This window comes from Neofelis nebulosa, chromosome 5 (assembly GCF_028018385.1).
Source record: "Neofelis nebulosa isolate mNeoNeb1 chromosome 5, mNeoNeb1.pri, whole genome shotgun sequence".
Taxonomy (NCBI): Eukaryota; Metazoa; Chordata; class Mammalia; order Carnivora; family Felidae; genus Neofelis; species Neofelis nebulosa.
Window position 1 is genome coordinate 45346334 of NC_080786.1, and position 70620 is coordinate 45416953.

The 70620-nt window shown below is 42.9% G+C and overlaps 1 protein-coding gene, 1 long non-coding RNA gene and 1 pseudogene across 3 annotated transcripts; 1 reads left to right on the plus strand and 2 right to left on the minus strand.

Annotated features, from left to right (window-relative positions):
* Positions 1-9185: 9185 nt before the first annotated feature.
* On the minus strand, positions 9186-10107 carry LOC131512021 (uncharacterized). Its single transcript, XR_009261880.1, has 2 exons — positions 9740-10107; positions 9186-9313 (listed from the first exon to the last, which is right to left on the minus strand). It is a non-coding gene; the product is annotated as an uncharacterized LOC131512021 (long non-coding RNA).
* Positions 10108-12266: 2159 nt separating this feature from the next.
* LOC131513359 (U2 spliceosomal RNA) lies at positions 12267-12439 on the plus strand (annotated as a pseudogene).
* A 3432-nt stretch (positions 12440-15871) lies between these two features.
* Positions 15872-45236, minus strand: ERICH6 (glutamate rich 6). 2 transcript variants are annotated; one of them, XM_058730213.1, is made up of 14 exons: positions 44703-45236; positions 43571-43628; positions 39243-39334; positions 36187-36249; positions 35878-35933; positions 35671-35787; positions 33199-33312; positions 31857-32014; positions 30647-30717; positions 29384-29529; positions 26812-26897; positions 24072-24227; positions 20470-20698; positions 15872-16142 (listed from the first exon to the last, which is right to left on the minus strand). In XM_058730213.1, the coding sequence occupies exons 1-14, from the start codon at positions 45142-45144 to the stop codon at positions 15879-15881; spliced, it is 2052 nt and encodes a 683-aa protein (XP_058586196.1). In that variant the 5' UTR covers positions 45145-45236; the 3' UTR covers positions 15872-15878. The 2 variants fall into 2 exon arrangements, with proteins under 2 accessions (XP_058586196.1, XP_058586197.1); XM_058730214.1 differs by having other exon boundaries at positions 29384-29478; positions 44703-44996.
* Between the last annotated feature and the right edge of the window lie 25384 nt (positions 45237-70620).

The following is a 70620-nucleotide window of genomic DNA, read 5'->3' on the forward strand; positions in this document are numbered from 1 at the left end:
TGTAAGTCAATCCTATTCTTGGAATTTTCCTGCTTCAGAATAACACTTCCATTTAGTCCCTTAAAAGCTCTCTTTGGAGGGGTTTCTGTGTGTTTGGTAACGTGAAGGATAAAAGTTGTGAAGATGTGTAACACAATTTCTACATTCAGGGAGCTTAGAACCGAAGACACACAAAAATGTTAAACATGGCAAATCCTGATACAAGAAGCCTCACAAGAGGGCCCCCGGAGCAGAGAAGGATGGGACATTGGATTTAAGCCCTTGAAGATAGAATTTTCAATACATGGGTGTGAGGGGGATGGCACAGAAGGAACAGCGTTTTAGAGATCAGAAAGCACAGAGGCACAGGGTCTTTGTGGCTAATTCCTGTAGGGGAAGGGGTCCAGAGCATAGCATATGGAGGAGGGGCAGGGGATGAGGGATGATACCGTGGGAAATAGGCTGGAAAGGTGGGTTGGGGAAAGATGATTGAGGGCATTAAGAGCTGAGGAATTGGGCTGTGTTCTATGGATGATAGCCACAGAAGGTTTTTGTGTGGGTGAGCAGTGAGATCAGATCTGGATTTTAAGAAGTGAGTCTGGCTGTATTCCCACCAACAGTGCAAAAGTATTTCTCTTTCTCCACAAACTGACGCAGCCACTGTGGAAAACAAAAGTAGAACTACCAGGGCACCTGGGTGGCTCAGTCAGTTAAATGACCAACTTTGGCACAGGTCATGATCTTACTGTTGGTGAACTCACCAAAGCCCGCATCGGTTCTGTGCTGACAGCTCAGAGCCTGGAGACTGTTTCAGATTCTGTGTCTCCCTCTCTCTCTGCCCCTCTCCCGCTCATGCTCTGTCTCTTTCTCTCTCTCAAAAATAAACATTAAAAAAAAAGTAGAACTACCCTACAACCTAGCAATTTCACTACTAGGTATTTATCCAAAGGATACAAAAATTCTGATTCAAAGGGGCACGTGGACCCCAATATCTGTAGTAGCACTATTAACAATAGCCAAATTATGGAAATTATCGACTGATGACTGGATAAAGAGGATATGGTGACTGGATAAAGAGGACTGGATATATACTGATGTGTATGTGTGTATGCATATATATATATATATGCATACACACATACACACACACAATGGAATATTGCTCAGCGATCAAAAAGAATGAAATCTTGCCATTTACAACAACATGGATGGAACTAGAGTGTAGTCTGCTAAGTGAAATAAAGTCAGAGAAAGACCAATATGATTTCACTCATGTGGAATTTAAGAAATAAAACAGATGAACATAGGGGAAGGGAAGGAAAAATAAGAAAAACAGAGGGGAGGCAAACCATAAGAGATTCTTAAATACAGAGAGCAAGCTGAGGGTTGCTGGAGGGAAGATAGGTGGGGAGATGGGTTAAATGGGCGATGGGCATTACAAGAGGGCACCAGTTGGGATGCACACTGGGTGTTCTCTGTAAGAGATGAATCACTAAATTCTCCTAAAACCAATATTACACTGTATGTTAACTAACTTGAATTTAGATACATTTTTTAAAAAAGGGATTCTGGCTGTAGTGAGGATATGGGGTGGGAATGGAGGGGAGGCTGGGAAGGGGAAAGAAATATCCAGAGGCTCTAACAAAAACATTATTCTGGCATTCTCTTAGCATCTCTTTAGACTTCTTTGACCTTGGAAATATATACTGTAATTTATTCAATTAAAAAAACCAGTGTGAGCTTTTGTGGTTACAGTCCCTTTGTATTCAAGTTTTCTTTTACTTTAGGGTTCCGTATCACACTGAAACTAGACTCCCTCAGAATTCTCCTCCTTTAAATCTAAAGTTTCATGTTTACAATACAGCTTTTAACCCTTGGGTATCATTTACATTCCTCTCGGTATCTATTTTCTGCTCATTGCCTAAGGAGCCTCCCTTCTTGCCCTGAGAGCATGAAATTCACTGTAATTAAAGTGCCTGGTGGTTTAGTGTGATTGTTCTTTCTTGTTTTTCTGAGACGTCATCCTTGCCCTCTGTGGCCCAGCCCAGGGTATAATCTTAACATCTACAGTCCATGTCATGTGAGTACTGATTTCAGGAAGGACACTGAGCCTAGACCTTCACTTGGGGGGTTAATTTTTCTTATTAATTCCAATGAAAGTTGTATGATGGAAAGTAAACTGATTACTCCCTTGAACTGAATGAGAACTCCATGTCAATACAAGTATGAACAGGACCAGAAGTGTTATCTTGATGAAGTCTGAAATCTTGCTAGGACTCTGCTGGGCTGCCTGATACATTTAGGATCCTAACTCCCACCCCAATCAAAATGGCATAATGTACTTGTTTTTTTCCTGGAGAGTAGTGGGTGGTGACTGAAGATTTCTCAAGTGTCCCTCATGGTGGGGTTGTGACTCTCCATCTTTTTCACTTCTCAGAAATTCATTTAATTGGGATTAACTGCAACTGAACCTTCCTGAATAGACTAGAGAAAGATGAGATATGTGAAATGACTATTTTCAGAAATTGGACAGCAGGCAGTGCAGGACCTTGATCCCTAAGAGGGAAATAACAAGGAACTACATACAATGGCGTAGGCTTTCTCTTGGAGGCCGTACTGACGTAGTCTGCTATAACAAAATATCATAGGCTGAGTGGCTTAAAAAACAGAAATTTATGTTCTCACAGGAAACTAGAAGGCCAAAATCGAAGTGCAATCAGGGTTGGTTCCTGGTGAGGCCTCCCTTCTGGCTTGTGGATGGCTGTCTTCTCACTGTGTCCTCACATGATCTTTCTTCTGTGGCCACATGGAAAGAGAGAAAGAGAACCCTGTGTCTCTTCTTAGGACACCAGCCTGGGCACCTGGATGACTCAGTCAGTTGAGCATCCAACTCTTGATTTCAGCTCAGGATTGTGGTATCAAGCCCCATGTCAGACTGTAATGAGCATGGAGCCTGCTTGAGATTCTCTCTCTGTGTCCCTCTGTCACTCTCTCTCTCTTTAACCGGGGGGGGGGGGGGGTGGGGGGGCGGAACCAGTCCTATAGGATTAGGACCCCACTCCTATGACCTCATTTAATTACCTTACCAAAGGCCCTGTCTCTAAATGTAGTCACATTAAGGATTAGGGCTTCAGTATGTTGGAGGGAACACAATTGAGTTGGTAACAGAGGCACTTTCCAGACCAACGTGCAGAGATCCCAAGCAGAGCGCAGTCGTTTTACTAAGCTGAGGAGGCAGATTGGAGTTCAAGGAAGTGGCTAGAATTTTAGGAAAGAAACCACAGAGGTGGGAGCTATGTGAAGAAAGACCTCCAGAAGTCTCCATAGTTCTCTTGAGTGTAATGCTGAAACCCCATGAGGCTGTACAAAGAATGGAGGGTTGTAGGAGCATGATTCCCAGAGCTCAGAAAGGCTGAGAATCATTCATGTGTTGAGCTGCTAGAATGGAGATGTATACATGTAGGACATTCAGTCAAGACTCCAGAAGGTTACCCCTTGGCAGTAGGGCTGAACTAGCCCAGAGTAAAGACTGCCCTCAGCTCACACCAATAAGCTTAATAACAAGCCTTGAAAGGCTCACCATGATCCAAAATTAACCTAATTGCCTCACAGAATGCTCCTAACGCCCTGTAAAGGAAACAATAAAATTTAACAATCCCCAATATAGAGTTTGTGATGCTGATTTAACAAAAAATTACTGCGCGTGGAAAGACTCAGGAAAATGTGAGTCATAGCCAGGAGAAAAAACTGATAAATGAAAGCTACCCAGAAATGACTAACATGATGGAATTAGCAGACAAAGATTTTCATACAGTTTTTTTTTGTTTTTTTGTTTTTTTGTTTTTTACCATTTATTTATTTTTGAGAGACAGAAACAGAGAATGAGCAGGGGAGGGGCAGAGAGAGAAAGAGGGAGACACAGAATCTGAAGCAGGCTCCAGGCCCTGAGCTGTCAGCACAGAGCCAGATGCGGAGCTTGAACCCACGAACCATGAAATCATGACCTGAGCTGAAGTCAAATGCTTAACCGATTGAGCCACTCAGACACCTGAATGCAGTTTTTATACATATGTTCAAATATTTAAAAACATGAATACAATCACGAGAGAAATTGGATGTATAAAAAAGGAACCAAATAGAACTTCCTATTTGGAACTTCCCAGTGGAACAATGCAATATCTTATGTGAATAATTCACTGGAGAAGCTTATAAGAAGATTAGACACTGATGAAAAGGTCAGTGAATTTGACACAGCAAAAGAAACTAAACTGAAGGAAGAGACAAAAGACTGAACATCAGTGACCTGTGGGACAATATTATGAGAATTTTTGAGTAACCAAAGTCTTGGGGCAGAGAGAAGAAAATATTTGAGAAATAATGGTGAAAAATGTACCTAAAAGTCTGTGTTTTGTTGAAATATAATTCACGTGCCACACAATTCACTCATTTAAACTATACAAGTTGATGTCATTTAGTATATTTACAGGCTTGTGCAACTATCATTGCGACCTAATTTTAGATCATTTTTGTCCTCCCTAAATCCCCTCCAATCACAGTCGGTTTTAGAGTAATTTCATCACCTTCAAGAGAACCTCCAATACGATTATAATTAGAACTGGCTGGAGCAGACATCCTTGAATATTCCTGATTTTGGTGGAAAGCGTCTAGTCTTTCACCTTTAAGTCTGATACTAGCTGTGAAGTACCTAGAGATGTCCTCTATCAAGGTGAGGAAGTGCCCGTTTTTTCTGCGGTTATTAAAATGATCATATTTTCTCTTTATTCTATGTTACTGTCTGTTACATTAATTGATTTTCAGATGTTAAGCCAACCTTATATTCTTTGAATAAATTTCACTTGGTCACGATGTATAATCTTTTTTATATGTTGCTGGATTCGGTTTGCTAGCATTGGTTGAGAATTTTTACATCTGTATTTCCAAGCCACATAGATCTTTAGTTTCTTTTCTTGTGCAGTTTTTGTCCAATTGGCTATCAGGGTAATACTGGCCTCATAAAATGGGTTAGGAAGTGCCTATTCCTCTTCTGTTTTTTGGAACAACTTGTGAAGAATTCGTATTCTTCTCTGCATGTTTGGTAAAAATTTACCAGTGCTGCTCTTTTCTTTGGGCCTGAGCTTTGTAGAAAGTTAAAAATTACTGATTTGATCTCTTTACTTATTATAAACCAAGTCCCATTTTCCATTTCCTTTTTTTGAATTTTTTTTAATGTTTATTTATTTTTGAGAGACAGAGAGAGACAGAGTGCAATTGGGGGAGGTGCAGAGAGAGGGGGAGACAGAATCCAAAGCAGGCTTCAGGCTCCATACTGTCAGCACAGAGCCTGATGTGGGACTCAAACTCTTGAATTGCAAGATCATGACCTGAGCCGAAGTCAGACGCTTAACTGACTGAACCACCCAGGCGCGCCTCTTTTATGTCAGTTTCAGTATTTTGTGTATTCCTGGCAATTTCTCCATTTCATTTAAACTACCTGATGTTAGTATACAGTTGTTCGTAGTTTTCCCTTATAATCCTTTTTATTTCTGTAAGTTTGGTAAATGTTCTCTCTTCCTGTTTGAAGTAATTTGAGCCTTCTCTCTTTTCCCTTGGCTAGTCTAGCTAAAGTTTTGTCAATTTTGTCTGTCTTTTCAAAGAACCAAATTTTGGTTTCATTGATTTTTTTTTTCTACTGCTTTTCTACCTTGTGGAAACCAGTAATAAAGAGAAAAGTCTTTAAAACAGCCAGTGGAAAACAAGACACATTGATTACAGAAGAAGAGGTAGCCTTGCAATATAGGAGATAATATAATAGCACTACACTTAAAATGGATGCATTGATTCTTTTTAAAAGTTGATTAAACAAACAAAAAATCACATTTTCTTTGAGTCTGAGGTTGTCAGTTTGATGTCTGCATGAGACCGTATGCTTTACCAGGAAAAACGCTTCTTCCGTCCCTGAATTCCTAGACAACCACTGTGTCCCTGAGTTCTTCATAGTAGAGGTGGTGATTTTTCTTTCCGGCACAAAGGGAAAGAACAGAACTAATAGGTCCTGCTGATACTACCCACAGTGTAGGCACAAGTCTGTGCTGATCATGATGCTTGTAAGGAAATTTTTTTCTCGCTTAGTTTAGCCCTAACCCAGTCATTATCAACCTTGGCTGTTCTTTAGAATCAGCTGGGAAGCATTAAAGAAAGGCTGAAGCCCATCCACATACCAGACCAATTTAAATTTAGAATCTAGTGGTGGAACCAGGCCCTCTGGTTTTGTGCGTGCATGTGTGTGTATAAATATAAAAAATACGTGTATATAAAATATGTATGTATAGGTATTTGTATGTTGTGGGGATTTTTTAGTGTTTTTATTTACTTTTGAGAGAGAGAGAAAGACACAGTGTGGGCAGGGGAGGGGCAGAGAGAGAGAGGGAGACACAGAATGCGAAGCAGGCTCCAGGCTCCCGGCTCCCAGTCGTCAGCATAGAGCCCGATGAAGGGCTCGAACTCACAAACTGTGAGATCATGACTTGAGCCGAAGCCGGACAGTTAACCGACTGAGCCACCCAGGTGCCCTCTTTGTTTGTTTGTTTATTTATTTATTTTATTTTTTCTATCACATGCGTCTTTTAAAATATATAACAAAGTGGAAAGAATAGTGATTTTCAAACAGGTGGTATGTTAAAGAAGAGTGAGTTTATGTATTTTTTTAAATGAATAAAGGTGGGCATCATATTGCCATGGCATTTAGAGTCCATCAGTCTCATTTTAGAAAGTAATGTTTTACTTCAAAATGTCCAGGTTTACAGTACATTATAAATTACATTCTTCACAACCACTTAAACTTATTATGAGTCCTTATAGATATCAAATGAAAATTGTGCAAGGGAGAACATGTATTAAAAACATTTTTTTAAGGGCAGAAGAAGGGAAGAGTTAGAAGATCACCAATCTGGATGGATTGCTTTCTTCCTTCTGGAGGCCCAAGGGCCATTCACTAGGATATAATTTATTTCAAACCTTGTCTTTATAGTTCAGTGAAGCAGAAATGGACCTGTGCTTTACAACTTCATCTATTTTATGATTGATGAACAGTAAGCACTACAGAAACTTAAATGTGTGCTTGCAGAATTGTGTGGGTGTTTCAGACATGGCACTTTCTATATATAATCTGTGGGCAACGGAGAAACACGTATGTCTTTGTGGCACAAAGTTACTTTTACTATTGTTAAAATGTATTAATATAGCTTATTTTAATAGTAATAATCAAATCATTCTCTTCTAACGGCATCTTTCACTTCCTGTTAGTACTTTAAATTATCTTGTGGGGCGCCTGAGTGGCTCAGTCAGTTAAGCATCTGACTCTTGTTTTTGGCTCAGGTCATGATCCCACAGTTTGTGAGATCAAGCTCCATGGTGGGCTCTGCACTGACAGCGTGGAACCTGCTTGGGATTCTCTCTCTATCTCTCTCTTTGCTCCCCCCCCCCACACACACACACAAAATAAATAAAAACATTTTTAAAAATCTTAAAAAAAATAAAATTATCTCACCTAACTGATCTATTTCTAGTTCTGTTAATCCTCAGAAGAGAGGTGAGATCCTTTCCTGGTTTGGGAAGGACCATGTGAATGGACTGCTGGGATCTGTGCACGTTTAATTCTGGGTCTTTGTAACAATCACGGTGGCTCCTTCCCGTCACTGAGCACAGCTTACCAGCAGGCCGGGTAGCTGTACCCACGTTCTCTCTAGTGGTCACTACAGCCGTGGGAAGTTGATTCTGTCCTTTTCAGTTTATAGCTGAGAGAAGTGAGGCTTAGAGAGGTTAAGGATCTAGCCCAAGGGCACAGAGCTACTTGTGGGGAGGTGGGACTTGCCCCTGGATTGTCTAACTGATGATTTCCACTTCAGCACACACCTCTCTGGGCTCTGGCTCTTGGTGAAGAGCATCCAGGTGAGTAACAGAAGGAAGAACATTGGATGGGATCTAAAGACCAGGGCTCGCTTTCTAGTTCCAATGCCTGGTTAGCTGTGAGACCTAAGTAAGTCACTTAGCATCTTGCAGGCCGTGTTGTTCAAAATTTGCAGCATCATGTGAGATTTAAACTGTAATCAGTACAAGAGTAAGACAGAGGATTCATTTGTCCTGTTTCCTAGTTCTTATTTTGTTGTAGAAATAGTGAAAAACCATCATACCATCTTTTGATTACAGAGGAGTTCATAAAACATCATTTGATTTTGTGGAATTGGGAATGAGATTGTTTTTCCTCGTCTCTGTTGAATGGCGCAGTGAGTGGATTGTCAAAGCTTGCAAGCGCATGGGTGTGTGTAGCATCCCTGCCTGATCTTGGCATTGGGCAAATGAATCAGGTGGTATGGGCACAGGAAAATGTAGCACATCTTTTTAGATAGAAAAATATCACCTGCGTGCATTCCAGACAGTCCACGAATTGAATGAACTCGAGTAGAGAATGCCTAAATTGTTCACGTTAAGCTCTGAATCTGGTCTCTGTCTCTGGAGAGTTGTGTAAGGGCTGAGTTAAAGAGAAAACAAGAATACCATTTGTATTAAAGGGACATCACTTACTCTGATGAGGAGAGAAGAAATTTCTAAGTTCCAGCTTACATGGCCTGATTCCTTACTCTAATTTCAAGAGCCCAGCTAAAGCTTCTGCTGACTCAAAGAATTGTTGCTTCTCCTAAAAAAATTGCTTCAAATGCCTTCTGTGTTTGCTCACCTGCTTCTGGTTAGTCTTGTAAAAAAGTGAAAAAGATCAACTTTGGCTATTAAAAATATATATAAAGAATAATTAACGAAGGCCTATGAACTTATTAGCACCTTGCTTGAGAGCTAGTCAAAGCTCCTGTCCCCCCTGTCCCCATCACATACGCTTCAGTGGTAGCACCAGCCTGAAACTTGATGTCTATCACTCCCCTGCCTTTCTTTATACTTTCCTGCATAGGTGTGTCTACCTAAAGGATATATGGCATTGTTTTGCATGTTTTGAGACTTTATATAAATAGAATAATACTGAAGTATTCCTCTGCCCTTTTGATTTTTTCCTTCAAAGTGAGACCGTTTTTGAGGGTTCTTTGTGTTGATTCAGATAGTCTAGTTCATTCACTTTCAATGCTGTTTGATATTCCACTGTATGAATGAATACACCATGTCTTAGTTGAAGCTGGTAAAACAAGCACGACAGACTAGTTGGCTTATCACCAGCATGAATTTATTTCTCACAGTTCTGGAAGCTGGGAAGTCTGAGATCACAGTGTCAGTATGGCCGGGTTCTGGTGAGAGCTGTCTTCTGGGTTGCAGACTGCTGATTTCTCCTTTCATCCTTACATGGAGGAAGGAACGTGAGCTAACTCTCTGGGTTCTTTTGATAAGGGTACTATTCCCATTGTTTTGTTTTTAATGGTTATTTTATTTATTTTTGACAGAGAGCGTGGGGAGGGGCAGAGAGACAGGGAGACAGAGGACCTGAAGCGAGCTCTGTGCTGACAGCTTAGAGCCCAACGTGGGGCTGGATCTCATGAGCCATGAGATCATGACCTGAGCCAAGATCAAGAGTCAGACGCTTAACCAACTGCACCACCCAGGCGCCCCAACTATTCCCATTCTTAAGGGCTCTCTATCTTCATGACCTAATTATCTCCAAAGCCCCCACCCCCACCCCCTCCAAATACCACCACACTGGGAATTAGATTTCAACGTATGAGTTTTGGAGGAACACAAACATTCAGTCCATAACAACCCAGTTTACCTGTTCTTCTGTCGGTGGACATTTTGTTTTGTGATTACAAACAATGCTGCAAGCACAAGCTTGTTTTTTGTCCTCTTGTGTAAATGTGTGTTTCTCTAGGATTTATCTGTGTAGGGCTGGAACTTCCATGTGTTGGGTTCCCACATCCTCAGCTTTACTAGGTAGTGTAGATTGTTGTCCAGAATGATGCCACCAATTTACATTTTCTCCAAAGGTATTTGAGTGTTACTGTGTTTCATCCTTGCCCCCAGCTTATCGTTACTGGGTAGGACAGAGAAAAAGTACAGGGCGATGAGCAGTTAGATCAACTCTGCAGACTTGAAACTGTCCTTAAAGAAAAGGACAAGTGTTTGCGGAATAAAATCCAAACTCCTTACCATGGCATACACAGCCCTGCCTTATCTGGCTTCCGCTTACCTGGCCACCCTCCCCGGCCTCCCCTCATTCAGGGTGGCCTTTTTTCTATGACTGGAACATACAGGCAAACTCATTCCCACCTCAGAACTCCTTTTGTCTGCCTGGAACACTGTCTTCCCAGTTCATTGCATGACTGGATTCTTCTTAGCCTTTAAAAATCAGCCCTTCTGAGAGGCCTCCTCTGACCACACAATTTAAAGGAGTCCCCCTCTTTGTCTTCCTAATTACCCCATGGCTCTCATTCACATTACTCTGTGTGTTTTTTCATTGTATTTATCACAATTTGAAATTGCTTACTTTGTTTCTCTAACCAGAATGTAAATGGCATGAGAGCCACAAACAATGCCTGACACGGTGCCAAATCTTTACTGAGTGAATGAATTGACGCTTTCTCTACTTGGTAACTTGTTACCCCTTCCTACCGCTTCTCTCGCATTCACTGTCCCAGTATTTTGCTGACCACTGGTGTATAGATTGGGGTGAATGTAGAGGACCCTGATAGTATCCTATATAGACACCCTGTCTAGTGCTATTTATGTCCTTCTGAGACGTCCCAAGATCTCATGCGTTGAATCTATCCACAGTTGAATCTTTCTCCTTTTCTTTTTTTTTTTTTTAAATGTTTATTTATTTTGAGAAAGATTGAGATAGCGCTAGCAGGAGAGGGGCAGAGAGAGAAGGAGAGAGAGAATCCCAAGCAGGCTCCCTGCTCTCAGCATGAACTGTGAGATCATGACCTGAGCCAAAATCGAGTTGGGACTCTCAACCAACTGAGCCACCCAGGTGCCCTTGAATCTTTCTCTTTGGACTAAAGTCAGACCATCCCCCTTTAGCCTCAGTGCCTGGAACCGATGACTATCATCCTTCTCTCTCCGTCTTTCTGGAGGTCATTGTGGCTTCCATAAGTGCTTGGTAGAGGATGGGGTTTGCCTTAGTCATCTCTGGCCCTTTCTTGCCAACTGATGGTGTGGAAGACTCCTCAAGGGGCCGAGCATATATGCATTTACTCCTCATCTGGGTAGTGGCGACTTTGTGAGCATCACTTGAATCACCTGTGATTCCTGAATCCAGCTGACCTACTGAAGGATTACTTGTTGCTTCTGGGAGAAAATACGATGATTATTCTGAGACTGACCAGTTGATTCACTCACCTTTGTGCCCTCCACCCCTCATGACACCTCGTTCCTGGGCTGGGACAGGCGGTCTCTTTGGCGTTCTCCCTGTACCACTTCCAGTCACTGCCCTTAACCTCATTGTTTGTCACGGTCTCTTTTTCCCTGAGGAGAGGGAAATATGTTTTTAAGCTTTGTATCATTAGTGCTTGGCACAAAGTAGTCATTTAATAAGTGTTTATTAAGCAGATGAACAAATAAGTAGATGGAATGAATTCTAGACCTGGAATGAAAACCTGGTTTATTAAGACATTCAGGGTGTAGAGAGACAGTGCCAGCCGTGTGTCTGACAGGAATTTGTAACCCATGGCCGCTCAGCTCCAGAGAAAACCAGGTTTTCCACAGACTGTTGAGGTAAGAACCAGACTTTGAATGAGGCACCGTTAGTCTGTCCTCATCCCGCACTATCAGGCATGGATAGAGCGGCGCCCAGGTGCCCAGAATTCTCCTCCACCCCCGTGCATATCCCCGGCAGAGATTTCACTTTGTTTATTCAGTCAACATTTGTTAAGTGTTTATATGTTTTCACGTGAACAAGGGAGCAAGAAGCAGTGTGTTGCCACTTTGCTTCATAGTGTAACACAGAGAAAGCGTCTGTGTTATTTGGACAGTGATTCAACTGAGCATCATCTCTGAAGAATATGGGTAGACGTCGCACTGTCATCTTTGTTTCCCAGGGCCAGTCCTGTAGAGCGGTATGTAAAGAGTGGATGCGAATAGCGGTGTTGTTTTCCGCCCACACTCTTGTGTGCATTGTCTACTGCTGGGTCACCACGAAGCGTGACAGAGAAACTTCAGGGGTTCTCTTTCTGGCTGTGGACACACATACAGTCTCTTTATCACCCGCTTTTGATTTGCTAGTTTGGCTCAAATGCGGGTATTCCTAATTTCTGGATTTCACTCTGTGCTGTAGTGGAAAAACTGAAAAGACAGTCCCCATCGCTTCTCAGCCTTTTGGCTAAGATCAAGTGTAGTGTCTGATAAGACCCTCCCTCTAAGGAAACGCATAATTTGAAGAGGGTTATCTTTTCATTACAGATTGTCTTGTGCCAGCTTTAGCAAGGGGATTAGGGAAGGTGTGTTTGAAACAGTTCAACTCATTCCATATTGCCTCAATCGTATTTATGTTCTTTAAAATGATTTTATTTTTCTATGTTGAATATATTCCTGAAGGATTCCATACCTTGTGTCTGGAATAAGGTAGAACATGAAATATACACACACAATATTTGTTGTCTTGTAGGAAAATGAAGCAACAGAATAATCATAATAAATTAATTTGAATGAAAATCTATTGTTAAATCTTCTTTTGTGTATTATCTAACATAGTTGGAGAAAAGTGCAGTGCAGTTCTGTGTTTTTAAAAAATTATTAAGTATAACATTTGCTTGTAAATATGTGATTGGCATCCCAAATGTTACCAATTTTATTTAGCACCTCCGTGAAAAGTTAGACTCTAAAAGATTTTGCTTTATTTGTTCATTTAGTTTTTTTATAAGCTGGTGGAAAATTTATAAGTGAAAATGGAAATACTAACAGTTCCAGAAGATACTTGTTTCTTTACTAACAAATAATGTGCATTTAATTTAGTTGGCTTATTTGGTGTCTCTCTGTTAAATAGAGTTTAATTGTCTATAACTTTCTTTGGGGAGTAGAAATTTAGTTTTCTTCGTATCTTTCAAAATTCTTTTTTTTTTTTTTAATTTTTTTAACGTTTATTTATTTTTGAGACAGAGAGAGACAGAGCATGAACGGGGGAGGGTCAGAGAGAGGGAGACACAGAATCTGAAACAGGCTCCAGGCTCTGAGCTGTCAGCACAGAGCCCGACGCGGGGCTCGAACTCGATCTCGGGGCGAGATCATGACCTGAGCCGAAGTCGGCCGCTTAACCGACTGAGCCACCCAGGCGCCCCATATCTTTCAAAATTCTTATTGGCAATGACTGATTTCTCTGCTTGAATTTTTTTTTTCTTCAAAAACACACCCATACATGAATACAGATAAGGGCCTAGAAATAAATAGAGCACAATATTAGAGATGGCCATCACCATGTGGTCGGATTATGAGCACTTTTAAAATCTTTATACTTCTCCGTAATCTCCCAAATTTTCTACAAGGAGATGGTGTTACTTTAACCATTTATGGTGTTAGCATAAAAGGCCACCAACAAAATGTACTTTAAAATATTTGGCTCATACAGTGGAAAAGGTTTGCTTTGGCTAATACTCTGGACATGTTTTTTTACATCTTGATCCCGGCAGGGCTTTGCTGAGCACACTTTGCGGCCAACTTTACCTGGAGCAGAGTGTTTTCATCCCTTTACTTATCAGTTTCATTGAAGTGCATATATGTATCTTCTTAAAAGGTGATCATTTTATCTGTCAAAAAATGTGTAAGATCTGAACTGTGCATAAACAAAATAAAAAAGTAATCCTGAGGTCAGGAATAAAGAGAGACACAGATTTGAAGTACTGCTTTAAGCTCTAAGTACATCAGTAGTTTCTTTAGCATTTACATCTGGAGAAACCTACACATTTAAAGTGTTTTCTTCTCCCTCAATTTATGCAGTACTAGTATATGACAACCTTGTGGCCCTAAGAGTTTAATTTTTTTGAAGAGGCTTTTATTGTGAAAAACTGAGAAGAGAAAAAACCACCCATGAGTTAGCAGAATGGATTATTCAAAACTGAGATTGCCTAAAATAGACATACAGAAAAGCTGACACCGATACATAAAATGTGTGGCATACCCCAATATATGTAGATACTCAAAATAAGATTTATTATTATTTTTAACAACTCAATCCTTTAAATAAAACTGCCTTGAAATATGACCCTAATAGAATAGTAGATACAGATACAACTATTTTTCACTTGGAAACATTTTTATTTTTAATACATTTTTAAAGAAGCAGCATCAATTTCTTTATTACATGTAATTATCATTTTTAAAGTAAAGATAATTTTTTTTTTGAGAGAGAGAGAGCATGAGTGGGGAAAAGAGGCAGAAGGAAAGAGAGAGAATCTTTTTTCATTTTTTTTTTTTTTTTAAATTTTTTTTCAACATTTTTTATTTATTTTTGGGACAGAGAGAGACAGAGCATGAACGGGGGAGGGGCAGAGAGAGAGGGAGACGCAGAATCGGAAACAGGCTCCAGGCTCCGAGCCATCAGCCCAGAGCCCGACGCGGGGCTCGAACTCACGGACCGCGAGATCGTGACCTGGCTGAAGTCGGACGCTTAACCGACTGCGCCACCCAGGCGCCCCTTTTTTTTAATGTTTATTATTTATTTTTGAGAGAGAGAGAAAGAGTATGAGCAGGGGAGGGGCAGAGAGAGAGAGAGAGAGAGAGAGAGAGAGAGAGAGAGAGACACAGAATTTGAAGCAGCTCCAGGCTCCGGGCTGTCTGCAGAGAGCCTGACGTGGGGCTCGAACTCACGAACCGTGAGATCATGACCTGAGCTGAAGTTGGAAGCTTGACCAACTGAGCCACCTAGGCGCCCCCCGAAAGAGAGAGAATCTTAAGCAGGCTCCACACTCAGCAGGGAGCCCAACGTGGGACTTGGTCCCCTGAGATCGTGACTTGAGCTGAAATCAAAAGTTGGGTGCTTAATGGACGGAGCCACCCAGATGGCCCTAAAGTAAAGATACTTTTAAATAACATTCTGTCACTAAACATGAAGCGACGAGGGAAAAGATGGCATCTCGTTCTCTTTCCAGTCTCCAATTAACCAAGGCTTTATTCAGTATCCACTATGGGTTCCACACCCCAAAACAGTTCTTACTGTCGTACAAAAACAGATTCAGTGAAGGCTTTGTTGTCATTGTTAGGCGTTGTACTGTTGTGTGCTATTTTTCCAGAGCTATAAGGATGCATATTATTCCAATTAGTTTAATATTTGTCTCACTTGATAGAAACTGAAAGTTCACTCACGAGTGAAAAGAGAGGGGAAAAGGCAAAAGTTAAAAAAAAAGAGAGAGAGAGAGGCATCTAACACTGATCAAGCCATGAGTCTAGGCACCTCTGTTGACTTCTGGGGAGAGACCTGAGGTTTGCTAGGTGGGAGAGAAGCAGCAGCCTGGCTGACGGCAAGCGGGGCACCCGTGGGGTAAATGGCACTTTGTGACCCTGCGCTCCTGGGTGAGGCTGTAGCCCGCCCGAAGAGCTCCTGCCTCTCACTTTGGTGCTGTTGGCTTCACGGCTTCCTGAGACTCCTTCACTCCCGGATTGCCCGGAGGCCAGCAGGGGTTCTCCTTGACCTTCACTTCCTGAGCCTGCCGGGAGGTTTGGGAGCCATCGGATCCTCCTGCTCTCCGTCTTCCTGACAGAACTCTAACCGAGAATGGACACTGATGCTCATTTGCTCCTCCTCTGGCGTCCTGAAGAGCGGATTTCGTTTTCCAACTACAGATGTAAGCCAGTAATGACTCGGGCTGTATTCTAAATGTGTAATAGAGCATATTTCTTGGTATTTCCTGGTCCTTACACTTACTTGAAATCTCGCACACACACCCTCCCCCCGAAAAACAAAACAAATGGGAGAGCCAGCATTAAATATTTTCGTTTATTATAGCCGCTATTGTTCTTACTGTATCTTGCTTTACACCGGAATTGTGACAAAGGGCAATTAGTTTTAGAGAAAGTGAAGACAGGTAGGAAGGTAGCTTCAACTTTTCCCAAACCTGGCTGGAGGGGAAATTCGCACATCCTTCAAGTTTGTGAAACAGGCGTCGAATCTTTATTAAATGGGCCAGCAGAAGAAGGTCATCCCCATTCAGGTATCGGAGAACTGGAATCTCCTCAGGGTTAGGTAGCTTTTCAGCACAGAGAAAGAGAAGAGAAGCTCAGCGTCCATCTGCGGAAACTGGGAGGCAGGAGGAGGTGTGGGGTGGTACTAATTTGGAGTTGGAATCCCTCGAGTCTCGTTAGCTACACAAGGGGGCTCTGGTGGCGTTATTCTAACCCGGAGGAGGAAGGGGCTGAAATGCCGTGGAGATATGAGAGACCAGAGCAGGCCAGAGCACATAGAATTTGGGTACTTTCAAGGGCTTACAATTTATACAAGTAACTTATGAGCGTATGCTGAGGGGAGCACAAAGATGCCGCAAACACAGTCCCTTCCCCGGGAGATGCCCCGTGGGAAGAGCATGGTCCGTGCTGGACTGGAGCTAGGAAAGGCACTGAGTGGGCAGCCTTCCTCAGAGAAGGTAGCAGCTGAGCCGAGTTTTCAAGAAGGACCGGGATGGCTGAAATTCCTTTCCTTCCAGAACGTGCCCCTCCCACCAGGAGGCCATTCCACGTTAATCTCTCCATGACCCCTCCTCACAGCCTTTGGTGATTCAGGCTGATGGTCTCCTTGCAGCTGCAGGTAGGGAAATGGCTCTGCAGGACGGTCTTGCCTGAATGTTTCCAGAGCGTGGATTCAGGGCCGGCCTCAGTGGGTGGGCTAAATACAAGCTGAACTGCTACGTTCTGCAAGCAGAGTGACCACTTACCTGCAAGGGATACAAGAACTCACAGCATTTTCATCCCTCCCTGCATCAGAAGGTAAGGAGGGAGGGAGGGAGGGACAGAGGAATATGAGATGGATGAATAACAGGAATGGACCAGCATTTTTAACTTCCCTTCAATCCCAAATTCCAGAAGATGACAGAAAACATTTTAAGAGAGTAAATCGACAATGGCTATAGGAAATAGGAAAGATTTTTGGGGCGCCTGGGTGGCTCAGTCGTTTAAGTGTCCGACTTCAGCTGGGGTCATGATTGCGGGTTATGAGTTCGAACCCCGCGTCAGGCTCTGTGCTGACGGCTCAGAGCCTGGAGCCTGCTTCGGATTCTGTGTCTCCCTTGCTCGTGTTCTGTCTCTCTCTCTCTCTCTCTCTCTCTCTCTCTCAAAAATAAACATTAAAAAACGTTTTTCTAAATAAAAAATTTTTTAAAAAGGAAATAGGAAAGAATTTGATCAGGAATAATCTTACTGAATTTCTGAAAATCATAAAGCAAACAGGACCATATCCACAGAGAGATAAATGACCAAATGAAACCACTAACCCAAAACACACAATCTGAGATCAACGTTAATAAAAGTGAGGAGCAGGAGGGACCCTGAGGTAAATATTAGGATGACCAGTTGGGAGCCAGCCCTCACCTCGCCCTCCACGTTGAACCATGGCACCCCCAGGCTGGGGCTGGAAGTCTGGCACTGGGGCCAGCCTTCTGCCCCTCTGCAGTACATACTACTTTCCCACAGTCCCCACAAACTAACTTCAGTAAGCAGAACATGCGGGAAAGCCAGGATCCTCAATTACAAAATGAACACATGGCCAGGAATCACCAAATATCTGAGGAAAATTGAGGCCGTGAAAGAGAGGACAGATTTACTTATGAGGGATACTAATACTCAAGGAGACAGCATTCGTAGCCAGAGGAAGGCTTTGGAATATATATGGTTAATATTTTCTGAGGACTTTGAGAAAACGGTTGTCAAAGAGAAGAAATAACTAGAAGACTTGGAAATTAATTCTATGCACATAGAAAAAAAAGATGTGTTAACAATTTTAGAGTGACCATTAAAATACAATGTATTAAAAGATTGAGTCTAATAGGCTGAGGAAAACAACGAAATCCAGTTATATACTGTTTGCAAGAGACGCGTCTAAAACTATATAAAACACTGAAAATCAAAGAATGAAAAAAAAAATGTACCAAGCAAATGCTAACTAAAAAGAAAGCAGGTGTGGCAATTTAACACCATGTAGAATAGCATTTAAGGCAAAGGTCACCAGGAGGGAAATTGGGAATAACACCTATTGATAATGTTACAGTTTTGTTGTTGTTGTCAAAAAGAAAAACCTTCACTGATACACTGACTCACATAATGGGTGCAGCTGAAGAGCGGATAAGCGAGGAAAACCCCAGGAAGATGGTCAGCATCTGTAATTTCCTAGCCTATATTTCTAAAGATACAGAAAGCAAAACCTGATAGGAATAGTGGGAGAAAGGAACATGTTCGCAATCATCTTTCATAGGTTGCTCAGAAGTAAGCCAATAATATAAAAAGAAAAGGATAGAGAAGTGTCAATGGGACCATTAGACATACACAAGCTTGTGACAACAGTGCACTTTTTTGGGGGGTCGAATATACATGGAACAGTCACAAAAATTCTGGACTCGGCCACCAATAAAAATGATCAGTACATTTCGAACAGCAGGGGAAACAGTGCAAGCCATATTCCTTGATCATGTAGAAATGAACAAGAGAAGGATGGCAAATTGTAAAAATCTATTTGAAAATGCAATTAACTACGGAGTTGAAGAAACCAAAGCAGATAGGACAAACTATTTAGAAGGGAAAGAAAACGAGAGGACTCCATATGGCCAGAGAGGCACAGAGAGGGCAGGGTGGGGGTGGGGAGGAGGCGCTACTAGTTTAGATTGGGTCCTGGAGAGAGGACTCTGAACAGAAACCTGAAAGAAGTGGCGCAGCAGCTGTGTGCTAAGTGGGGGAGGGGTGTTTTAGGTTGAGGGAAGAGCAGGTGCAAAAGCCCTGTGGCAGGGATATGCCTGGTGTCGTTGAGGAACAGTCAGAAGGCCAGCGTGGCTGGAGCACGCCAAGGGAGGAGAGAGCAGAACAGAGGGAACATTAAGGAAGTCCAGAGCCTGTACAGGATTGCAGATCTCTTCTAGGACCTTGGCTTTTACTCTGAGTAGGATTAGAAGCCGCTGGATAGTTGGGAGCCTGAACAGCTGACTGCGGTGGCCGGACTGATGGCAAGTGGTGGGGATAGTGCTGAGCACTTCGTAGATCCTCAGTCCCTGTTGGCTGGATCTGAAGTCTCCCTTCTGTTTGGTGTGTATGAGATAGGCCTGCCTGTACTGAATATGGAGGTCCTATTTCCACTTACCGAGAAGTGTAGAATTTTTAGAGGTTGACAACACCTTTGAGGTCTGGAGCAATCTCTTCCTTTAATCATTGATGAAATGAAAGGCCTCAGAGGTGAAGGGGCGTGTTTGGAGCCGCACACTAGATATGCTACATAGATCTCTCTTTTTTTAAATACATACTTTTGAATGTTTCTTTTTGGGAGGGAGAGAGAGCCTGGGAGCACACACCAGTGGGAGAGGGGCAGAGGGACAGAGGGAGAAGGAAGATCCCAAGCAGGGCCTGCACTGATGCAGGGCTCAAACCCACAAACTGCAAAATCATGACCTGAGCTGAAGTCGGATACTTACCCAACTGAGCCACCCAGTGTCCCCCATAGATCTCTCTTTATATCTATCTAAACGTCAACTTTATTGAGGTATAATTGACTAACAGAGAGAGCTATCATTTACTGAGTACTTTGTCGGTGCCAAGCACCACACCAAGTACTTTGCATTCCCTTTGAATCTTCACAGCCATCTATTTGGTGGGAAGCATTATCCACATCTAATAGAGAAGGGCTGTGAAGTTCAAGTTCACCCACTAAGCTAAGTGGCAAGGTTGAGGTATGAAACTACATCCCCGTAACCCGAAGACCAGGATATTAACCATTGCCAGTCGCTGAGCATGTCCTCTAAGCCGTGCCCTGGGTGGGATAGAGGAATCAGTAAGGCAGAGATTTTGTGCTTCTGGAGCTCACCATCCAGTAGGAAAGGCAGCCATAAGGGCAGGTAAGGCAGCATGGTTCAGTGAGCATAGGGACCAAGGGCAGTACGTGCATGGCCCAGAGAAGGCCGTGATTGGGCAAAGGACTAGGAGGTCTGGGAAGTGTCTCCAAGGAGATGGCACATATGTGTGGTCTCGCACATGGTGAGAACCCAGGTCTCCTGACTCAGTCCAGGGCTTTCTACTATAGCACAGTGGAGAAACACAGTACAAAACCCTAAAACCAAACCCCCAAAGCAGCACTACTTGGTGTCAGAGTAAACACAGTCAATGTTAGTTGGATCTAAGTGTGAACTAAAAGGAATTTCTGAAGAACAGACAATAAGGCTGCCTCATTTCCACCTGAAATTTTCACTATGTGTTTTTTTCATTGAATTCCAAAACTCTTAATAGGCCGTAGATTACACGCAAGTATAATCTGAGTAATAACACCGACAAAAGCCATTTAGTCTTATTATTCTAAGTGCTTTGAACTGTTTTCAAAAATGTACCTACCTTCACTTTGGTCCCGACACTGATTCTTGCCTGTTGGCCCATTGCCAGAAAGGCGATTGAAATCTTGTCTTGTTCTAAGATTCGAACTCCAATGTAATGATTCAAAGCCAGAAAGACAGGTTTAAATGACACAAAGGGTGAGGTAGGGGCAGAACTGGACCAATTCCAAGCCCTTACTCTGTTGCCAGCTTGATCTGAATATTGACCTCCCAAGATATTGATGTATACCCTGGGCAGAAAGGAAATTAAAAATTATAAACGGTAACGTTATGATCCAACCTTGAAATTAGCCCTGTCACTTGCTGGCCAAGGGGAGCTACAGTTCATGCTAGCCAGTAGCATATGGAGAGTGCAAAACCGCAGGTAACCTTTGGCATGGTGATACCGCCAGTGAATTTTATGCTAATTTGAAGTAGTGGGTCCAGACTGGGTCCAAAAGGCAGAACCAGGATGGTAAAGGGGTCTGGAAAACTATGCGCTGGGAAGAATGAAGGGGAAGCAGAAAAGGATTAGTCTGGACTAGCAGACATACAGGACACCAGGCGATCCCTGAAAGAGGGGAGAAGAGCAGTGCTTGGATTTTCTCCAGGACGAAATGCAGAGCAGCAGGGAAGGCCTAGTTGGCCTCAGTACAGGATGGGTGTGTTTTCGTAGTACCCAGCAACTGGGAGCCCGGAGTCCTTCCAGGAGGGCTCTCATCAGGGCCGGGTGTGGGCAGGAGTGGCTCGGGGAACATCTCTGAGATGGCTCAGAGCGCTGCTGAAGAGCCCTGTGATGGAGCACAAGGTGGAAGTTAGACTAATGGGGCCTCTCCAGTCTCTCAGCATAGCTGACACTACATTTTACGTCATTACATACATATCAAGCCTGACCAAGTGTGGGGATCTGGTGGCACTAATGACTGCCCTTCTACCTCATGCTCTCTCACCTAATTCCAACTTGGATCACCACCCCTTTCTTGAGCTCTGGGTATTTAGAGTTGGCTGAATTTGATAACAAATTATTTTTTTAACTAGACGAGTTGGCCATGACGGCCCCTAGAGTAAGATAACTAACATCTTCTTTCCCCACTGTTGATTAGTGGTAGTGATCTAATAACAAAAGCGCAAATGAGAAATTGAGGTAATTATCTTACTGTATCTGGGAGGAGGAAGGCTTGGTTTCATCTCGAAATGTGGATGAAAATAATATTTGGCTAAAATTATTTACATAGATTGTTCATTTGATAAATATTCTGTGAGTGCAGACACATGCTGGTAGTGGTAAGGATTCAGAATGTGGCTTCAAAGAACATCCGTCTAGGGGCACCTGGGCGGCTCAGTCAGTTAAACGTCCAACTTCCGCTCAGGTCATGATCTCATAGTTCATGAGTTCGAGCCCCGCGTCGGGCTCTGTGCTGACAGCTCAGGGCCTGGAGCCTGCTTCAGATTCTGTGTCTCCCTCTCTTTCTACCCCACCCCTGCTTGTGCTTTCTCTCTCTCTCTTTCTCTGGCTCTCAAAAATGAATATGTTAAAAAAAAATTAAAAAACATAAAGCAAAGAACATCGGTCCAGCAGGGGGATGGGCTTGCTGCACAAGAGGCAGCTAGAAGGGGTCTGTGAGAGTATGTGGAAGTTCCATCAGAGCACCAGGAATTGAGCTGCTGGATCAGGGGACTTCACAGACAAGGGAAAAGTCCTAGAAACCAATGAATATTTATTTGGTGACAATACAGTACCCCACCAAACGTAATAAAGCATTGCTATTGAACCCGGAAGGATGAGTAGAAATTCTCCAGTAATACAAATAGGGATAATGGACTGAGTGCTGCTTTGGACTTAAAAAACACAGGGGCACCTGGGTGGCTCAGTCGGTTGAGCGTCCGACTTCGGCTCAGGTCATGATCTCACAGCTCGTGAGTTCGAGCCCCGCGTCGGGCTCTGTGCTGACAGCTCAGAGCCTGGAGCCTGTTTCAGATTCTGTGTCTCCCTCTCTCTGCCCCTAACCCACTCACATTCTGTCTCTGTCAAAAATAAACATTAAAAAAAGAATTAAAAAAAAAACCCACAAATGTCCTAAGTTTCTCAAATACTGGCAGAATGTCCAAATTTTGTCAATTACTGACAGAATTTCTCAAGATGAGATTGCTATTCCTGTAAATAATTTAAAGGGGGGAGAATATCTCTTTCTGAAAACTCAAAGAGTTTGAACTGCATCTGAAGGTCAGCCCGGGTGGCTCAGTCAGTTAAGCATCTGACATCAGCTCAGGTCATATTCTCCCAGTTTGTGGGTTTGACCCCTATATCGGGCTCTGTGCTGACAGCTCAGAGCCTGGATCCTGCTTGGGATTCTGTGTCTCCCTCTGTCTGTGCCCCTCCCCTGCTCGTACGCTATTCCTCCCTCACAAATAAATAAATATTAAAAAAATAAAAATAAGTGAAATTAAGACCCAAATTTCATTTTTTCAGGTTAAATGAAATAATGTGAAGTCATAGAGTATATAAGTTAGTAGGTCAAAATTGGATCAGGATCTTAATTTCTCTAGAGATTTTGTTTGTATGTTATTGTTGGTTGTGGCTATAGGAATATAGGAACAGTTGCAAATATATCTCAAATTATGATAACACACACACACACACACACACACACACACACACAAACACAAACTATAACAACACAGTGTAGCAGCTATCCATTGTAAATTATTTCCATAGATGAGTCAGTATAACATTATCAGGGCACAGGCTCTAGGAAGATCACTAGATTCATATCCCAAATCCTTAGGGTGACCATATAGTTTATTGAGAGTTTTTTTCTAATATTGAAATCATATAGTTCGTGTTCCTTGCTGTTTATAGAAAGAATATGATGAGCTTTGTTTTACATAGTTGCCTGGGATTTTTCCACTGGGAAGCAAATGGAATGACATAAATAAAAAATTTCTCTGAGTTGAATATTACTGCCAAAGACTAACTTAAATAAATCTTAAAGCCATTTAAATTTTTTTTTTTTTTTCAACATTTTTTATTTATTTTTGGGACAGAGAGAGACAGAGCATGAACGGGGGAGGGGCAGAGAGAGAGGGAGACACAGAATCGGAAACAGGCTCCAGGCTCCGAGCCATCAGCCCAGAGCCCGACGCGGGGCTCGAACTCACGGACCGCGAGATCATGACCTGGCTGAAGTCGGACGCTTAACCGACTGCGCCACCCAGGCGCCCCAATCTTAAAGCCATTTAAAAGGAAAAAGAAAGCTTCTAGTTATAAGATGAATAAGTTCTAGGGATTTAATGTACAACATAGAGATTATAGCTAGTAATACTGTATATATACTTGAAAGTTGCTAAGAGAGTGTATCTTAAAAGTTCTCAACACAAAAAAGAAATGGTAATTATGTGATGTGATGGAGATGTTAGATAATGCAATGGGATAATCATTTTGAAATATATCAAGTATATCAAATCAACACATTTTATGCCTTTAATTTACACAATGTTGAATGTCAATTATATCTCAATAGAGTTGGAAAAAATAAAAGAAAAAATGAAATTTCACAACACCCCCACCGCCCCCTTCCCCCCCCCCCCCAGCCAAATGACAGCAAGAGAAACTTAGAAGCCTACCAGACATTTCCATTGGGATGATAGCAGGAAATTCTGCCAGAAGAATCTAGCAATGCTAAAATTGCAGGGTCAGTGGGCATGTCTTCTTGGACTATACAAGTGAAGCCATTTATTTTGTTGGGCACTCGGATGATGGCTAGGTTTCCAGATGGGTAGCTGAGATTAGATAAGGTTATTTGAGTTGTTCTAATGGTCCTTGACTATTCTGGGTATAAATTTATGAGAGAGCCCTTTGAAACCATCCTAGAATGGGAGTTACTGTTATTACAAAAAGGATTTTATGCTTTTTATGGGATCAAAGTATATTTACAAGACACAAAAATCCTCAACAAAATACTGGTAAATGGAATCCAGTGACATATAAAAAGGATTATATAGTATTAGATAAAGAGGAATTTATCCCAGGAATGCAAGGTTGGCTTAACATCTAAAAATCCATCAATGAAATATACTATATTGATAGAATAAAAAGAAAAAAAAATCATCTCAGTATACACAGAAAGAGCATTTGAGGGGCACCTGGGTGGCTCAGTCAGTTAAGCGTCCGACTTCAGCTCATGTCATGATCTCACAGTTGGTGGGTTCGAGCCCTGCGTCGGGCTCTATGCTGACAGCTCAGAGCCTGGAGCCTGTTTCAGATTCTGTGTCTCCCTCTCTCCCTGCCCCTCCCCTGTTCATGCTCTGTCTCTGTCTCAAGAATAAATAAACATTAAAAAAAATTTTTTTTAAAGAAAAAAAAAAAAAGAAAAAGCATTTGACAAAAACTTACACCTTTTCATAATAACAACTCAGTGAACTAGGAATGAAAGGGAGACTCCTCAATCTAATAGAGTGTCTAACAAAAACCCACAACTAACATCATACTTAATGGTGAAAGACTGATTTCCCACTAAGATCAGTAACTAAACAAAAATGTCCATTCTCCCCACTTCTATTCAACATTACACTAAGCGTTCTAACCAGGGAAATTTTATGCAAGAAAAAGAAATGAATGGCATCCAGATTGCAAATGAAAGAGTAAAACTTTGTTTGCAGATGACATGCTCTTGTATTTAGAAAATCCAAAGGAATCCACAAAACAATATATTAGAACAAACAAGTTCAGCAGGGTTGTAGGCTACAAGACCAACATATAAAAATAAATTGTATTTCTATATACTAGCAGTGAACATTCTGAAAGTGTGATTAAGAAAATAATTCCATTTACAATAGCATCAAAAAGAATAAAGTCTACTGAGGATAATTTACCATTAATACTCAGTCCTATCTAAGCTGATCAGAAGCCCAGAGGTGAAGTAACCACAAGATTGACTCTGAATCATTTTGAAAAGCAGCCATGGCCTTCAAGAATTAAAGCCAGGGAATTAACTGATAATAATAATAAAAGAAGGGGGGATTTATTTAAAATGTACTGTATTTATTTAAATGTATTTATTTAAAACAAAACTTGCACTCTTTCTCATAGGGCCTACAGACTAAAACTTCATTATAATTCCTATGACATGAAAGTTATTTTTCTGGTTGATTATTGGGATTTGACTAGACTTTTAGGAAACTATGACTAAACATGACTTTCTCCTAAAAATTGGGGCCTTTAGTCACCAAAAAGCCCACCTCATTTTATAGTTTTGTTTGTTTTTTACTTTCCTGAAAGTATTAAATGGCCTTTATGTCAGAATAGCAAATGGCTTGGCCATCAGGCAGAAGTTCAAGTGATGAATCACTTAGCGTTTCATAAAACAGATACTGAATTTTTGTACTAAAAAATAATGTGCTGCTCACAGATGTGTAAATCGGTACATATTTTCTGGGGGAGAAAGTCTACCAAAGTTTTAAAATGCCTGTAATTTCTTTTTTTAATAATTTATTCAGATTTCTTTAGGTTTTTTGTTTGTGTGTGTATGTGTTTAAGTAACCTCTACACCCAATGTGGGGTTTGAACTCGCATCCCTGAGATACAGAGTCAAATGCTCTACTGACTGGGCCAGCCAGGTGCCCCATTATCTGCAATTTCTTACCCAGAATTTCTACCCCGAGGCATCTAGGCATTTAATTCAAGGAAATAAGTGATAAGTACGCAAAGAAGTCTGCACAAAGCTGTTCATTTAGCTGTTGTATATAGTAGCAAAAAAAAAAAAAAAAAAAAAAAAAAAAAGTGAAACAACCTTTGTGGTTAGGTTAAATGAATTATAATACATCCCCATTATTAAATACCTTATGGTTATAAAAATGGTGATGTATCTCTATATTTATTGCATATTATATACTCATAACATTATTACATATTATGCAGAAAGGGAAAGTTATAAAATATGAATAACTAGTTGAAGAATTGACTTTTAAAGAATTATATAGGGGCACCTGGGTGGCTCAGTCAATTGAGCGTCCAGCTTTGGCTCAGGTCATAATCTCACAGTTTGTGGGTTCAAGCCCCACATTGGGCTCTGTGCTGACAGCTCAGAGCCTGGAGCCTGCTTCATATTCTGTGTCTCCCTCTCTTTCTGTCCCTCCCCTGCTTGTGCACACACTCTATCTCTCAAAAATAAATAAATAAAAATGAAAAAAATATATATATGCTCATAGAAAGAAATAGGAAAGTTATATAAGATGTTAATAGCTTTTCATTGGGTGGTGGGATTTGGGGTATAACTATTTTTTTCTTTATAGTTTTCTATATATTTTTTCTATATCATTTTTGTAAAGAAATAAAACTAATAAAAATAACTTGTTGAAAGGATACAATATTTGTGTTGTTCCATCTGGAAATGAAGTCAGAAACTTGCTCCCATGTTTGTAGTGCTTCTCTAAGAGCTCATTCCTCATGATCTGACCACGAAAAATGAAAGGACCCTTAACCATTAATTGTTCCAGATATAACACATCAATTATGATAGTCACAAGCATCCTTTGCTTGCTAGACAGTGATACAAAGTATTTCTTAATTTAAATTTTTGGGGGACACCTGGGTGGCTCAGCTGGGTAAGCGTCTGACGTCGCCTCAGGTCATGATCTCGTGATTCATGGGTTTGAGCCCTGTGTCAGTCTCTGTGCTGACAGCTCAGAGCCTGGAGCCTGCTTCAGAGTCTGTATCTCCCTCTCTATGCCCCTTCCCCACTCACACTCTCTCTCTCTCCCTCAAAAATAAAATAAACATTAAAAAAAATTTTTTTAAATAAATAAATTTTTGGCCCTGCAACAGTGACCAGGAATAATCCTTAGGAATCATTAAAGAGTATTCCTAACCCCTGCAGATAACTTGATAAAAGTTTTCAGGCAGGGATCTGACATTACATATCTGTTTGAATTTTTTTTTTAATTTTTACCTTATTCACATCTTACTGTAAAAACAAAACAGGAGATTACAAACCAGCTCTAGCCCAATGGAAAGATTCAATATACTGATTGTAGTAGTGGTTACATAACTGCCAAAATTCATAGCGCTGTACATCCGAAAAAGGTGAATCTTACTGTATATAAATTATACTTCAACAGACTGCAGTTGCATTGGATGTATAAATCAATTTGGGAAGGATGTCATCTTTAAAATATTTAATCTTTCAATCCATAAATATTAGGTCAAATTTATTACATGGATTGTTCAAATATTCTATTGTATTACTACTTTTTTTATCTAATAACCCTTGCAATTTTTGAGACAGGTAGGCTAAAATATCCCATTATAATTATGGATTTAAAAGTTTTTCCTTTTGTGAAATTTTGCTTTACATATTTTGAGCCTATCTTAAACTGGGAAAAATATTTTGTAATGTTGTATCTTCCTGGTGGATTAAAACTTTCATCATTATGAAGTAATCTTCTTTATCTCTAGTAATACTCTTTAATATTTTCATGATACATAATTTTTATTTATAATCTTCTTGTATCCTTATATTTTAGATGTGTCTCTTATAAACTATCTAGTTGGAATTTTTTCCCTAAAAAAAGAACTAATCTGACATTCTTTGTCTATTAACTGGAATATTTAGTCTATTTACATATAATTACTAACATTCCTTGATATTTTCTATATGTTCCCTGTTATGTGTTTTTTTTTCCCTTATGCAATTTTGTCTTTTGGAAGGGGGGTAATTAAAATATATAATCCTATTTTCTGTTCTGTCTCTATGCATTTGGAACTTATACTGTCTGCTTCTGTTATTTTTTCTGGCTACTCTAGAAATTTCAGCAAGCAAACTTAATTTATCAAAGTCTGAAGTTAAGCTTTAATATTTGCCCTTATCTCAAACCAAGGGCTTTATAGTACCATAATTACATTTAACCTATTTCCCATCATGTACTATTTTTAAATGTATTTTTATTCTTTTCTGTTTTTTGAAGTGCCATAAGCTATTATTATTGTTGTTTTATTAGCCAACTTTTAGTTTTATCCATAAAAACTATGGACCACTTTCTTTTCATCTTTCTTGAATCTCAGATCATCCAGTGACACAAAGTACATTCTTTAGAATTTCCTTTAGTGAAGGGCTACTAGTGACAAATTATCTTTCACTTTACCAGACAGTGTCTTGGGGGGCCATATTTTCTTGAAAAATATGTTAGCTGGTTATCAACTTCTGGATTGACCACTATTTTCTTTAAGACATTCCACTGTCTTCTGACTTCCAGTGTTGCTGTTGGGAGGTTATCTGACAGTTTCTCTATTTTTTTTTAATGTTTTATTATTTTTGAGACAGAGAGGGAGACAGAGTGTGAGCGGTGGGGCAGAGAGAGAGGGAGACACAGACTCTGAAGCAGGCTCCAGGCTCTGAGCTGTCAGCATAAAGCCTGATGCAGGGCTCGAACCCATGAGCCATGAGATCGTGACTGGAGCCAAAGTTGGATGCTTAACCAACTGAGCCATGCAGGCAGCCCTCTAACTCTTTTCCTTTAAATATAAACAGAATTTCTTTTTCTCTGCTGCTTTTAAGGGTTTGTTTCCTTTGGTGTTCTCCAGTTTGTTCATGTTGAAATATTAACAATGGTTTTGGGAAAGTGCTTGAGGTTTTGGTGATATCTCTCCCCTTCTTTTTTAGTTTTTAAGCGTTCGAAACATTTTTTAATGTACAACAATCACATTTTAAAATAAAAAGGCTTTAGCCAAAATAGACTACCATAAAACATGTAAAAACATTGTTTTAAAGTCTAGTAGAAGTTAAAAAGCCACATCTGTACCATTTCTTCTTGACAAAGAGTTAAATGTGTCATGTAGCCAACCTGTTATATTCATTATGACAGCTTTTACAACTTCAGGTAAAACTGATTTTAAAGAGTAGCAAGTAAAAAAAAACAAAACAAAAAGGCAAGATAATTACCTTTCCACATGCTATTCTAGCATCACAACAAACAATGGATATGTTTCTGTTTTCTAGTTGGAAATCAAGTAGTCTGTCATCAAATAGCTCTTTTTCTGGAATATCCACGGAAAGTTGGTAAGAAATTGTTTTTAAGTGCTTTGGCTCTAATGGGAAAAGAATCACATATTTGTTTTAAATTTTCCAAAACCTCTCTTGTAAAATGAAATTTCAAACCTTATTACAAATGTATTGATTCATCAGACTTCTTTTAATGGCAGAAAAATGAGGCTTTTCATTAAATTAAAGTGAGTGTGTTCTTTTGTTAAAAAATAAAGACATTCCCTTGTTAAGCAAAGAATGATGATTTTCATTAAGTGGAATTTTCTGGCCTTATGTTTAGTAGGAAATAGTTGAATATTAAGGAACTTTATACCAGGGATTTAGTTTAAACCAAAACAAATGTATATCTTTCCTAAGTATCTTTTTTTTTAATGTTTTTTTTTGTTTGTTTTTAAGTTTGTTTATTTTGAGAGAGTGCATGGAAGGGGCAGAGAGAGAGAGAGAAAGAGAGAGAGAGAGAGAGAGAGAGAGAGAGAGAGAGAGAGAGAGAGAATCACAAGCAGGCTCTGCACTGTCAGTTGGAGCCTGATGCAGGGCTCAAACTCACGAACCATGAGATCATGGCCTGAGCTGGAATCAAGAGTCAGCCACTTAACCTACTGAGCCACCCAGGCACCCCTCTAAGTACTTTTCAATAGCTCTGAGTGGTAGAGGAGGAGCCTGTGCTCAGAAAGATTAAATACTTTGCCCCAAATCGGACAGCCTATAAGGAGAAAAGCAAGTACATAAATCAAGAACTTGATTCTAAAAATCAGTGCTCTTTCCATTTCACCCACCCTATAGCCATACTGGTCCACGTATGAAGAAACAATTGTGATTTATTTTTTGACGGATTTTTCCATATCCCAGCTTGAAAACAGAAGGGAATGTGTGCTTAATAAACCAAGAGACAATGAATTCAGTAAGCTCTTTTCAGCTATCTGTAAAGTGTTCTATAGATGTTGCTAATTTATTTCAGTCAATAACAATAGTAAGCTGAAGACTAAAAACTTTGAAAGCCAGAAAGCTGAAACACCAGCCTTTCTGAGCCATTTTAACTGCTACATTGACTGAAATGAACATTTTAAATATATTTTTTAAAATACCAATTGTAGCTCTTGGTCAAACATCTGAGCTTTCTGATGTACAACTGACCCATAACACCAGCATTGAGGAACTCACCGTCTTCAGCTAAATTAGTCTGTTCATTTGTCATTAGTGCAAATTGTCTGGCCATTTGTCGCTCCTGTTTTCTACAAAATTAAAAAATATGCTGTATAAATCCAAAATGTGTTTGAAGCTTAAAACAGAATTTTAGTACAAATTTTAACTGTTTACATACTATCCATTATTATTTTTATCTATTATTACTTGTGAATCCAGGCATTTAATCCATACATATAAGTTTCTACTCTCTTCAGGCAACAAATTCAACAAATTTCTCCAATATGGGAATTCCAAATTGCCCTGAGAATTTGCAATTGGTAAATTTCTTTTTTTTTTTTTTTTTAATATTTTTTTAATGTTTGAGACAGAGAGAGACAGAACATGAACAGGGGAGGGTCAGAGAGAGAGGGAGACACAGAATCCGAAACAGGCTCCAGGCTCTGAGCTGTCAGCACAGAGCCCGACGCGGGGCTCAAACCCACGAACCGTGAGATCATGACCTGACTCAAAGTCAGACGCTTAACCGACTGAGCCACCCAGGCGCCCCACAATTGGTAAATTTCTACTTTATTTTATTTTTATTTTTAAAAAATGTTTATTTATTTTCAGAGAGAGAGAAAGCACGAGCAGGGAAGGGGCAGAGAGAGGGAGGGAGGAGGAGAATCCTAAGCAGGCTCCATGCTCGGCACAGAGCCTGATGCAGGGCTTGATCCCACAACCGTGAGATCACGACCCCAGCCCAAATCAAGAGTCAGACACTTCGCTGACTGAGCCAACCAGGCACCCTGGTAAATTTCTACTTTGAATTGGTGAGTTTCCAGAGTTTCTGGGAGCTTCTGAATCTCAATAACATCTACCAGGAATTTTATTTTATTTTTATTTAACAAATTAAATTTTTTTCTTAATTTTAGAGAGAAAGCTCAAATTGGGGAAAGGGGCAGAAGGAAAGAGACAGAATCTCAAACAGGCTCCAGGCTCAGCTTGGAGCCCAGCGTGGGGCTCGATCCCATGACTCTAGGATCCTGGCTTCAGCTGAAATCAAGAGTCGATTGCTCAACCAAGTCACCCAGGCGCCCCCCACCAGGAATTTTTATAGGTTTGCTTTGGCCAATTTTTATTTCATTACTGAGAACACATCTTCAAAATTAAATATTTTGAAAAAACAAGGTTCATTTACAAAAAGCTTAAGCGGGCCTGAGTCTCAATATCAAAGGCTCAATGTTACCTCCGCAGGGCTTTTTCCTTTGCTTTGAGTCTATCAAGTTCACTGCCATGGGCTGCATGAGGGTCAATACAGATTAATTCAGCTTTAGAGCTTTGAATTTTTTGTTTTTCCTCATAGATGTAGTCAATCAGATTTTGAAAATAACTACAACAGGAGACCTGGAAAACAAAGAGGTCATGTTCATCTCATTAGTCCTAGAGGAAGATAATTACAGGGGGCAAAAATGGCTAATGAAATTTGGATAACAATCTATGGTAGCTTTTTCCTAGTAACACCTTGATTGAGATAGAGTTCACATACCGTACAATTCATCCATTTCAAATGTACTAGTCAATGGCTTTTAGTGTATTCACAGAGTTGTGCAAAACCATCACTGCGGCCAACTTTTAGAACACGAACTCTTATCCGTTAACCCTTCCCATCTCTCCCCTCAGCCTCTGGAAACCACTAAGCTAAATTGTGTCTGCATACATTTGCCTGTTCTGTTCAGCTCATATATGTGGAATCACACAATTGTGGTACTTTGTGATTGGCTTCTTTTGCTTAGCATAATGTTTTCAGGGTTCATCTATGTTGTAGCATGTATCAGCCCTTCATTTCTTTTTATGGTTAAATAATACTCCATTGTATGGATACATCACATTTACTTACCCATTCATCAGTTGATGGATGTTTGGGTTGTTTTCATTTTTGGCTGTTAGGACTCATGCTGCTATGAACATTGTGTGTTAAGTTTTTGTGTAGGTGTATGTTGTCAGTTCTCTTGAGTATATATCTAGAAGTGTAACTGCTGGGCTATAGGTAACTATGTCTCTAACTTTTGGGGGAATTGCCAGACAGTTTCTCAAAGTGGCTACACCGTATTACATTCCCCCTTTCCAGTATATGAGAGCACCGGTTTCTCTACATCCTTGCCAACACTTGTTATTATCTGTCTTTTTGATTATAGCCATCCTAGCGGGTATGGAATGGTATCCCATTGTGATTATGATTTGCATTTCCCCAACAGCTAACATGTAACTCTTTTAAGACTTGCAGTGCGGGGGAGGAAACACTTCATGTGTTTAAAAATAACACCATTTCCAGGGCGCCTGGGTGGCTCAGTCGGTTAGGTGGCCGACTTCAGCTCAGGTCATGATCTCGCGGTCCGTGAGTTCGAGCCCTGCGTCGGGCTCTGTGCTGACAGCTCCGAGCCTGGAGCCTGTTTCAGATTCTGTGTCTCCCTCTCTCTGACCCTCCCCTCTTCATGCTCTGTCTCTCCCTGTCTCAAAAATAAATAAAACGTTAAAAAAAAAATTTAAAAATAACACCATTTCCTCAGTGAACCTGCATTAGAACTCACATCTTCTATTGGTTTAGAGCTATCATCGTCACAGTAAACATCCATATTGGAAAGAAATGATTTTAGATCGCCTCCACAAAATTCACACGTGGGCGATATCTCCTCCTCTTCTTCCTTCAGAGAGAGGAAAACAAGAATAAATGAGTGCCCACAAGAGGGCCCAGAGCCCCTGGGCGCAGTAGATGCTGCTGGGACTCTGGGCAGGGCCAGCAAAAGTCCAGAAGGAGAGCAGGGCTGGTGGGCTATGTGCCAACCTGCCTGAGAACTCCTGCCGGAATCCCTGGGGGCCCCCTGAACTAGCTGGTGGGGAACTTTCAGGGGGCTAAGATCCTCTACCAGAAGGCACCAAGCTAGCAAGATCTGTGTATTCCAGTAATGAGACATTATTTCTACTCAAGGGCTGGTGAGGACTGAAGAGGCTGAGGTGGTGTATTGAGGGCCTCTGTCTGGCACCGTTGACCAGAGCACAGCTGAGCCCATCAGGAGCTTGTGGATCCTTAGGATGTCTCCTCATCGCAAGAAGAAAGTTGCACAAATGACTTTACTATTGACAGCCGAGTTCCTCATGGGGGAGGGGCGCTATGGCGTGTAACTGGAGGCACGAGACAGAGGATAATGCGTTAGCCCCAGCTTGGGGCTCTGGATTCTCCTGACTGTGCTGTGAAGGTAATTCAGAAGGGGTGGGGGAGACCCGGAGAAGCAACAGGACACAGGGGAGCAGGGGAGTTAGGGGCTCAAGGGTTGGTGCACTATGGCCATGTTTATGATCTGAGGTCACGACTGTGACTGCAGGGGTTCTTGGGCAAGCAAGCAGCCTTAGCACAGGCCTCCAGGAAAAACCCACATCATGTATGAGTCGCAGGTCACGAATGCTACCAAGCCAGCTGTAATTTGCCATTCTCTGGGACTAGCAAAATGGCCACTGTGGGGCCAAAGGGTGGCGAGGGGGCCTGTGCGGCCAGGCATTCACCACCAGAGTGATGGCCCGAATCTTGAGGTTACCGAAACTACCCAATGGCAAGTACTGCACATCACTGACAGCAGAACCCTTAGAGAGTAAAGCCCCACCATAGAGAGATGGCGGTGACACATGTAGTTTGTCACCTAAGTGACGGAGCAGGCAGAAAAAGAGTGTGGCGATTCCAGGCCATCCACAACCCTTCCATATGAGGGTCTTGCTAATGAGCTCCTCAGCCCATGGTCCCTTCACCCCTTCACCTGTGGGGGAAGCAAGGTGGAGATTCTTCCAAAGACCATGAGTGGGGCTGGAATCTGCTCCTGGAGACAGTGTAGCTGGAGAGGAGAGCTGGCGAGCCAGCTACTGCCGCCCCTGAACTACACTAGTGTCAAAGCCCCATCTAGGCGGACCTGAAGGATCTGCCCAAGATCCAGGAGAAGCCAGCCCTGCCTTGGTGCCAATGCAGGCACAACTCCCTGGAAGAAAGGCTACAAGGCTTTCCTCATGTGTAGGACCATCTCCGGGTGTCAGCAGAAGAAAACTCGAGACACTTCCTTGACTACAAACTTCTGCGGTTCAGAAAGAGAAAGGAGCTAGGTTTGAATAAAAGAATTTCAGCCTGAAGAGTCTATAGGGTGGCCATAAAGTTTAGAAACATGGACAGATATAAAGAACAAATATTGACTGATACTACATGACATTTAGTGTGCAACTCCTTGTGAGACTTGCATAGTTTAATGTGCTGCACAAAGCGGCAATGAGCAGCACGTTATTGTGTCCACACAGCGTTCCCATCGACCCTGCGTACACATCTGTGGGGCGCAGCCTCACACAATTGATGGCTCTTATTTCCAGTGGATAAGCCTGCACCGTTAGCAGACCCCAGAAGAAATAAGGGGGTGCCAATCTGGGGAGCATGCTGTTCTCTCCACATGGCCAGGTCACCCGAGTTTGCAAATAATCATACCACCATTCGGTCCCCCACTGCTCTGGTGCGTTGAATTTTGTCCCCTGAAAAGATAGGTTGAAGTTGTAACTAATTTACATAATTTACATAATTTACATAATCTAATTTAAGTGGTGTGCCTGGAGAAGAGGGACATTTGGAAACAGATGCAGAGAACGCCAGGACAACTGAGGCAGAGATCAGAATGGAGAAGCCACAAGCCAAGGAAAGCCAAGGGTTGATGGCCACACCGGAACTAGGAAGAGGCAAGGAGGGATGCTCCCCTACAGGCTGGCCTCGCTGACATACTGATTTTGAACCTCTAGTCGTCAGAACGACGAGACAACAAGTTGCTACAGTTCTAAGCCACCCAGTTTGTGGTATTTGGATACAGCAGCCCCAGGAAACAAACACAGCCGCCCTAAGTGCTATTCCAAATAAATGAGCTCTTCGTGTATTTTTTGAAAAGCATGTTCACTGTCTTGTGTGCAAATCATCATGTGGCTTATGACATCATTTATCAATAAAAAACATTTTCAAATTTAAAAATAATATGAATTAAAATCACCTTGAAGTTAATGCCTATATTGGAACTCTCTTGTTTGAATTTCAGAATGGATGGTGGCCCAATGCTGGGCAGTGTTTTCAGAGCTGGCTCAAACAGTGTTATGAAGTCTTCTTTAAACTACATTTTTTAAAAAGAGAGAATCGACGTTTGAATAAGTGATATTTACAACGAACCCTGTGTACTATTGGACCGATAAACATTTCTTACCTCCAACTCACATAAAACATTCAGTTTTTGCTCTTCTGGATTAATTACCCATTTTTCTGCAGAGAAAAGCATCAATTTAGAAAGGAAGTTTAAAACCTTAGTACAGTGTGTTCCATTTTCTCCTAACCCACTACCCTGTGTCACACACACACACACACACACACACACACACAGTTTAAATGCCCTGAAACCTTTTCACCACCTTCTTGAGCATATTCTTAGGGGAGGGCTTTTCTAGAGGGGGTGTGCACTGTCTGAGTTAAGGCTGGTTTGCCTTTGCCGGCAGAGGGAAGGACTCTATCTATTTACCTCTTAACTTAGAAGCCAGATTTTCATGTTCAGTTTCCTTAATTTTAGAAGGTACTTTCTTCCCTGTAAAACGAGCATACACTTGTCATCAATCCTGACAAAGTAGAAAAGAAGTTTAATACAAAAGAAAATATGCCTTTTGGAAAAGTAAGTACCCTTATTTGTGTTTGACCTTTTACTTTTTTGCTCTTTCCAAATAACATTTTATCAACAATAAGGAACAGAGGGAAGGCACCACTGATCTATCACATCGAAAAAGGTTTCCCTGTTCCTTTCTAGTCCTAACATACTACAGAGATGCATACTTCACTTGACTATAAACATTGGTGCAGACTCTTATGTTTTCTGCTTTTTTTTCCAGCTTATTTATTTTGAGAGAGAGTGTGTGTGTGCGAGTACAAGTTGGGGAGGGGCAGAGGGCAAGAGAGAAAGAATCCCAAGCAGCCTCCACACTGGCAGCACAGAGCCTGATGCGGGGCTGGATATCACGAACTGTGAGATCATGACCTGAGCCGAAATCGAGAGTCGGATGCTTAACCAACTGAGCCACCGAGGTGTTCCCTTTTCTGGTTTTTAAAAGTACTATGTTGTCTACCTTCTAGCTGTTATTTTGTAAAAGATTTTTCAGGTAGAAGGGTGCTAGAGGTTCTAACTCAAGACTGTTAACTCAACCAGGAGGATTATTCCCTCCACAGATTCCAGGCCAGTATTAGAAATGGGGAAGGCGGACATCAGCAACTTGGAATAACCGTCTAGGAGATTCAAGCTGATAGAATTGGAATGATGAAAACCAGTGAGATCAACCTACAGTGGGGCAGGGGTAAAGGGGGGGGGGGGGAGCTGGCCCATTTCCTCCCAGAGCCATGGGCGGCAAGGACTGCTACTGGAGAAAGAGGTGGGCTTCAGAAAGTGATGTGCTTTCCTATGTGGAGTATCTGAAAAAATTTTGAATATGTTTTAGGCATGTTGTCCAACAGAAATGCCAGTATAGGTATGAAAAAATTAATGCACACAGATGTTTATTAAGGCATTATTTGTTATAGGGACGAGCTCAAAACATCAAACCACACCAACTCTGAAATACCTAGCAATCCGTTTTATTACATAAGCCATAATAACTGTATATAAGGGAATATTATGCCGTTGTTTCATTGAATTAGATCAATCTTTCCTGACATGGAAAGATATCCACGATACACTGCTAAGTAAAAGAATTAGAGAAGAGATAAAGTTGCCGTTACAGGAAATATAATTGTTTCCTAGACTTTCAACTTAGAAACTATTAGAATAAGAAATTTCAGCAAGGGGGTCTGATACAAGATTAATACATAGAAATCAATAATTTCCTTCTTGTTGACAATAATTAGTAAATATAACAGGAAAAAAGTTTCCAATTGTTACATCAATACAAGACTATAAACTAGTAAGAGCTGCACGAGTCCTATATGGGGGGGGGGGGGAGGGCTATAAAAGAAGGTCTGAAAGAAATGGAGAGCTACACTAGGTTCCTGCTGTTAAAGTAATCAAGTGGCCATCAGATGAGGTGGCCCTAATGCCTTCGTGTGTAGCCTAGGAAAGCAAACTGAAACCTGAGCCAGAGTCAATGTCTGTAAATGCCTCAAGGTTAGGAACAGCCAACCACGAACAGCCAACCAGGCTTTCCCAAGTAATACAACCCCTTAAGCCATAGCCAGTCAAAAAATGTCCTCGTTTTGCTCTGGTGTCTTCTCTGTAAAAATCTCCTTACTGTTGTCTGGGAAGCCCTCCCACCTATTTCCAGTTTGGCACTGCTCCATTCCATTCATGTTTGCTCAAATTTAGAAATCTGAAAATACCTCAGTTTGTCTTTTAACACTGCGAAGCAAGGGCGACAAATCGACTTGTCAAATTCCATTGAAACATCCCATCAGAATTACACTGTGTAGATTAATTTGGGAATTATTAGCATCTGCCTAATATTTGGTCCCTTTTTATGTTCGATTTTGTCACTCTTCTGTACAAATCCTCAGGGATCTTTCTACTTCATTCCCATTGAAAAAGATTTGGTCCTCAGTTAGTCTTTTGACCCTATCCCCCCTCAGTTGTCCTCCTGATGACTTTACCGCAACCACACCAACTGCCTCCTTGTTCTAGGGGGAGGCACCTGCTAGTCCGTGTGCCTGGAATAATCTTTCCCTAAGATCATCCTGGCTCACTGTCTCATGTCCTTGAGGTCTTTGCTCAAATATTTTAGCTTCTCAGTAAAGATTTCCCTGAGCACCCTGGGTAAACTTACCCCTCCCACCCAACATTTTCCATCCTTTCCTCTGCTTTTCCTCCTTAGCACTTAATGTATTATATATAATATATATAATGTATATATAATACATATATTATCACCTAATTATATATTATATATATTTCCTTATTTTCCTTATTTTTTATGATCTCTCTCGCCATCACCTCCACCCTCCACACTTTCATGCCAGATCACGAGGACCGGCATTTTCGTTTTTTTGTTTTTGTTTTTGTTTTCATTGCCATTTCCCTAGAACAGGGTTTGGACTATGATGGGTGCTTGGCATATGATAGGTGCTCAATAAACATCTGATGAATAGGTGACATAAAACAAATACAAAAGTTACCAGGAAATGCTATTCATAAATCCTTATACTGGGATAAATTAAAATTTTAATTTTTGTATTATCTATCTCTTGATGGCTGACATTTAGACTACAGCGTGCATGTTACTGCTTTGATAAAAAATGAAGATACGCATCAACATAGAATGGCAGATTTTTTTTTTATGAGAACATAAACATTAGCATTTATTATAGACGAAATGCCAAAGGGCTTCGCTATTTAATCTCATTTTGCTTTTCATAAAAATTCTGTGACAGAAGTATTACTATTATTACTGACAGGGGAAGAACCTGGGACTCCATGAGGCCCTCATCTCCGTGTCAGTTTGTGTTGGGCTGGGATTCAAACCTGGCTCTCCCCCAGTGCCTGCAGCTAGGCTCTTTCTGATGTGCAATCCCATCTCTGAGCAAAAGCTAAGAAATCAAACTACTCACTTGGCCGCCTTTTGCCAGAAAATTTTTGAAGCCAGCTTTCTTCTGTTTGTACTGACGTTGGAATTCCTGGATACAAACTGTGATACATAGTCCTGAAGTTGAGACAAAATCTTAATTGTGAGTATGCCTACATAATTGTTAGCCATTCTTCCAAATATAGCACATTTAGCCATCAAGTAACACACGTAGGTAGAAGATCCGGCTTTCTATTTTCTTTGAAATATTTTCCTCCATTCTTACCTCTCAGTAAAGTCAGGCACAGTGTGTTTGCATTATAGGGAAAGTACTCCTTTCTAAGTGCTGGAGTCTCCCGATACCATATTTTTCCCCCCAGAGAGTAAATTACGACCACTATGTCTGTGCATGTGTGTTGATGGTGGTGGTGATGGTGTGTGTGTTTAAACATATACTTGAATTTAAATGAGACATATTATTCATTTTATTTTTATGTATTTTTAAGTTTTATTTATTTAAGTAATCTCTACACCCAAAATGGGGCTTGAGCTCACAACCTCGAGTTCAAGAGCCCTATGTACCTCCGACTAAACCAGCCAGGCGACCCAATTAAGTAGCCTAAAAATAACCCAAACTTTTTTTTTTAAGAGTTGAAGTGAAATGCGCTGTAATCAAACAATTTGTATTATTTATTCTTTGTGCAGGTAGTTCAGTTACTTGAGTTGTCATTGACATGATAGGAAGGCAGAAACGTATTGACTTTTACTAGTTACAATGACTGTTACTGGTAACAAGTAAGTAATAACTAGTGCTTCAAGTTCCTTTGCCTCTTTGAATTTCAATTATTTTGCACGATTAGCAAATTGTGATGATTTGCTGGATCTTCTAAAATTATCACATTTTTTCAAATGATTGAATCAATTTTAGGGTTGTCACTTTTTCACCTTTCTTAGTTCTTTCTCCACCTTCCTTTCTTGGTGCTTTGTTCCTTGGCACATTGCATCGGTGGGGTGCTTTAGTTCCAAAATGACTCTGTCTTGTAATAAGCGAAGAACGACTCAGCCAAAGCCACCTGTGCAAGTCTCTGGGGGAGTCCTGTTTGTCTAACTTCCCAAACAAGCTACAGGGACCGAGGGTAAAAAAGAATATTAAGGAGCAATCCCTAGACAACATTGAACGTTTGGCCTTTTTTCCAGTTCAGTGGTGAACAAAATCAGACCTACGTGGCTCCTCTAGGTCTCTCTGCCTTCCTTAAACCGACACCAGAGATTGTTTCTGAAATTCTGCGGAAGGGTGGCAGATGACGAGATGATGGAGGCTAACAAAATGAACATTTCCTGAGAACTGACTGCGGAGTGGTACATTCGTAGTAGTTGCTTTATTCACATGATTTCATTGATATTAACAGAGACTAATCAAGGCATGTATCGATCTTCCCTCCTCTACAGGCAAGGAAACTGAGACTCTAGGGAACCCCTGAAAAACGGTATTGTGCCAGATGCAAATGGGGCCTGGGCCTGTTTGGCTTCAAAACCTGTGTTTCTCCGTATTTATCTGCCATGTATAGTTGGCCCCATTTTCAACCAGAATAGTAATAGGGCAATAAAACATAGAAGGTGAGCCAATATTGATTGATTTTTATGACATTTAAGGATAGATTTCCTTCAAAACACAATCTCACCAAATTCACCAAAGAATGCTTTGAAATATAAAAGCAGCATCTTAGGAAGATTTATGAGGAGAAATTAAGAAATTGATCAAGTAAAGAGAGGCTCCCATATTAATAGGAAGTCCAGGTCAAGATGGCAGTTGAGCACCCAATTCTCCTTCCCTTCTTTTCCTAGATCTTACTGAAATAACAAACACAAACAAATAAACAAATAAATAGCCCTGGAAAATAAGAAAGGTGTCATTGGTAGACAAGTAATATTGAAGTCCCAAAAGAACGAAAACAAATGGCTTTAGTTTGATGGAAAACCAGGGTGGAGAACACCACAGCTCAAAGCAAGAGAAGTAAGTAAAATTCTTCTGGGAAGTCCCTAGCTCAGACTCAACCAAATGCAGAGAGGAGGGGACTGGAGACTGCAGTCAGAGGAGTTGAGGGAGTCATCTCAGAGCAGCTGGCCAGGCAGCTGTTCTTTTTATTTCTAGATAAAGCCCCCCAAGCTGCTTCCTACAAAGAGTGGGCAGCCTATCTCAGGAGGTTGTAGGTGTGAAAGAGAAGCAGAGCATAGTATGAGGTTACACAGAAGCTGCCCAATAGGCCTGGATGAGAAAGGAGGAGGGGACATCCCGCCCAGAAGTGAAATTCGTGAAGAACTCCAACCACACAGTGAAGTGTCCTTATCCAAACTCCAGTAATAGTGGGGTATGCAGCTTGCCTGCCTCCTACCAACGCTCCACAAGCTGCCGCCTCTGACATCCCCCATCCACCCACGTAGGACACGGTCAGCCTTCCAGATACACCCTGTTAAGAGCTACTCAGCTGCAGAAGGACTCCATTCTGGTTACCTACCGGCCATTCATTTATAAATACAAATTGATAATGAAGGATTGCCAGTTACTTAAGGGCAATCAATAGCATAAAAGAGAAAGACCAAGATAAATAGAATTAATCCCGAAAAAAGAACTTCAAAGAACAACAACAAAAAAGAACCTTAGTATAAAAGTACCCTTAAAAGAGATTAAAAAATAACTATTTGAACAGAAAGAAATTCTGGGTTCTTGGAAATTACAAATATGAATACGAAAATAAAAACTTTTGTACAAGGGCTGCATGTTATCATAAATACAAAAAATCTTGATATCCAAGAGGGCCAATAGCCATCTAGTAGGAGTTCTAAAGAAGACACATGAAGGGGAGGAAATAAATATCAGAAGTGTTTCAGAATCAGACTGATCAGCAATACCGGATACTAGAAGGCAAAAAAGCAATGTCTTCAGAGCTCTGAGGAAAATGGTTTTCAATGTATTCTTTAATGCCAGGTTATGTTATTAGTTAAGTATGATGGTAAAAATGAAGGAATCTCCAGACAGGCAAGAACTCAGGAATCTGACTCCCCATGAGATCTACGTGAAATAATTACCTTTGGAGTTTCTCCAGCAAAGAGAAAAGGAATAAAAGAAAGAAAGCAATATGGGAATCAGGAAAGTGTGGCCCTTTAACCCCAATCAGGAAAGCTGAAGACAATTAAAAACTGAGAGTTGAAAAGTTCTCCTTTCAGGAGTCAAGTTTTATGGACATAGGAATCTGGGGTTTTGTGCAGAATCCAATCACATTATTGGCTTCTTAGCATGAAATTGTGAGTATTGTTGATTGTTTTTCAATTTTCAGAATTAACCTGTATTGAGTTAATTATGATTATAAAATATAATACAAATACAATAAAACTTGGCAAAGTAATATGACTTTATATGAATTTATATGACTTTATATGAATATATAAATATTCATATATTTATAAAATATATAATTTGCTGTTAACTGGGAGAAGAAAGGGTGAGAGGAAAGATAGAAGTAGAAGTGCATTGGCTCAATCCGTAGAGCATGCAACTCTTGATCTTGGGGTTGTGAGTTCGAGCCCCATGTTGGGTGTAGAGATTACTTAAAAATAAAATCTTTAAAATAAATAAACATAAAATTAGAAACAAAATAAGCTGTTAACAATATGTTAACCCTGGTGGGTGGGAGTGTGGGGGTGAAGAAGGGCATGGAATTTTTTTTTTTTATTTTACACCTTTGTATACTTTAATATTTTAACCATGTACATGTATTATTTTTGAAGTTGAATTAAAAGGATAAATAAAAACAGAAGAGCGGGACAGAACAATCCTGTTTATGCTTAGGACTTTAAAAGTTGCTTGTAAAAGCAAAGCTTAAGTGAACAGTAATTCAAGATCGTGGACTCAGCTTTATAAAGATTTATAAAGATGTTCCAAAAGGTATTTCTCTGGTGTCTTCCTGTGCTTGGCGGCTAATAGCAATAACAACAAGAAAAAGAGAGAGGAAAAAAATAAGACCATAATTTCCACTTTCCTTCACAGGAGGTGTGTCTAATCACGGTCTCATTTCGCCAATAGAGACCAATGTCCTAAACGTTCAGAGCACTTGCTGTTGTACAGTGTTATTATTTCATGTTATATCAAGTGGGCATGCCTTCTCTGTAGGTAGATAATAAGCTGCAGATGGGCAGGGACTGTGTCTCTATCCCCAAAGTGTCTAACAGTAATAGATTTTTAAAAATCCTTTTTTAATAAATTGGTTGTAAGTGCCCTGGATTATTTTTACTCTACTTCCAGACATATTTATCCACGAGGTAAAAGTAAACATCATCAGCTTCAAAAAATTATATGAAAACAAAACATTTTCTTACCTATCTAAATCCGCTTCAGACATGTCTTTCCTAAATGTCTGGAATATCTTAGGAAAACCTGTTGAATGAAACGTTGACGAATTTAGCCACTCCTTCTACATCAGTGGTTCTCAAAAGGACAACTTCTGCCCCCCAGGAGACATTTGGCAACTCTGAAGACATTTTTTTTTTTCTTATCTTTTTAATGGTTATTTATTTTTGAGAGAGCGAGCGTGAGCGGGGAGGGGTGGAGGTGGGGAGACAGAAGATTGGAAGTGGGTTCTGCGCTGATAGCAAAGAGCCCTATGCGGGGCTTGAACTGAACTGAGTCGAATTCAGATCATGACCTAAGGTCATGACTTGAGCCAAATTCAGACACTTAACCGACTGAGGTGCCCAGGCACCCCTGAAGACATTTTTGATTGTTCCAGATCAGAGTGGGGGCTCACGGCACAGCCAGGGCTAGAGGCCAGGGATGCTGGTAAACATCCTATAATGCCAGGGACACCCCCTCCCACCTTCTACTCAACAAAGATGTTCCCGATGGAAATGTCAACACTCAAAATAAGTGCTGTCTTTCTTTTTAAGGAAGTGACTGAAGTGGTTTTAGCATAGGAACCTAAACACATTTTTTTTTTTTTTTTTTTTTTTTTTTTTTTTTTTACGGGACTGTCTTGGTAGCACAACACCCTGAAGGGACCGCTCTTCCGGGAGCGGCATGTTCCTGTGTGTGTTTCCGAGAAAGAAAGAGGGACTGGGAAGGGGAGACAAGAACAGAGGGGGAGACGCAGGGAGAGGGAGGTGTGAGAGAGGCCTAGACAGAGGGGAGGGGGTGGGGAGAGAGAGACGGAGGGAGGGAACAGCATCATGGCCTGAATGCACATAGAGGTATTGCAAATGCACTCGGTGAAGCACTACCCAAGTTTCCAGTCTCACCAAGCGTTACACCGATGTCCTAAATCGTGAGCCAACAGAACGCTCAGCCAAGATTTCAGTGCCTTTGAATAAAGGGACCAAGATAGACTGGGTTGTGTGTGGAGTGGTGCATGTGTTTAGAAACCAGACACTCAGGTAGACCAAGGCTCTGGAGTGGCGGGACCAGCGGTCCGAGGGCCAGGGAAGCCTTAGGGGAAGGGGCGGGCAGGGGATGTACTTTTCTGGGAGGAGACGCTCGAGTGTGAGCTCGAGATCGGTGTCTCGCTCCACAGCGTCCCGCTGAGCGTGGGGGTCGGGCTCAGGCTGGGGCTGGTGATGCTGGTTAATCGGGGAAGGAAGGCCTTTGAGTTTTCGTCACTGCTGTCATCGATGTCCATCATTTTCCAGAAGTACTCTTCGCTGAACGTCCCTTGGACCTCCAGCTTCTTCTCCTCCGCGTCCCCTGTCTTCCCCTCCACTGCTTCCCCCTCCTTCTCCTCCACCAACAACTCCTCTTCCTCCTCCTCCTCCTCCTCCTCCTCCTCCTCCTCCTCCTCCTCCTCCTCCTCCTCCTCCTCCTCCTCCTCCTCCTCCTCCTCCTCCTCCTCCTCCTCTTCTTCCTCCGGGACCTCCTCCTTCTCCGGCTTTCTGGAGCCGTGACGCGGGTGCGGGTTGGCCATGGCTGGGGGGAAGCAGGGTCGCCGCTAGCGCAGTGGCGGGTGCGGCCGCCAGTCCCAGTCAGGTGTCCAGCTCCCTACGGTGCGCGCGTCTCCCGTCTCCCGGGGCAACGGCCAGCGGCGCGCCGCCAAGCCTCTGGGATTTAAAGCGGCAGCACAGAACCGGAGGGGTGGGGACAGGGGCGTCGGGGCAGAGAGCCGCTAAGGAGCCAGGACCTCTGCAAGCTTCTTTCTCACCTCCTTTCCGGGGTCACGGAGACCCCTCACAGCATGTGGCGAACTGATCTCCCTTTCCTCCTCCCTCCTTTGGAGCGTTGTTTCTTTGTTTGGGGTAGAGGCTACCAGAGATGGACGCTGTTAGGCCAGTTGGTATTGCTGACGCTGGACTTTGGTTTTTCAGTAGACACATGCTTATTCAAACTTAACGATAAAACTTTATAATAAGATCAGGCACGGGTGGGAGTTTGCTGATTTGATTTTTTAAGATATTGCCTTCATTATTTATCTTGATTAATGAGATTTTTGATGCCGTTTAAATTCTGTGCCTGAGATGGGTGTCTCCCTCTAGACCCAGTCGTTCTTGTTGCAAGGCCTGAGACATCTGGCTACCTAGGTAACACCTGTGTCTTTCTGGGTCTTTGTTTCCAGTTCACTGTATTTTTGTTAAAATGTTTGTACACACACAAAGAGGAATACAGTATAAGGTATAATGGACATCTGTTTACTTACCACCCAGGCTGGAATGTACATGTTCAGTGCAGAGTTCAGCTTCCTTTCAAAGGCCTTTCAAGACTGAGAAATGTTCCTGGCGGGAGGGATTGTGTTGCTGCTGTTTGACTTCTAAGGTAAAGAAAGCAAAGGTAAAGAAAGCAAAGATTTTCTGTGGCTGAAGATATCTGGGTGTTGTAAAAAGGGCCTGGACTGATTCTTAGGTTAAGTGAACAGTATGAGGCCTAGAAGTCTCCTTGTATGAGCTCTTAAATCACCTGACGTCTTTCAGCTTCGCTTTCCCTCTGTGTAAATTGGGACTAGTACAACTTTGCCCCTAACTTGCTTGTGGGTATCCGTGAATGTGAAATGACAGCCTACAACTGTCAGTGCATTTCAGCCAAAGACCATCAGGAACACACAGGTAGTTAAATAAGTTATCCCCTATTACAGCAAGGTGTCTTAGTAAGAAAACGGTAGAAAGAACCTCCAGGGTCTAGGCTTTGGTTAGATGATTTGGGAGATGGTCTAAGCAAGCAGGGTTCTGCTCTAAGTTGGATGCTGTCAAAGTGGGGGCAATTCTACGATGGAGTGTTCGGTCGTGGCACAGTGACCTTATTTTTATGCTTAGACAAAATTATGAAGTGGCTTTGTTTCATTTTATCATGGTGTCCCAGTAACCTGTGTATTGCTTAGTTTGGGCTGCTATAGCAGCCATAGGCAGTGTGGCTTATAAACAACAGAAATTCTAGGGGCTGGGAAGAACAAGATCGGGCGGAAGTGATGTCTGGTGAGAATCTGCATCCTGCCTCATACACCTCTGTCTTTGGGCTCTGTCTTCAGGTGGCAGAAGGAACAAGGGAAACTCCCTGGGGCCTCTTTTATATGAACACAAATCCCATTCATGAGGACTCTGCCCATCTGACCTAATCACCTCCCAAAGGCCCCACCTCTAAATACCGTCACCTGATGGAAACCATACCAAACCTAATGGAAATTAGGTTTCAGCATAAGAATTTTAAGAGGACACATTCAGACTATAGCATCTTGTCTGAGGTTGTTATTCTTCAAGAGTGTTTCTGTCCAACAAGAAAACCAAATGGCCTGGCTGTGTCAGACCAGCTTGTAATAATAATGAGATCTAGCTGTGAATATTGGGTCGGTTCATGGCATCAGGGAATTCTATGTGTGAGCTTTCCGGCCCAGAAGACTTGTACTCACAGGGCTCTCAAGGGAGCAGGAAGTGAGAATTTAGGTGTCTGCAATCACTGAGCAATATTTTATGACTGTCCAATATTTCATGAGCACTATGAGCTAGCCCTCTGCTTGGTGCTAGGCCATGGCAGTGAATGGGAGAGGCATGGTTCTTCACTACCTCTTGGGGTACCTGTGCATGTAGCAGGAGTCTGGCAAGCTGTGGGGTGCTGGGGCGGAGCAGGTCACGTGAAGACACAAAACCGACCATGCGCTCTAGAGAGTCAGAGAGAAAATGCACAGAATATTGTTGGAAGAAGGAGATAACTCATAGGCTAGCAGAGCAGTTGGTACAGATGAGAGAAGACAGTTGAGCTGCTCTGGAAGGAAGGGTAAAGTGTGGGTGTTTGGAGAGGAGCGGAAAAAGCATTTAAAAGCATTCCAGCCAGGCTCGGGGGGGGGGGGGGGGGGGGGGGGGGGGGGGCGGGCAAATAGGGCCAGCACAGGGAGGTGCGGTAGAGAGGTCGAGGTACAAATAAGTTAAGTGGTATTAAAAAAAAAAAAAAAAAAGAAAGAAAGAAAGAAAAAAAAAGCCCAACCCTTTCTGGGCAATAAAAGCATTTTGATGCTGGAAGGGACCTTAGAGGTCATGAAATTCACCAGCTACTTGTACATGGGGAAGTGATTTGTTCTAGAGGAGGCAAGCTTGTTTGTTCCCAGGGTCCTCAGAGAGCAGAATGGAAATCAGTATGTGGGTGTGACTGCGGGGCTGGAGAGAGCAAGGGTAAAAACGCTTGCACTTATGATGAGTTGTCTGCCCCCCGCCCCCCCCCCCCCCCAGGCTTGGTTCTGTGGCTGCTATAGTATCTTTCCAATTGTGCAGTGAATTCATTTTTAAGGAAGCCATATGTAGACCCTCTGTTAAGGCCATTCTGAAAGTCATAGGAATCCCTTCCCTTGGATCCACTTACTCTACAAAGAACAATTTATCTTCTGCAATGAAACATCATTCCCTCTTTTGGCCAATCAGAGACAAGATGACACTGAGCCGTTATTGGTCCCCTCCCCCCTTTCCCCTTCCCCCCCTCCTCACTGGAGTTGGGGGCTTGGGATTTGAGAACTAGGCACCACCCCTCGCTAACTGACTCAGCTTATTCAGCCTTGGTCCCCTGATTTGAGATTTCTGAACTGCCTTATTCACAGAGCTATTTTGAGATAAACTTTAATTACTATTGTTATTATATTACATGCATGTCATTAAAATATTTTTCTTTTTAAGAACGAATCTTGTATTTTACCTTTGGGCCCCCATAGTTTTGTTTAGAAAATACTGTCACTTCTGGGGCACCTGGGTGGCGCAGTCGGTTAAGCGTCCGACTTCAGCCAGGTCACGATCTCGCGGTCCGTGAGTTCGAGCCCCGCGTCGGGCTCTGGGCCGATGGCTCGGAGCCTGGAGCCTGTTTCTGATTCTGTGTCTCCCTCTCTCTCTGCCCCTCCCCCGTTCATGCTCTGTCTCTCTCTGTCCCAAAAATAAATAAAAAACGTTGAAAAAAAAATTTAAAAAAAAAAAAAAGAAAATACTGTCACTTTTATGTAATCTCTAAAATGTTTTAGGTGCTTCCAATGCTAAGTTGATTTAAAACTTTTTTTTCTCCTATCAAAAGTATATAGTTCTATGTAATTGTTCTCTGTTGTCATCAGTTGGTATATTGTTTCTCTTTCTATTTACCATTGTGTTTCTGAAGACTGCCATGAATACATCCACATTGAGAAAGGCAAGAGAGAAAATTTTTGCCCAGTGCAAACAATATTTGCATGCAAAGATAGCTCTCAATTCAGAAAGAAAGCACAGGGTCTCTTCAGAATGCTTTTGGTAAGCATCGCTCTCATTCACAGTGAAGGAACAATAGCAAAGACCCACAGCCTTGATGAGGGCTGATTAGTGTCTTTGTCTATTTTGGCCGCTATAACAAAATACCACAGACTGAGTGGCTTAAAACAACATAAATTTATTTCTCATAGTTCTAAACATTTGCAAGTCCATGATTGAGGCAGTGAGAGATTTGGTGCCTGGTGAGAGCCAGCTTCCAGGTTTATAGACCTCTGATTTTTTTGCTCTGTCCTCAGGTGCTGGAAGGGGAAGGGGCTCTATGGGGGTCTCTTTTATAAGAACACAAATCCCATTCACCAGGGCTCTACCCTCAGGACCCAAGCGCCTCCCAAAGGCCCTACCTCCTAATACCATCACATTGGGCTTTATTTAGTATGTCAACATAGGATCTTTTGGGAGCACACAGCATTCAGACCATAATAATGAGCTATGAGGGGCATCTTTGTAAATGTCAGATCCCCCCTCCTTTCCCACAAGCTCCTTTCACAAGATGATTTCTGAAAGCATGTTTAATGCCTTTTAATTAGCAGTGACGTCTACTTTATCTTTCCCTTTAATATTTTATATCAAACACTCTTCCCAATTGCTATGCATGCTGCAGAGACTGCCTTTGGGAAATGTGCCCTAGCAAACACTTTCTCTACCCCTAAGTCCCTAAATCCTCCTGCCCTCTCCTCCCTGGCTTCATATCTTCTCACTGTGTTCTTTTGAGGTCAAGCCTGGCTTTATAGCCCTTTTGATTCCATCCCTTTCAATCTGTAAGCCTAATTCTATTTCTTGTTTCTTGTCTCTGGACTGTCCCTGCAGTTACAAGGCAGGAGACGCCCTTCCTTGGTGAAACTAACCACTCCTGGGCCATCCCTTTCCTTCCTGCCTCCTACGCAACTCCCCATTCATCCATTCATTCATTCTCATTTAGTATACTCAGTAATTCACTCATTCAAAAAATATGTATCGAGGGGATGCTGTAGAGTAGGCACTGTTTCAGGCCCTGGGGAAGCAGCGGTGTAGATGGTTTCTGCTGTCACTCATGGTGCTTAGATTGAGAAGAACCGTACAATAAATAGTATGTCTGAAGGTCATAAGCGCTATGGAGAAACATAAAGTGAATGTGTGTAGGAGGGGTGCAGAGTTGCGGGCAGGAATAGTTGCCTTTTTATGGAGGTGGGCACAGAAGACCTCTCTAGAAGGGCAGAGGCCTGAGGTAAGCGAGGGAGCTATCAGGGGGATCTCTGGAAAGAGGGGGAAGAGTGTTTCAGGCGTGGGGAGAGGGGAGGGGGGCAGTGTGGCTGGAATGGAGGAAGCAAGTGATCAATTGTTAAGGGCCTTTGTCTTTTCCCTCTGAGGAAGATGGGGAGCCGTTGGAGGCTCTGAGCAAGGCGTGGTTACATTTAGACTAGACTGCTAGACTCTACAGATTATGGGAGAGCAAGATCAGGGAGAAGCGAAAAAGGAGAGATAAAAGGTTATGGTGATGGGCAGTATGTTTGAAGTACAGCCCAAGGGCCAAAGAAATACTGCAGGGAATACAGAAACGAGTAAGGAAGGCTTCTGCCTTTGGGAAGGAGAGACAGAGGGGAGATGTGACAAGTTCCCAAATAACTATACCAGAAGCTGAAACAAGTAGCCTACTGCCAGACAGGCACAGAGGATGTCCTAGAGCTTGACCAGATTGCTCCTGGGTAGGGATCAAGGGGAGGGGAATCAGGAGACACTCAGGAAAGAGGCAGCCATTACCCGGTATGACCTGGTAGATTATATCTAACCCAGAGCCCCAGATATTTGCAAAGTAATAATACATGCTGCTACAGAAAAATCTGGAAATGCAGAAAATAAAAACAAAAGGGGGAACAAATCCTATCCATATTTCTAGCAACCTGAAACAAACGCTATTAACATTTAGAGGTATTTTCTTTCGGTCACCTTTTTTCATATATTTGTTTTACATCTTGTGAGTATACATAATTTTGTATCATGCTTTCCATCCTTTTAACATGATGTTGTAAACATTCTCGTCATTTAATTTTTATATTACATCAAGTAGATGTACCTCAGTTGACTCCCTCATTTTTCGCATCCAGTTAGAGAATTATCCAACAAATACTTGATCTCGGTGCTTTAGTCTCTGAGGATACAGCTGGGAGTAAGACCGACCAGACCCTTGCCTTCATGAAGTTTATATTCTGGAAGGAAGTTACAAGAAGGCGTTAAGGAATGAAACAGATGAATAAGCAATTCCATCTGTACGATAGTAAATCAGTAGTCTTTTAAGCCAGTATGTTTGTGGTAATTTATTACAGCAGCAACAGGAAACCAATACATGAAGCTGTTTCCTCCTCCGGGCTCTTGCTCTCACCCTGCCCTCAGCTCTCTGCACGTGTGGTTCCTCCTCGTTCGTGTCTGACCTCAAGTGGCACCCCCAGGCCTCCATCACATCATCCTCTTTTATTTTTGCCAAATTCTCCCTTAGAGCCTCTAGAAGGAACCAGCCCTGCCAACATGGCAGACTTTAGTCCCGAAGATTCATTTCAGACTTCTGACCCTGGGAGAAAGGAAAGCCTTCTCCTCTCACCTACTGGAGGACTAGGTTTTCCCACGATATCAGTCACTTAGAGCTGCTATAATAAAATACCACAGAGTGGTTGGCTGAAAAAACGGAAATTAATTTTCTCACAGTTGTAGAGGCTAGAAGTCATGACCAAGGAGTCAGCGAATTTGGTTTCTAGTGAGAGCCCTCTTCCTGCCTTGCAGATGGCTGCTTCTCCCCCGGTCTTCACTTGGCCTTTTCTTCTTGGCTGCGTGAGCACAGTGGAGTGGGATTGGGCTCTCTGGTGTCTCCTCTTATTTTTTTTTTTTTTTAATAATTTTTTTTTTTTAACGTTTATTTATTTTTGAGACAGAGAGAGACAGAGCATGAACGGGGGAGGGTCACAGAGAGAGGGAGACACAGAATCCGAAACGGGCTCCAGGCTCTGAGCTGTCAGAGCCCGACGCGGGGCTCGAACTCACAGACCGCGAGATCACGACCTGAGCCGAAGTCGGACGCTCAACCAACCGAGCCGCCCAGGCGCCCCTGCTGTCTCCTCTTATAAGGACACTAATCCTATCGGACCCTGGCCCCACCCTTTTACCTCACTTAGCTTTGATTCCTTTGAGGCCTTATCTCCAGATGTCATCAGGAATTAGGGCTTCAGCATAGGGATCTGGGGAAGGCACAAATATTCAGTCCACAACATCTACCTTGAAGGAAACAAAGGAGCCAAGATTTCGGATGAGCCGTTGTGCCAGAGGTGGTGACCAAGGCCTGAGAAAAGACTACTGGATCTTGGTGACTAGATTACTGATGTTGTAAGGGCAGTTTCAGGGACATGGCAGAAGTGTGCTCATCCTTCAGGAGCTTTGTGTTCGTTTGGATTCTCCAAGAGGTATACACCAAGATGGGGAAAGGTCTAAGAAGAAAAGGGGAGAAGGAGCCGGAAGAGGCTGGGAGAGTCATCCAATTATATTGCAGGTGTGAACCCTGTGCAGGAGATGGGGAAGGAAGGCAGGCAGGCTAGGTGGAAGACTGTTAGCCAGCAGTACAATTCTCTGGAAGTTCGGCAAAGCCAACGGGAGCCCCCGAGCCAATGTTGACTGTCAGGCAGTCTGCATCTTGCAGGAATAGGCCTGTCCTGGTATCCCTACTACACTCAGTCTTTGGCTGGGAGGTACGACTTACGGTGAATGTGGTATGGGATTCACAGTGCTGCAGCTGGAGCCATCAGTCTGCCACCCTCCACCCCTCCCTTAGCAGCAGGGACTGAGCAGGGCATTTTCATGGGTGTCATGGCCGTGCTTAAGTCTGCCTTCCCTTCATAATACCCCCTGACTCCTTTCCTGGAACCTAGGCATGGCCTTCTTAGAGGACTCTTTGGAGCTCCGCAGAACACTTGGCAGGTGGTGTTACTGAGAAACACAATAGTAAAATGGCTAAGGGCATGGATTCGAGGAACAAGACTACTTGGGTTTAAACGATCGCCTTGAAGCTGACCAGCTGCGTGACCTAAGACACCTATCTTCTCCATGCCTCAGTCTGCACACGGAGACTGTTAACTATTAACAGGAGCGATCGTTAATCCTCCTGACAAGCCCATGAAGTGGGCACTAATATGCTTCATACTTGTTTTATAGGCCAGTCATGAGGGTTCAATGAGTTAATTATGTAATAAGCTAGAACAGCTCCTGGCACATTGTAAATATTGCATTATCTATTTACATTTTTTAAAGTTTTTTTTTTTAATTTATTACTTATTTTTGAGAAAGACAGAGAGAGAGAGTGAGAATCTCAAGCAGGTTCTGCACTGTCAGCTCAGAGCCCGGATGTGGGCCTGAGCCAAAATCAAGAGTTAGATGTTTAACTGACTGAGCCACCCCGGCGCCCCTCTATTTACATTTTTAGTCTTGCAATTAGAATGCAGTAACAGCTTGTGGGTGGGGGCAGTCATGTAGATGCCTCTTTCAAAGCTTGTCAGTGATCTGAAAAATAATTGCGGTCAAGAAAAGAGAGATTTAAAGGTACAGATAATAAATACTCAAGCGTATTTATGGCCTGAGAAGGAAGTGGCAGGTTGATAATAAACTACTTGTTGGATCAGACTCTCATCCACTCGTTAGTTCCTTCCTGTCCCAGTGGTTTTTAGCAAATGAGCGACTTAATAAATGTCAGCTGACCCTAGATGAATGTTATATGCAGGAAAATTGTGGAGGTACAACATCTATGAGCAGGGGAGATATGGGCAGGTTTTCTCATTTTTTGGATTACCGTTTTTATTTCATCCGTTGACTCAAGTAAGTGTTGATAATGCATCAGGCCTTACACATGGAAGCAGTAGCTTGCCATGGGGTTCAAAATCTTGCTTTATTTCCTACTGTGGGTTTAATGGGGGGGGGGGGGAGTAAGGCATATGGCCTTTTTGTATCAAAGAGGTCCTTTGAGGGTGTTTCAGGTCTCTGGGTGGTGTTTACATGTTCACTCTGTCCTGTGAGGGACTTCTGCTGGCGAATGGGTCAGCCAGGGTTCAGGTGCAGGCTGATCTAATGAGCTGCAGGCCCCTACTTCTCCAGCTGTGTCTTGTAAGGCCTTTACCCACTCCCGCATTCAGGTTCTACCCAACGTCTTTCGTTCCTTAGATGCGTCCTGTCATCTCTCTTCTCGGGACCCGTAGCATGCTGTTCCCACTACCCGTGTGCTCTTCCCCTGTGCCTCACCTAGCTCACTCACCTCACTCACCTCACTCATCTTTCATGATTTCCACAAGGCTCCCCCACCCCCCCATTCCCCTGTGCTACTCCTTTCAGGAGATGATACGGATCACAGGCAGTTTCTGCTTGTGTACTTCTCTGTCTGTACTTACTAAGTTGTAAGTCCCATTAGGGCAGGAAACGTATCTGTCTTATCCTCCGATGTGTCCTGATGGCCTAGTAGGTTTTTAATAAAAGGAGGTGGATCACATAAAATTAAATGGGTTTCAGGTATGATTTATAATCTCTCACTTTACAGGTGAACAACTCTGGCTCCGAGAAGCTTGGTGGTTTCTCTTCTCCCAGAACTAGTTAGTGGCAACATGAAGGCCACAACTCAAGTCATCTGGCTCCCAGGGCAATATTATCTTCACGAAAACACAAGAATGTCCTTAGTGCTGTTATGCTCAACCTGGGGGCAATTTTTAAAAAATACAAGCTTGTAATTAAAATATACACATAGAAATGTGTACAAACGATAAGTGTACACCTTGGCAAATTTCTCAAAGTAAACCCATCAGGACAAGTTTTTTTTTTTTTTTTTAATGTATGTATGTGTGTGTGTGTGTGTGTGTGTGTGTGTGTGTGTTTTGAGAGATGGGGAGAGTCAGAGACAGAGGGGGCAAAGGATCCAGGCACGTTCCGTGCCAACAGCAGTGAACCCGACGTGGGGCTGGAACCCACGAACCATGAGATCACGACTTGAGCTGAAGTCAGATGCTCAACCGACTGAGCCACCCAGGTGCCCTTAGGACAAGTTTTAATGATGAAAAGTCAACTAAAATATGTATAATTAGTATAAACTGCACAAACCTGGTGTGAAAATGGTCACATTTTCTTTTCCCAGTTAATCACTTAAGCCCTGAAATTAACTCACCTGACAGAGGCTGCCTCCCTGGGCTTTGCAGAGAGGATAATCCACTCCCTGGTTGTTAAATGCCCCTTACTTAAATTCATAAACATACAGCTCTTAGCCCCTTCGTTCCGTCATAACAGCCCCAGACCAGGTCCCAGGATCCACCACCTCTCAGACCCAGAACTCCTGTCAGCCTTCTCTCCTGAGTCTGGCACTTGAGGAAAGACATTTTCCAGAGCACAAAGGATCTCAAGAAGGGTGTGCTTTTCCCCTCAACATCGGAGCTGCTTGCGCTTCTGACCAGATGATCCAGCTTCCAGGAGAGACCTCTCGAGGAATTCCCAGGTACCCTCCACGTGCCCTCAGGGAGTCCGGTGGCTTGAATAGGCTGCAAAGTCCCTCCCTCCGGGTCCATACACTCCTTCGCAATGTAATTTTGCTCCTCCCAGCAAGCAGTGCGCCCATTTCTCCAGTCCAGAATCTGGGTTTGGTCGTGTGACTTGCTTTGGCCAATGGGGCGTTAGCAAACACGATGTGCGTGGAAGGAAGCCCAGAGCCCTCGTTAGGCAGCTTGGCCCTTTTTGCCGCTGGGAACTCTGAGATCGCCCTGTGATGAAGCCTGGGCTAGCCTGCTGGAGGACGTGAGACCGCGTGGAGCTGGGACAAGCTGGTGCGACTGAGGGCCCTTGCACCTGCTAGCCCGCAAACCGGCCAAATGTGAATGAGAACTTCAGGTCACCCACCAGCTGCCCACGGGGATGTATCGTCTGGCCCCGCACAGCCGAGCTACCGGGAACTAACTAAAATGGTGAGTTTGTCGTTGCTTTGAAGTCCCTAAGTTTCGCGGTGGTTTGTTGTATGGCAATAGAACTAAAAGTGGTTTTCTGTTGTAGCCTAATAGTGCAGTAGCTGGAACTTCTGGAAAGTAATAAGTAAACGCACGTTTGACACTCATCAGATATGGTAGCATCGAGGTATGGTTGGAGATAAACACGTGTATGCACATACATATGGGAGAGGGCTTATTTTTTTTTTTTTAATCTTAGAAACAAATACCCCTGAGGAGTAGGAATGAGTTGGGGGTGGGGAGAGTGAAGAAGCCCTTTAAACTTTAGCTCTGTATTCACCTCTATATAGATATTTTTGGAAGAAATATACATTTACAATACCACCTGGGTCATTTTTAAAGTTAAATACCCACATCATGCTGAGGAGCTTCTGTTATGTCCCCAACTTGTGGCCTGGGGGACCCAGTCCCCTTCCCTCTCAAGCACAGCCCTATGGGGTTTTCCTTCCCTCAGGAGATGGGAGGAGATCCTCTCCATAAGCCTAAATGTTAGAGGCCTCACAGAAGCCTTGGAAAGCTCTCTGCGCCCCTTCAGTCCTTGTGTCCCTTGGTGGGTGTGGGGCGGTGGAGAGAAGCAGTGGAAGAAAGAGGAGGAGGAAGGAGTAGAAATGTGTTCTGCTCTTTCCAGAGGTGAGGAAATAACCTCAGATCTTTGGGCCTGGGGTGGGAGAGACTGCCCAGGGGCTTGTTCCATCAACCCATTTACGGAGTCGGAAGTTCCTTCCACTGGGTGACTCAGTGGGAAAGTTGTGGGAGCTTAGGTTTTGAGTGCACAGCAGTTGAGAGCAGACGGGGTCTGGGATTTCCAGAGACCAAAAAACTGAGAAAACAAAAAGCAGGGGCTGTGTAGGAAAAAAAAACATGGCTAAGTAGAGAGGAAAATATAGGTCATTGAAGTTCTTTACTAAGGATGAGTTTAATTTGGAAACTTCCTGAAAGTTTACATGTCCCCTTATTTAATTTTATTAGCTATCCACTCTCTGTCACTGTCATTATAAAGCTTTCAGGTGGGCAATGATTATTATTGGTGACCCGACATTCCTTGTCTCTACTCGTCTTTCTTGAGGAGAACCCATGTCCTGGGATTTCGGTGGGGATGACCTCAAAATCTCTCTCCATGATCAGGAGTCAGCCCACAGTTTCCTAATCCTTGGACATCCCGAATTCTTTTTGGAAACTCTAGAATTCTAGAAATTCTAGGAAAAAAGAAACAGACTCTGCTGTGTCCTTTTTTATATTTTCAGATCCCCTCTTGAAATTCAGCCTGCCTCTGGTCTCTATTAACCTTGTGAGCATAGTTATTTTTAAGCTTATGTCCAGTAGCTCCAATATTCAGAACCCTCTAGGTTTGTTTCTGTTGTTTCTTTCTCTCCTCATTTTGTTGTTATCGGTCATATAGTCTTGTCTCTTTAAGTACCTGGGTTTTTTTCCTTTTTTTACATAGTTCATACACGTTACATTAGTTTTAGGCGTACGATATTACTATATGTTCAATATACTGTATTCAATATACTATATATTCAATATACTATATGTTATGTTATGCTCACCACAAATGTAGCCACCATCTGTCACCATAATACCTGGTTATTTTTTTTTATCATGTGCCAGACATTGTTATTTGAAAAAATCGTAGAAGTAATGTGAGGTTTTTATATAATATAATCTTTCTCTGGAGAGGAATTCCATTTGCTCCAAGAGGGAACCTAGGAATGCTCATAATCCAGGATTACCTTAATCCAATTTCAGTGATTATGGTGATTCAAAGCTAGATTGCATCGCTAATGAGGATTCTTTTTTTTTTTTTTTTTTAATGTTTATTTTTGAGAGAGAGAGGAGGAGGAGGGGCAGAGAGAGGGGGAGAGAGGATCTGAAGCAGGCTTGCACTGACGGCAGAGAGTCCAATGGGGGGCTTGAACTCACGTACCATGAACTCATGCCCTGAGCCGAAGTTGAGGTTTAACCGACTGAGCCACAGAGGCACCCTTTAACAAGGATTATTCTTTTTTTTAACGTTTATTTATTTTTGAGACAGAGAGAGACAGAGCATGAACGGGGGAGGGTCAGAGAGAGGGAGACACAGAATCTGAAACAGGCTCCAGGCTCTGAGCTGTCAGCACAGAGCCCGATGCGGGGCTCGAACTCATGGACCGCGAGATCATGACCTGAGCCGAATTCGGCCGCTCAACCGACTGAGCCACCCAGGCGCCCCAACAAGGATTATTCTACTTCAATTTCATCCTATGCTTGGAATGCAGCCTTCAGCGTCCCAGTCTCAAGTGTAGGAGTTACCAGCACCTCTCTCCCATACTTGATGGGCTCTCTCACTTTTTAAAATTTCCTTAGTCCATTCAAGGCTATCAGAAATCTTTAAAAAAATTTTTTTTTAATGTTTATTATCTGAGAAAGAGAGAGTGCCAGCAGGGAAGGGGCAGAGAGAGAGGGAGACAGAATCTGAAGCAGGCTCCAGGCTCTGAGCTGTCAGCACAGAGTCCGACATGGGGCTCAAACTCACGAGCTATGAGCTGAACTCTGAGCTAAAGTCGGATGCTTAACCGAATGAGCCACCCAGGTGCCCCCAAGGCTGTCAGAAATCTTTCTCATCCTCTCAGTCACCTCTCCTAGAATTGGCAAGTGCTCAGGGAAAAAGCAAGCCCCAAAGTACTACTTTGGATTTCCCCCTTCTCCATTAACTTAGTTATTAAACTGCCTTGTTATTGTTACCTCTTTGGTGACTTTAAGTAGACTTTTAAAAAATTAAATGGACATGTCTGGCTTTTGTAGAGGTCCTCAGTGGGCAAGTTGGTCCAAATTACCAAGCCCATCATTACTAGAGGAAGAAGTCCTTTGTGTAAAGTGTCAGCTGTCTTGGGTGGGAATATATATATGTGGAAGGTGGATTTATGGGATTGAGTGCATGAAGTCTCTCAGCTTTAGGAAAGGAAATAAGACTAAAGCTCTGGGAAGGAAGCTCTACCCACTGAGGAAGTACAGACTAGGTTGTAACAGAGAGAAATACAGCAGTTCAAATAAAATCACAGTGTATTTCTTTCTCTCTCACACAATAGTCCAAAAGAAGGCAGTTAAGGTTCTTGAGGCAGCTCTGATCCCGAAGCATTCAAGGACCCAGGTGTTGGGTACCTTGTTGCTTCACCAGAGCAATGTGGTCCTCACCCTCAGAGCCAAAGAACCATATTAGCATTCTGATTGGGATGGGGGTGGGCAAGAGAAAGAGGAGGGCAACCGGGTAGTTGGGGATTTTTTAAAAAAATAGAATCTGGAAGTTGACCACATCACTTCCATCCATGTGTTCTTGATCCAAACTAATTATCTGCCTAGTCCTATCTAGAGGTAAGAGAGGATTAGATATGTAAGTTCTTGTTGGAAAGCCCTTTGGCTGGTTAAAAGTTGTGGTGGAATGGGGTGGGCGATGATTGTAATAGTAAGAGGGATAAGGAAGGAATGGATCCTGAGGAACTGTTAGCAATTTCTGTCATGGCCCTAGTTAAGAGAGGCAGAGAATGACATCTCATACCCAGGTAGGGCTAATGGGACAAGGAGATATACCAGTATGACTTCACACAAAAGTAGGGGTACCTGGTGTTTCTGTGTGTTAGGGGAAAATGAATTCAAGTCAAACTTGAGTATGCATCAGAATTACCTAGAAAGCTTGTCAAAATCTAGATTGTTGGACGTTACCCCTAGAGCTTTGATTCTGTGGGTCTGAGGTGGTTCCAAGAATTTTTATTTCTAACAATTTGCTGGATGATGCTGATGTTACTGGTCCAGGAATTAAACATTGAGAAAGCTCTATCTGTGCCAACACGCTTGGATTGGTTTTGTTTGTAAGAATTGACAAAGACAAGTGTGTATAGCAATAATAATATAATTGAGCCCTACGTTTTCAGTTGTCATGTTCTGGAATCCTTCACCGTTGTATTACTTTGGAGATAATTGTAGTTTCGACTCATTCAACTCCTTAACAAAGATGAGCATAACCACTTTACTTTTGATTTCCTAATACTCTTGTTCTTTCTCTAGGCTAATTCCAATAGAATATCTTGGAAAGCCATTTAAACCCCTTCACTTGAAGTATCTCTGATAAGCAGATTTCACTGTTTATTTCACAAAGATACGTGCAGTGTGTTATTTTTATAGCTGTTTATCTATATTTTAATGAGAATTTTATGAATAGAGGACTGGGTTCTTCAGGACAAAAAGGAACACGATTGATTGATTTGCTTCCTCCCTTTCTTGAGGTAGCTGAATTTCTACATACCAATTTATAGAATGAAATAAAAAACAAAGGCAGATCAATTTGAAAATAATTATGTTTCCTGAGGAAATTACCAAAAACTGGAAGGAACCTATTTATAGGCTTTATTTTTTATTTTATTTTATTTTTTAAGTTTATTTATTTTGAGAAAGAGAGAGAGAAAGCACAGTAAGGGAGGGTCAGAGAGAAGTAGAGACAGAATCCCAAGCAGACTCTGCAGTATCAGCACAGAGCTTGATGTGGGGCTTGAACTCACGAACTGTGAGACCATTACCTGAGCTGAGATCAAGAGTCGGACGCTTAACCAACTGCACCACCCAGTCGCCCCTTAGAGGCTTTGTTTTTGATGACTGATAGGTAGGTGCAGCTTAGCTGAGTGTGGATTGTTTTCTTTCCAGTTCCAAGTGGCATTTAGCAGGCACGCAGGGGAAAGAGAGAGGGGACATTTTTAACCCTGTAGTGTCACAGTCGGCCCCAAGCAGGACGTGAGAAGACGCACCTCGGAAAATGGGAAGGAGAGCAAATATAAAGAGTACAAGAAATGAGGGATCAGGAGAGACAGAATCAAGACCCAGGGAGGAGGCCACCCCTCAACTCAAGTCCCAGGCAGCATGTGACTCAGCCAGTGCAGTTTTTGGTTTTTTTTTAGTGTTCATTCATTCATTCATTTAGAGACAGAGAGAGAGAAGGTTGGGGGTGGGGGTGGAAGGCCAGAGAAAGGAAGATACAGAATCCCAAACAGGCTTCGCACTGTCAGCACAGAGCCCAGTGCAGGGCTCAAACACACAAACCATGAGATCATGACCTGAGCTCAGATCAAGCATCAGACACTTAACCGACCGAGCCACCCAGGCGCCCCCCCCCCCCCCCCCATGCAGTGCAGTTCTTATTTTCTGAGATCATAGGGGTTCCAGTATGGTGGAAACAAGCTGAAGGAACAACTTGAGAGAAAATTTGGTAAGTATCTTGATATTAGGTTCAGAGCTAGGTCACTCCAATCATTCTGTCAGAAATCCTGGCAAAAGCTCTGAATGAAGAGAAAAATAAGGTCAAGAGACCCGGGCAGGAGAAGGTGAGGTGGGGCTATGACTGCTCCTCAGCTTTGTCCCAGAAACATTCAGGGATTTCCACGAGAGACTAGAAGTGACTGTCAGTCAAGCATGCCATAGTGAGAGGGTCAGCAGTTAGAGGCTGGTTCAAACAAGTAGGTGAGACTGCGGGGCTTCCACTGTGACTCTCCCTGAGGCTGAGTCAGGAAGACGCTTCCTTTAAAGCTACCCATCCAGAATGTCCGGAGTAAATGAAAGACCTCAGATCCTCAGAAAACATGAGAGATTTTCCCTCTGCAAAGTGGCGACTCTTAAACACCTTTCATAGCGTCTGGGGTCATTGCCTTTGTGGGAACAATGCAAAAACTGTTCCTGCTTTGCATTTCAGAATGTACATATTTATTTCACCAACCCAATAAAGGAACTTGAACTTGAAAGATGCCTATAGAGCATATCCAGCAGTATTTTTTTCCAAATAGGTCCTTTATTTAATGTTTTCTTAAAAATTAGGATTACAGTACATGTTAGCATCCCCCCAGGAAACCCCCTTTTGTCTCAACCTCCTCCACTTCTGGTCACGACCCACCCCCAACAGAAATCCCTGTCCTGGTAGCTAACAGTGTTGATTAGTTTTGTCTGTTTTTGTCCTTTATATAAATAGAACCATACAACGTACATTCTTTTGCATCTGGCTTCATGCTCACTGCTGTGTGTAGTGGTAGATTATGTATTCTCGTTGCCTTACGGTATTCATTGTCTGAATATACCAGCTTATTTATTGGTTATTCTGTTGATGGGCATTTGAGTAGTTTCCAATCTGAGGCTGCTATGAATCATGCTTCTCTGAACGTTCTGGTTTATGACTTCTGGTGAGCATACGCTCACGTTCTGTTGGTGCTTTATTTTTAATTGTAGAAACAGTTTACCATCACCCCCTTTGGATCAGGAATTATCTGGTAGTTGCTGTCGGAATTTCTGAGGGAGCAAATGGGGGTCTCTAAGAGCAAAGCTCAGGTGACTGGTGAAGGTGGTCAGTGTGGTTCCGACATCCTGCGTTGGCAAAGTGACTCTCCCCAAATGTCATCCCTCTCCGTAAGTGCTCTTATTTAACCCTCCCAACAGTAGTTCCATTTCCCCCCCCTACATTTTAGAAATGAGGAAACTGAGGCACAGAGAAGCCAAAATACCACTCAAAGCCACACAGGCAGCAGATAGAGGAGCCAGAATTGAATTCAAGAGGTCTGGCTTCAGAAACCGAACTCTTCGTCGCTCAGCTTTGTCACCTCTGTGCCATCATCCTCCTGTCTCTGTCAGTAGGGTGGGTCCTTCTCATCCACATTTCAATATGCCTCAGCTTGCCATCTTAAATGCGACCCTCCCATGACCACACATCTCCTTTGAGCCGTCCCCCCTCTTCTGCCCTTCACCCCCTTCGTTCTTGAAGGAGTTGCCTGCTTGTCTCCTCTCAGGTTCCTCACCTCACTCCAGCCTGACTTCAGCCCCTACCACTTAACATATTAAATCCTGCTAAGGTCACCGGTGACCTCTGTGTTGCTAAATCCAGTGGTCGTCGTGTTGTTTCTAATATTGTTGATCATTCTCTCTTGAAACTCTGATTTCATGACTCAAGCAACTTTCCCAGTTCTCATCCTACCTCTTTAATCTCTCCTCAGCCTCTTCTGCTGGTGAGTCCTCTTCCATGTGACTTTGAATATTGCAGTGACTCTTGCCTCATCAGTGGGATCCTTCTCTTCTAATTCCACACCTTTCCCCTAAATCAGCTCATCTCCACCCAAGGCTCCACCTTTTCCATCTGTACCTTGAGTGTCTCATGTGAGTCTCTCCCTGAGGAGATCTAGCTGGGATCTTTCCTCTGAATTCAAAACTTGTATATCAGACTGTCCACTCCACCTCTCCACTTGGCACTTCCTGGGCACCTAACTTTAGCTTCTCTGGAATAAACTCATGAGCTCTCCCATCTGCAACCTGCTCCTTCCCTCAGAATCCCATTATCAAGTCTGTGGTGCCATTATTTATCCAACTGCACAGTCATCCTTGACATCTTCCACTTCCTGGCCCCCGAATCTAATCATTGACTAGGTTTCTTCAAAATTTCTCCTAGTTACTTCTCAAATATCTCCACTGTCCCCAATTCTGGGCTCGAGTTACCTTTATCTCTGACCTGGATTAGTTAAAATCACTTCCTGAAAGGTTTGCTCACATTCCTTCTTATCTTTGCCTTCTTCAAACGGCAGCCAGAGTGATCATTGAAAAGTGCAGATCCAATCCTGTCACTCAGCTCCCCAACTTGACACCCTTCAAACAGTGGCTTCTTACTGCTTTCTGGGAGAAAGGTCAAAACCCTGAATACAAGTTGTCATACCTCGTATGATCTGGCTTGTGCCTCTGGCCTCCTTCCTCAGTGTCTATACTGTGGCCACACTGCCAGCTCTCAGTCCCTCACACTTGTTCAGCTTCCTTGCCCCACATGGCCCCCACCTCTTCAGCACCTTCTATGCCAGCACCCTCTCTTGTGACCATGAACTCATCCTGCAGATCTCCACTCAAACTTCACTTCCTCTGAGAAGCCTTCCCTGAGCCCTCAGACGAAGTCAGGACCCTCTGTAATGTCTCAGAGCCTCCCCTACTTGTCTTTCACAGAGCCGTTCATGACTATAATTACTTCATTATGTAAATAGTTGCTTGGCTAGTGTCCCCTGATAGAATGTTAAGCTCCAAAAGGGCAGTAACTATTCTGGGTGTGGCTGCCGACCTTGTTTCCAGCACCCCAAATGGTCTCTTACCTCCAACGGGCTCAAATAAATGAATAAGTAAATGAATGACCTGTCATCTTTAGAATTTTCGACTCCATCTCTCCTGATTGTTCCTTACTCCTATTTTATCAATATGTTTAGGCTGTTCATAAAAATCAGACTAGATTGTGTGAATTTGGCCTGTGTGGCTACTGTGCTACCAGTATCAAAACCAGATGGTTTTAGGGGCACCTGCGTGGCTCAGTCGGTTAAGCATCCAACTCTTGATTTCGGCTCAGGTTACGATCTCGCAATTTGTCACTTGGAGCTCCACATCAGGTTCTGTGCTGACAGTGCAGAGCCTGCTTGGGATCCTTGCTCTCCCTCTCTCTCTGTCCTTCCTTTGCTCACACTCGTGCTCTCTCTCTCAAAAAATAATAAATAAACTTAAAAAAAAAAAAAAGAGATGGTTTTATACATTCAACATCATTAGCCATCAGAGACATGCAAAACAAAACCACAATGAGATACTATTTCACACTCACTGAGATGGCTGCAGTCAAAAAAACACGTGTTGGGAGAATGGAGAAGTTGGAACTCTTCTATACTACTGGTGGGAAAGCAAAATGGTGCTGTCACTTTGGAAAACAGTCCGGCAGTTCCTCGATATGTTAAACACAGAGTCACCATACATCCTAGCAATTCCACTTCTAGAAATAGGCCTAAGAGAAATGAAAACATGTCCATATGAAAGCTTGTGCATGAATGTCTGTATCAGCATTATTCATAATAGTCGAAAAGTGAAAATAATCCAAATGTTTACTTTTATTTAAAGTTTTTATTTATTGATTTGAAGAGGGAGAGGACACCAGTGGGGTAGGGGCAGGGAGAGCAGGCGAGAGAGGATCCCAAGCAAGCTCCCTGCTGTCAGCGCAGAGCCTGGCACGGGGCTGGAACCCAGGAACTGTGAGATCATGACCTGAGCTGAGATCGAGAGCTGGGCGGACGATTAACCAACGAAGCCAGCCAGGCGTCCCAGTAACCCAAATGTTTATAAACTGGTAAATGCGTGATCAATGTGCGGTATATCCATACAATGAAATATTTGCCGGCAAAAAGGAATGAAGTACCTACGCAATTCTACGACGTGGATGAACCTTGAAAACGTGCTGAGTGAAAGAAGCCAGTCACAGAAGACCATGTAGTATGTGACTCCACTGTTAGAAAATGCACAATAGGCAATTTTACAGAGACAAAAAGTAGATTAGTGGTTGTCTAGGATCAGCGGGGGCTGGGGAGATGGGGAGTGCCCGCTAATGGGCAGCCCTTGAAGTGGGTGAATTGTACGATATGTGGATCATATCTCAATAAGCTGTTAAGAAGAAACAGATGGCTTACTTTTGCGGGTAAACGGAAAGCACATCATCCAGGTAGCATCAGCGACAACGAATGTGATGAGATTATGGAACACAGCCCTGGCCATCTGTATGTGGGTCTTCATTCCTGTACTCTCTCTGCACGTCCTGGGCCCTTCGGCTTTGTTTGCTTTGTTTTGATGTAACATTTCATGCCTATATCCTCCCTTGAATTGTGAGGTACTGCACAAGCTCAGAGCAGCTAATAGTTTTCCCCTCTTAGGATTGTTGTGAGCATTAAGTGAGTTAATATATGCAGTACACTTAGCATCATGCCTGGCACATGGTAAGTGCACGCTAAATATTACCTGTTATTATCCGGGTCAAAAACTAAAAGATTTAACATTGTTAGAGGAAAGAAAATAGAGCCATGGCTTATATTTTGCTTAAATATAAATGGCTGTTATTTGTGTACCTTGGCAAGTTCCTATCACATATCCACTACATTCATTTTTCCCCTTCTGGGGAAGTCAAGGGCCCAGACCTCCCTCCATCTCGTCCTTGCCCTGTTACAACAGGGTGCAATAATATCAATGAACACGAGGGGGCAACATGTAATTGCAATTAAAAAAAAAAAAAAAATGGCACACTTGAAAGGCAGACCAGATCTAAACCATCTGGTATAAAGGAAAGTGAAACATCTTTCTTTAATAGAGTGTCTTGTAGTATTATTCTACAGGAGGGAAATATTACTGTATCAGAAGGGTATTGCTGCTAGAAGGCTGACCGCAGCATTACTCAGATTCCACCTACATGTGTCTGCCGTAAAGAAGCTTCTAGACATTTTCTCCCATGCTGCACACTCTATATGCTGGCTGGCCTTCGTGAGAAGACTTAGCTTTTCCTGTGAGCTGGCCCCTCTGAGGGGAGGCTATGACGGGAGGCATTTGGGAGCCTATGTTAGTATAGAGCTGCCTTTCGTATTTCTTTTTTTTTTTTTTTTTTTAATGTTTATTCATTTTTGACAGAGAGAGAACATGAGCAGGGGAGGGGCAGAGAGACAGGGAGACACAGAATCCGAAGCAGGCTCCAGGCTCTGAGCTGTCAGCACAGAGCCTGACGTGGGGCTCGAACCCACAGACCGTGAGACCGTGACCTGAGCCGAAGTCGGATGCTCAACCGACTGAGCCACCTAGGCGCCCCTAGAGCTGCCTTTTAAACACTTTACTGTAGTATCTGATCTTGGGGGATAGGGACAGTTGTGCTTGAAATCGTAGGCTTCCCTTGGATTTTTGATGACTTCTTGGTAAGGTATGTGTGTTTCCACTTGACACGAGTTCTTCAAGACCCGGAACCATACCGCACCATCACTGTCGTGTGCCCAGAAATTTGTATTTGGCATGTTCTAGGGAAGCTGGATGTCTACTGGACTAAACTATTCCATGAGCGGAGCCTGGAAAAAGAGAGAAATGCTGATTAGCTTGTACATGAGCCATGGGACTCCCCCCCAGTAGGACTATTCTTTAATTATTCTTTCTATAGTACAAAAGCAGTTTGTGCTCAGAATGGGAAAAGGAACCAAAGAGAACATCTAAACTACTCATAATCCCATCTCCCCAAATCTGAGGAATACCACAGATTGTTTAGTTTTCACTTTATGTCCGGGCATGTGTGTGTGTGTGTGTGTGTGTGCGTGTGTGCATGTGTGTGTGTGCATGTAAACACACAGTGTTTACATTTATAGCAGCATGGAACATAGTATTCCATTGTATGGTGATAATATCTTTAGCTAATCCCCTTCTTTTGGGAATCTATGTTGCTTCTAAATTTTCTTTTAAAGAGCACTCTGGTGAATATCCTTACGGCTAAATCTTACCCCAGATTCTTGATTAGTTCCTCAGGATAAATTCCCAGAAGCAGACTTTCTGGGTGATGGGTAACTTCCATTGTCACCAACGGTGACCGTGCCCTTGATCAGATATAAAGTTTTGATTAAACGTCACACCAGAACTCTATAATCTTGTCTGCATAGTGTCATCACCACTGAAAACATTTGGTGAACTCCAGGCTAGAACTCATGTTCAAAAAAAATCTTAATCTTTCCTCTTGCCTTTGATCTTGGACTATTCAAGAGAATCCAATTTATCTCAAAAGAACAAAGAAAGCAACTCTGGAGGAGATTCATATGAATGTGCCACCAGAGTCAGGAGGTAAAACAGAGAAACACAGCGAACACAGAGTGTAAGCGTTACGTGCCCCCCAAAGCCAGCTCTCATTGTCCTGATAGAATTGCTTAAGAAATTGAAAGAGTAGGATCATGGCATTTGCCAGGTGTATTCTGCTTGATTCTTTACCAGTTGGAAGGTGTTTTCTTTTTTCTTGTTTTTCTTTGACCTAGCATGTTTTTCTAAACCTTTTTGGAAATTAGCATAGAATTACTTCCTCAGTAGCTAAAGACCCTGCTGGGTTGCAACAAGGAAGCCTCTCGTGACTGACTTTTTTCGTAAAGCTTCCCAAGCTCCTCTTTCTTTAGATCTTCAAGATGCACAACACAAAGAACAAAATATTTAAAAAATATGTTTATGGGGATTTTGTCATGGGAGGAGGGAGAGAGGGAGAGAGAGATGGCCGTACAAACTGGCGCTTAGTATTTCTGACTCAAGGGGCCTGTCTGGGCGTGGCTATGGATCGATGGGAAGAGGAGTGTAGCAGTTGCACTGGTTCTTGCTAAATTCTGTTCATTTGGAGAGGTCTGGGGAGAGGGCTTATTAGTTCATGGAGGGACCAGACCACAGCTAACTCAGGCCACCCCTTGGTGCTGCCGTATACATTACTGCGTTGTATAGAAACTCGTAACGGCTCTGGGAAACCTACCTTGTTACACCGTAGGCTGATTTTCCAGACCCTCCGCAGGATAACCTTCACCCTGCTTCTCTAGCCTTAATATCTACGCCTTCTGTAGACACGCATGGAAGCTTGGCATCCTTTTTGGCAGTTGCCACTCTAGCCACTGTTGTGGCCAACAGCTCTGTGCACGTGCGGCCCAACAGCTCTCACTTGAACCGCGCTGGGAATCACACCCTTGCTGCCTGACCCTGCAGGGTGGACACGCTTGCCTCCTGGTTGCCCTCTGGGTATGTGAGGGACTCACCATGCTGTGGGGCAAACTTTGGTCAATGGGGGATGGGAACTGAAGGGCGAAGTCCCCCCTCTTCTGTCTGTCAGGTGGGTAATTTTCAGGTCCTTCTACATGACTCCTCAGAAGCCTCCAGTGGGATTAGGCCCCAGATATCCCCACGGTGACCAGCTGATATCACACCCTTGTGCTGGCTTTCTCTCCTTGCCTGTTCCCCCTTCCCCTCTATTCCCTATGGGAAACAACAGTCACCCTCCTATCTATCTGCTACTTTCTGGTTATGTTCCTAGCTCTTCATCTATTCATTTCTTTAATAGCACTTGGGGACCATCTAATATGTTCCTGGTCTGGGGAAGGGCCCTAAAATATAAAAAGGAATCAGTCACTCGCCTTGTTCGTGAGGAGCTTGGGGTTTAAGAGGAGACAGACAGCTAAAAACTGGCAGTGGGACATGGTGAGTATTGTTCCAGAAAACCAAGAAGTCGGGGCACAGGCGAGGGGACAAGTGATCCAGTTTGGAGTATCTGGGGAGGTTTTCTTGAGTGGAAAGTAATTTGCTGGAGGAAAGTGGAGAAAAACTGTCTAGGCCGAGGGAACGTTATGAATGCTTTATGTTTGGAACCTGTGGAAAGTTCAGGGACACCGGAGTGGAGGGCGCATGAGGAATGTTCGCAGAAGAGTGTCTCAGAACCTGGGGGCTTGCGACACCCAGAGAGGTCAGAGAAGGTACAGAGAAGAGAAGGTCTGAGTGGCTTCTTGTCTGCCACCAGCCTGGTTTCGTCCTTCTGTACAGCTGGCCTATCCACTCTGGCCATAGCTTCTGCCTGAGGTGGACATCTACAGGGATGGACCTGGGACAGGCCTGAGGCCCGAGTCTGCCGCCATGCTCCTAAGAAACTAAGTCTTGCCTCACCTAGCTCGTGGTAATATACGGGAGTTATTTAGTTTCAGCTTCTCGCTCTCAAGGAGAGCCAGCACATGACCAGTGTCTCCAGAACTGTTAGAAGTGATAAGAAGGCCTATCCTTCATCTCCCACGGGAATGCCCATATCTCTGCCCTGGCAGACGGGCTCGTGTGAGTTTCTGTTTTCTCAGCCACAAAATAATCCCGCAGCGCAGCTGATGGTGGCTTTCCACTGACCCCCATCCCTTTGTGGTGACCATGCAGCTCCTGACCCAGGGCCAGGCCAGTGACTTTCAGAGTGGAACAGACCACCTGATTGGTGGCTGGCCCAATCAAGCAGGCCCCCTCTTGCGGCGGGCAGTGGTGGGGGGGGGGGTGTTGTGTCAGCAGCAGGTGGTGGAGGTTAGAAATTAAAGGGCATGCAGAGAAGGCTCTGGGCAGAAGCGCTGAGGGCAAGAGGAGAGCAGAGAGGGGCAGGGTGCTGGTGACAGGAGGGGCAGAGACAGTGTGGCTGAGTCACGGTGATGAGGCAGTACTGGGAGCTATGAGATAGGGAAGGATCCTCAAAGTGGCCTGGAGGGTCTTTCTGTTTCTGAACAACACTCCAGACTCCAGAAGCCTATGTGTATGGCTGGGCCTGTGCTCTCAGCAAAAACACACATATGTTCCTATTCCCTTACATATCCTAACACAGAAGAGCATCAGGAGTTAAACTGCCTGAGTGTGATGCTGGCCCTGCCGCTTACTCCTGGGTGCACTTGGGCAATTAATTGCTCTCTCTGTGCCGCAGTTTCCTCTTTTGTAAACCAGGCTAATATTGGTATGTACCTCATGGGATTGTGATGATGACTGAATGAGTTAACGGATAGAAAAGGCAGAAAGCAGACAGGCCCATGTTGAACACTCTCTAACCAGGTAGCAGTCTGGGTCTGGACTGGACCCTCATTTGGCTAATTGAGAGTGTGAGAGACCATTTACAAATGGGCGTGGGGGGGGGGTTGTTGGGGGGGATACCAACAAAGGATGGTGGAGCAGCCTGGGGCTAGTGCCTGCAGGGGGCCTTTACCATTCCTGGCTTGATGGGGTGGGGGAGGGGCAAGACACCCAGCAATCTCTCAAGAGGATGGCGGGACAGGAACTGTGGGCTCTGGACAAGGGTGCGGCTGGGCCAGTTGGCCCTACGGGGAAGAAGCGGAGGGGTCACAGACCCCCAAGCCCTCTCCTCCTTCA

Coding starts and splice junctions, on each gene's coding strand:
- ERICH6 (XM_058730213.1), bottom strand. CDS start 45,144: ATGGCCAACCCGCACCCGCGTCACGGCTCCAGAAAGCCGGAGAAGGAG. Junction 43,629..44,702: donor GAGCGTCTCCTCCCAGAAAA/GTACATCCCCTG, acceptor TTCATTCAACAG/GTTTTCCTAAGATATTCCAG. Junction 30,718..31,856: donor AAGGAAAAAGCCCTGCGGAG/GTAACATTGAGC, acceptor TTAATTTTGTAG/AAAACAGGAGCGACAAATGG.